The sequence below is a fragment of the Lytechinus variegatus genome, chromosome 19 (genome assembly GCF_018143015.1).
Source record: "Lytechinus variegatus isolate NC3 chromosome 19, Lvar_3.0, whole genome shotgun sequence".
NCBI lineage: Eukaryota > Metazoa > Echinodermata > Echinoidea > Temnopleuroida > Toxopneustidae > Lytechinus > Lytechinus variegatus.
Window position 1 is genome coordinate 12,629,705 of NC_054758.1, and position 64,007 is coordinate 12,693,711.

Here is a 64,007-nt window from a genome sequence, read left to right on the forward strand (position 1 = left end):
GGTGATATATTTTATGATTTTATCCTTATCATATGGGAAAAGCGAAAAAATCACATATCTACCAGGAGCTCATTTCATAAAGCTTGATTTTGTAGATTTTTAAGGACATTTTCAGGCCTGAAAATCATATAGATATTTATAATATTTGTTATACAATATAAATGACCAATATGAAAGAGTAATATTTACTCTATCCGCTGGTGCAATGGTATTAAATTTGACTTGATGTTAAAATGGAGGTACACTATTATAGCCAGAAAATCTCGTGAATAACGAGATTTGGCTTGGAGGAGGATTCAGCCACGAGGTGACTTGGATGAATCTATCCTGTTTGCTCATAAGCATATAGGGACCTGCGCTCTGACTTTTGAAAGACGAGCCATGCAACCACTAGACCCGGCGCGTCGCGACGCCCACACAATAATAGTTACAGTGCAAATCAGTATTTCCATGTTCATTGTTTTTCTCTTCCATTGTACTATGTATATATAATCAGAGATATATAATTGTGATATAGTGTATAGGTATTGGTACGTTTGTAACTGTTTATCATGACAAAATAAAAATATTTCACGTCATTGAAAATACTGAGACAAAAATATTTGTGTATCTTTCTATCATTTCAACAAGATTGTCATTTTATTCATCATGTTATTTACATGTATATACAGTATCATACAAGCTCCGACAAGGTAGAGCAATCTTAGTTTTTGTTTTCATCATGGAACACAATAATATTTTTTGAACTATTGACACTGTATACAATATTGCACTCTGATTGGTTTGGCAGGTTAATATTCGACCACATTCTCCCTATGGATTGTATCAATATTTACATTCTTCAATATAAATTAAGATTTATAGTTTTGTCAAAAATATGCCAGTCTTTGTCCGTTCGATCACATCATTCTGTCGTCGATACATTTATATTAACATTGATAGATAATACCGTGTAATCATTATCTCAGTGCGTGACGTTAACAGGCAAATTACAGGGGTCACTTGAGATCATGGCGCACTGCTCTAAAAAAGACGACAGAATTGAGAAGCGTTTCATCAATATTTGCTGTCTTACAAAGTCGTCAGATCTAAACGCTTTTTTTGTTTGGCTGTCACGCACTGTTACTATAGTAACTGTTGGATAAATCAGGATTTGTTAGAGAAGATGTCTGACAAGGCTGTCACGAAACGCTCCACGGACATAACCTTTGATACATAATTAAACGAACAAAAACCATCACGTGGAGATGCACAGATAGTACAGTAGTACCGTTCAGTACTTCAACCAAGCTACAACATGTACAAGGTGAAATAATATTGGCCTCTCTAAACCCGCTCCAAACACGATTATGTGTAAATATGACGCATGATCATGGTGATGGAGGTATTGGGAAAGAATGTTTGCACGGTTCTGGTGAGCATGATGATGGCATCCAATTCATATTCTGTTCAAGATTTTCAAACTAATAAGTCTTTCTCATGGGAAATCTCATTTTCTAGAACATTTACAAGAACATTGTAACAACACCATCAGTCATGTTAGCAAGAAATAAATGTCCGTCTGTGACAGGGACCTCGCTTGGCTTGGAATGTCCAGTGGATGGCCAATCACATCTTGTTCCGCCAAGTCTTTGCTGACAAACTTCTCGATCAGGAGTATTCATGGCGGCTGCTGCGGCGCCTTGGGAACGTTTTCAGTTTTACCGTCGGCCTCCGACGTCAGTCAAGTTAAACGAGCCCCTCTCCACTTGGTCCATCTTAATTTTGGAACATAGTTTCCCTCAGTGCACTCGTTGGAGGGTTGCCATTGGTTATGGTCAAGGGTTAGTAGTAATAGCCTCCAGTGGTCTCTTGTGGGTAATCGTAACCATTTGCCTGCATACAAAGAGAGAGAGGTGGGGGGAGAAAAGGATGTGAAGAATTAATTTATATCGATTGGAAACTGACTACATACACGAAAAGATGGATGATTCTTTAAATAAATGAATGATTAAACATGTGATCAAACAGGTATATCGATGTCTATCAAGTGGAGACATGCGCATATTAACCATGTTAACTAACATACATGTAGATGCAAGTTATGACGCTGGTGTTGATGAGAGGAGAGATGCTGATGTTGATATTCCAGATGGCAATGACGCCGATGACGATGATAATAATAATAATAATAACGTTTTATTTACCCAGGGTAGCCACTTCAGTTAGGAAACTGCTCTACCAGCGGGCCTTGATAACATAACATGTTATCATTACCCTTCTCCAATCTAAATGCTGAGCGCCTAGCAAGAAGGCAGAAGGTCCCATTTTTATAAGTCTTTGATATGACTCGGCCGAGGATCGAACCCACGACCTCCCGTTCATGAGGCGGACGCTCTACCGCTGAGCCACCATGCCCGGTCATGATAAAAATGATTGTAAATAAGACGGTATTTATGATTTCGATGATGACGGGGACGATGTACATAATGCTTGTAGCATAGCCGTAGACAACCGGGGATGAGGGCAGCTGCTCCCCCCCCCCCCGATATTTTGAAAACATATGATTTTTTCCTGAAAATCTCCACAATTCCACCAAGCGTGTACACAAAATAGACTTCGATTTCACTTTAGAAATTGCAAAAGCACCCCCAATGACAAGCCCTGTCGTTTCGTTTTCTATCTTCGACGACTATGATAAGGATGATGATGAAGCTGATGACGAAGATGGTGGTAATCTTAATGAGCTGGTGCTTGTATAACGCCAATGGGGTAAAAACGAACAGCCTGTACAGCTGGTTACATCTATTTACTCTTCGTTTATACCATAACAAGAACGAAGATTAATTTAAATAGTAATATCATAGCTTTTGAAAAATTAAACTTGGGAAAAAAATAAATCACAGTTTGACGCTTCAGAAACAATTTTTGGCTATAATTTTCAATACCTATCACCCCGCGGTAAAATGAAAGTAATTGATTACTAAATCAAAGATATTTGATGTTGATGCATACTTCTGTTCCATCTTGTTACGATTAAGAATCCAAGAACGTTTAGGAAAACGATGAAGAAATAGAAAGGAAAATATCCAGAAGCTATGTTGTATTGTTTTTGCCTTCCACTGCTTCTTCAAAATTATTTTCCTTAACGTTTCGCACCAAACCAGGGTCCTGTTTCACGAACACTTGTTATAATAACAAATTGACAAGTTCCATCTATACAGGACCACTATCAGCCAATAAGATTGGATGATTTCAGTAGCTTTATACTGATAATGCAATATTATTCGTTTTACATGCTTTATGAAACGCACCACAATACACGTGTTAATCGGTTAGATCGACTGTATATCCTCAAGCTACCAAGGGGAGAGTGTTAACCACATATTTCCCCCTCCCGATTTTAACACTTTAAGGCATAGATAACAAGAAAAGGGGTGATGGACTCTTCGCTACCGTTACCATTCCTTGCACGCTCTCTTCATCGTATCTAAAACATGCCCACCAGCGCTGCAGGTTGCTTTCGAGCGGGACGTCGCTATGCCTTCCCCCCTAAACTCCTGGGATATTGACGTTGACAGATCGTTGTGGTATTACAGAAAAGCGACGTGGATGCACGCGGTAAAGCTTCACTGACAATCATAAAGAACTTGATTGAGTATTAGATAGTTTGCTAATTTGCGTCTTTAACGTCTATTCTATTCATGGACACCAGGCCGAGGAGCAATTTAAACGGCTTGTCGAAAACATATTATGATACGGAGAGAGGAATAATGTTTATGAAATTTAACATAAAATGCTTTATGTATTGAAGTTGAAGAGTGATTGGTCTTTTTATTGGGAACGTGGGGTTAGGGTGGTGTATACAAATCTTTAAGCGTACTTCTTATACTTGGAACATCGATAAACCCCCTTCAAGGCATTTATTTCGAAATAAGCCCAGTGTAATTGCTTAACCCATTATTGTTATCACTAAGGAAAAAAATAATATTGTTACAACAGTACCCCTACTTTCAATTGTTCCAGTAAAGCTGTAAGCCATACGTTTTTTTTAACTTAAGAACTGTATTTTAGCTTGCCTTTAACATGTTTAATTTGTTTAAATTTCGTATATGAAGCAAGCGGATTTGATTTTATCTATTTAAATAGTGTTCTGTATTGTTTCATTGTTATTTTTTTCGCTTGATAATCGTAGAAAATGATGATTTCCTTCAGAGGGTTAACCAATAAAAACGAAATGACTAAAAACACATATTTATCAAGTGACAAGTTGGGCATTCCATTTCATAACTTTCGACACCTTCATTAAATATCGATTCTAAACAATTCGTTGGTACTTGGGTGATCATGATAAACGAAATTCTGTAATATGCCAAATATGCATGTATAATTGGATTCCCAATATAATAATGATAATAATATGCAACATTAATAACAATATGCAACATTTATATAGCGCTTAATACAAATATTAATAAGCGATGCGTACAATTACCCCCAGCATTAGCACGGCTACCCTGATCGGGCGCTCGAGCATTCAAGGTTCCTACTGGGTACCCATTTACTACACCTGGGTGGAGAGTGGCAAATGTAGATAAACGCCTTGCCAAAGGACGTGAGTGCTACGGTGGGATTTAATAAAATTTGTTCGTTGAACTTTATGCTGGGGATATCCCGAACAGTCAATGACAAGAATACTTTGCCTATGAAATTTGACCCTTAATTTTGAACATCAAGTGTACATTTTCAATTCAATTCAATTCAATTTTATTTATTTCACTTCCATCAAACAAAAACAAGTTGTATACCATATATAAACATAAGTATTTGTATCCGTTGCAGAGAAAATTTGCTGATGATTCAATTTTCTTGCGTCATTCGCTTGCGTATAATACATACTGCTGTACTAAAAAATGTAAACAATACTGGTCATAAAATGCGCCGGCAGATAGTAGGATCATGTTTATGTTGGGGAGTACATTATATTTTCTCTTTCACTACTAAATCGACGGTGTGCAAATATGCTCCTATTCATTTGCGAAACGGATTAGGGAAAACTTCAAATAATTTGTTATCTTAAGGACACGCGTGGTGCGCGCACAGCCACGCGCACAACATTCTATTCCTGTTTTTCTTATTCGCTGTTCCCGCCGTTCTTCCTTTCACGGTGATAATAGGTCCCCAGCGAACAATCCATTTGCAATTCACACCCGGTCGAAAGGTTGAATCAAAGCGACGCATCAATGAAAAAGGGGGTATATTATGTGGTTTTTGTTTGACCATTGCAAAATGATAATATAGTAATACAAAAGAGGCGGGAACGGATTATACTTAATAATAACACTCGACAATGAAGTGTTTATGAAGTGGAGATGATTACGAAAGCAAGCGTTAACAATTTTATTTTTGGCATCCTTTCGAGCCGGTTTGTTCACCTTTCCCTGTTTGTAGGTCACTTGTTAGGAGTACATGGAGGAGGAACGACGGGACATCGTAAGTACCATTTGAGTGGACGATAAAATTCGCTCATTATTTTTAGAGAGTGTAGGATTGAAGCAAGTAGCTAGTTACTTCGTTCTGTTCTTTTGCTTTATCACATAAGAAAACTTTGACTTCGAGAACTAAACCTGACCGACAATATAGTTTAACGTTTGATATCTAAACAGCCAACAAGATGACAAGATAATATCTTAACGAGCGACAAGATGACAATCCTCTCGGATTGTCATGTACTAATGAATGATAAAAACCATATGGCAATAACAGTCGAGCACACCCAATTAAAACTCATCCATTGTGTGTGTTTGAGTTTTGTCAGACGTGTATCAATCAGAAATGATTATTTACGTCTGGGACCGACCTTTAACGTCACCATCCGAAAGACGTGACCAGGGCTCGAACCTCTGCATCAATTTGCAACTTCCCCACAGCTTGGATTGCAGGCGCACGCCACAACAACGCCCAACGCCACTCATTCATTCCTCTTCCCATTTCTTTATATCTCAAAGCTAGCATGGTTATTGTGGTCTTAGAAATGCAAAATAAAGAATACAATTTGAAAGAGGGGTGTTGTTTTACTTTCTCACCCCCCCCCCCTCTCTCTCTCTCTCTTGATTTTCACCATTGTTATAAACATCATAAATTATTGGCTCATATCAAATTTTTCATCAAGGAAATATTCTCAAACCACACTGCTGTCATGACCGTGTGATTGAAATAAAACTTGACACCCCACAAAATCCCCAATTTAAGGAAATACTATGTCACGAACACATAATTATCATATATGGCCGGGAAGAGTATGTTCTCCCAAATAATCTGATACCATATTTATGTGGAATTCGTAAACGGTTGGATGATCAGGTATTCCTTTTAGTGATGTACATTTTGATTTGCGCCAAAATGAGTGACCTAATGATGTCAATGACGTCGTATTAAAAAGGGATTAGCAACTATGTTTACTAACTCATGTATGATTATGACATCTTGAGCATGATTAGTATCTAGACTCATTCATTGTAGTAGTACCTTTCTGTGGCGCAAATCAGTACAAAGAATACCTTCTGATTATCCAAGTGTTAAATCATACCACATAATTATGGTACAAAATTAATTAGGAGTAGATGCCTTTCCAGCCACATGTAATGGTTGTGTGCTCATGATATTTTTTTCCACTTTAAGTATGGATTTGTGAGGTGTCACGTTTATTTCAGCTCACACGGTATAATTTCGTGTCTTTGACGCGTATATTCATTTTGAAACAATGGCGCCCTAATGAAGGCGCCATTCTTTATACATGATAGCTAGGGAAGTTCTATTCTTGTCATGCTCAATGAAACGAACAGAAGTCCATACATTCAGTTTACAGTTGAAATGTTAACGATGTATCAGTTTTTAGATTTACATCTTTTACTATTATGGATGTAGAACTGAAAATGCATCTGACAAATGGAGTATTCTTTTAATACAAAGGTTTATTCAAATGCATTTTTCTAAAGAACACTATATTCACCAAAATACTTTAGTAGTATGTTCTCTTCAAAATATTCTAAGCATCGTCTGAGCAATCACATTGTATAGGGATTACAGATGTATACACTGGGGACTGTTATAAAGTTCTTTCCACCGCTTTAACTTCGATTGTCAAAATGTCATCTGGGCGATCATCTCACTTTATGACACGAATTACGTGAAATCAATCAGACGAATTGTAACTCGAAACCGATATGATTAAATTACACTTGTCAAAATTTGTCGTAATAGGAGACAAACATCATGACATCTGAATCGAATCTCGTTTTCTGTCGTACAAGAGGATCAAATCAAGTTTTTGCCAGGGGCAAATGTTCCCTCTTTTGTCTGACGAAAACAGTCCATAAACCTATCACCGGAATACTTCTCTCTTTTTTTTCTTCGAACGCTTCTGCAGAACGCTTGTAAACCAGCGGCGCTCGGTACGATGGCTACCGGGTGAGAAGAGGGGATCGCCGAGCCAGGCGGCTGGTGCACAATAAGAACTACTCGCGCGAACTAGTATTCCTCTTCCCCCTTTCGGCTTCCGCAATCATTTTTGTTATTTTTACGCATTGTACGGCCCGTGTAGCCCGGATAGGGCTGAGTGATAATCGGTACATATCAGTCAAGTTTAGCATGGTTATGACAGAAATACCCTGGGGGCAAAACCGATGAATATTAAGCAGGAAAGGTCGTGCTCTTTTGCTGAAGTTAATTCACCCAAGACTTGCCCCTGAGTCTTTCATGCGTGGAGCTCAGCGCGTCTACAGTCCGACGCGTTAATTATTATTGTGGCCTGACATAACATGAACAGGAAGACCAATGGTTATGACTAAATGGAACACTTAATTTGATGGGCTCGAAATCACGTCGCAGCCGAAAATCTTTTCAAATGGTACAACATAATTTGGAGATCGTAGTGATTGACATATTGCAGTTTGGGACAAGAAGATGTTAACTTCAAGGGAGAGGGGGAGGGGGTGCGAAATTTAATAACTCTCTAAGTCGATTGTTTAAATGGTTTATTTTTCAGGACAGCCTCAATAATTATCAGAATCCCAAACACCAAATAAATGACTTTTTCTGAAGAACATACAAGATAAAAGAGACGGATCGACATAACATATCTCTGGAGAATCGGATCAGTTGGAAGATATAGTTGTTATATCTTAAGATGAGTTTGGAAAGAACCCAATGTAATTGTGTTTTTATGTATACTAAGAACATGGGCAAGGCTAGTTATAGTAGTAGAAATTAAATAATTACTGAGAAATAAACATAGAGTTACAAGCTATAATACCCTGCCCATACGTTATTATCCGCTTTAGCGATCTAAGTGTGATAACTTTTTCAGCTTTGTATACTTCAAAATTAGGGGTTATATGTAATAAAAAAAGATTTGTGAAAAATGTAGATGTAGGCCTTTCTCTGTAAAACTGCCGCAACTGTCCTAATTTAGACATTATAAATATCATTTTCAGATGATATATAAACAAGCACTCACCTGCACACGCACTAACCTGCACACACTTCATCTTGCCCCCCCCCCCTTTCCTCCCCCTTTCCTTTTATTATATTTTAAGCAATATAAGTGACATCACTTTTAAATGATAAAGACCTGGTATTTCTATTATGGTTTTCATGTAGCCTTCTCTTTTCCCCTGGCTGCTTCAAGCTTTAGGCTTACGATAGCTGGCCTCTGTATTTAAATTTATTTTATATTGTTTAAATGAATTATGTCTATATCTATACAATTGTCACCTTTGTAATTTGATCATTATGTATGTTTGATGTTCTATCATTACTATAAATTTGTGAATATGACTTATCATTATTAATAAATGCAAAAATACCTGCTTAAAAATAGATTAGATAAAATAAATAAATAAATAAGTAAATAAGGAAAACATGAACTATGAAGCTTTAGGTAGTCTATTCGGGGCGGAAGCAAGGGGATTGTTATAGACATACTGTATGGGGGTGGATTATCAAAGAGAGGGGGCTGCGGTATATCTCATATTATACTCCTCTTAAATCCTTTCAAAGAAGTGCAGTCCTTTTTGGCATGTTTGGGGCAAGTTTTGACACAACCCTGGATTCAAGAGTTCTATTTTGCACCTCTCTAGTCCATCAATCCTATATAAAGTAATCGATCGAAATGTTAATATTAGCCTTATCTCAGATTCTCAGACAGGGACACTTATTATAATGTATCTGAAGTATTGAAATGCTAGTTAAATGCACTTACATCAAATCGATGTGTGCTGGGGGCATGTTAAGAATGAATAAAAACCTGACAGAATGCTACGTTCAAGTAAAAAGTCATTAGTACAGGTCCCACATACTGTGACAAAGTCATATGGGGAAAGATCATTTTCACATGCAGCTGCTAATTTATGGAATAATCTGCCAGAATATCTTAGAAATACACAACCATACGAAAAGTTTAGAAATTGCTTGAAAACACATTCACCATTTTGTAAACAATTAATGTAAGAACCCAGTGCTCTCCCCTCCATCTCCACTCTTTTTTTGTAAGAAGCGCTTAGAGACATGCAACTTTGCTTATGTATTTTGCGCTATACAAAAACGTTTTATTATTATTATTATTAAAAAGAACAGAAGGTTATCGTTTGAAATTAATACATTGCATTCCTTCCAATGACGAATTTCTATCACTGCTTACAATAAACTATTTATTTCAAATTGAATATTAAGTAGAATTTTTAAGAGTTTAATGAAAGGAATAAAGAACGATTCTATGCTTTTTTTGCGCGAATGTTATCATGATTACAGGCCTTCGAAAGTAATATTAGGCGTCAAACTTATGAGGCAAATCTTAAACAATCGTTATTGAAAGAACCCATAACAAATGAACAATAATTTACCAATCGGAAGAAGATCAAGGTCACGAGTGCTAAAGGACGTGTAATTAGCCTCATAAACCTGCTAAATATACGCAACTTTCAGCAAAGGACTGCATTTTTAAAAGAATAATCTCATAATTTATTCATTCCGACTTCACGGCGCGCGCGCGCGCACGCGAACAGGCAAACACGTGTTTAATTCTCTTGCAAATTTAAGCGCCACGATGACGATTGTTCTTAAGCAGCTTGCCGCTAATTGTGTTTTATGTTTTAACATTTTTCGTGGATGATCTCCTTTGAGAAGGGGTCGGCGACAGGAAATAATCAGTTGTCTTCACAATTCCTCTAGAAACATCAGTGGTCGCGAAATCAGTCGGTTTTAACTGTGAATTGTATCGGGGGATCTTTATCCCTCTAAGATGTAGACGTGGACCGTGACCGTTTATTATTTGATTTGGCTGCCTTGCCTTTGCAAACGCACAGATTGTACCAACCAACAGGCGGTTTGTGCGCTAGTAGTTTGAGCTCGAGCTGTGGTCATGCTGAAATGTATAAAAGGACAAAAAGAAAAGGGTGGGTTATCTATTTTATTTCTTCCTGTTTGTACGGTTCAGTAGCGTCACGATCCATATGAATATTAAATCAGGAAATATTAGTATTCATGCCGGAAATGTAGCAATATGCTTGTTTCTGCATCTCCATCCAAAACTGTATGGAGTTCTGGTGCAATACAATGACAAAAACCGAATCAAAACGATACAAAAATTTTGAATTTGTTCTTAATGCCTGACATGGAGGTGACAAAAAGGATTGAACAATATTTTTATCCAATAAGAACATTCCTACATGTGGACAAAATAAAACAGAAAAGTACGTGGACCTATTGTAGACAAACATAGGGCGTAGATTCGTTTCAAGAGTTAATTGGCAGGACGGATTTGCAGGTGATATGTAGTTATTGATTTGAATCTATAGAGAAAAGTCAAACAAACATAAACACTGAAAGTCTCATAAAAATAAGAAAGTTATGAAATTCGAAATATTTAACAAAGTCTCATTGACACAAGTTATAGTTACAAAAGGTCGTCAACTTTACCTGGAAATCCAACATAGCGTCCACAATGGCAGTCGTTACCATCAACTCAAAAAATAAAGTAAATCCTCAAAATCAAAATCATCAAAAAACTTTCAAGGAAAATAATGAATCAGGACATGTTTTTACAAGATAGTCAGTGAGTGTGTCAGAGAATCCAAGATGATCTTCTAAAATTGCGTCTATAATGGACGTTGCAACTTTGAAATTGTCCAACTTCATATAATATCCACCTGGTAGAAATAACTTTGCGTCTATTTAGAAAAAATAATATAAAAAATCATGGTTCCAAAGGGGAAAATTACATTGGAAAAATGTCAAGGTTTATCAGTGGTGCAGTTTTGGAAAAAAAAATGATGATGGCTTAAAAAACAGTTGCTATTTCTTAAAAATCTGGCTGCAAAGTTCATTATACTATTTACCTACAAACATTTTTGTGTCTTTCTCAGGATTTAAAGGGTCGAATATTATAGGTAAAAACGAGTTACAGGGATACGCTGTTGTCCATTTTGTTAAAAAAAATGAAGAACGCTCCAAAATTACTTTCAAATTGGCCACCATTGTTACAAAAATGACAATACTTCATATCCCATCCAGTGCCACGATTTTGGTGTCTCTGTTTCTCTGAGTCTCTAAGACTCATGAAAATATGTTTTAAAAGAATTAGTGACATAATAAGACGGTGGTGCAACAATAAGTAAATACCCCAAAACAAACTTTAATTGGATTTATGATTAGGGGACATCAGTCATTTTTTACGCAATTTTAGAAGTCGCATTGGACTTTTTACAGCGAAAAGAAAACTGACCGTTCTTTTTATTTGTCCCGATTTATTTTTTTAGCCTTCAAACCACAATGGTGTAGATTTTGTTCACCTAATTATGACTATGTTTAGGTGATGGAAGTTTTTTTAGACTCACTTTGAAAGCCATCTTTAAATAATAGGCAAAATGGACAGCTTCATACCATTGTAACTAATCCAAAAGTATTATTTAACCCTTGAAACCATAGTGTAGACACCAACATCATATCTCCCAGATGGATTCTAAATATATTAAGTTAATTTTTAAGTATCAGCAGCCATTTTAGAGTCCTTAATATCCATCTTGGAATTTTCGACATACAGGACCATTACCCTTGTAATTTATCCTAATCTATTACTTCAACCTTTAAGCCATTGGTTAAATACCCAAATCATATACCCCAGGCTGATTTTAAACAAACTATTTCATTTTTTTCGGTAAGAACGGCGTATATAGACTCCATTTTTGGAAGCCATTATGGATTTTTCGACATACTGGAACCACTAACCTTCCTCGTAACTTGTATCAATCTAATTCTTCACCCTTTAAACCACATGCGTTATACTAAAAAATCATATGCTACTGGTGGTTATTAAACAAACTGTGTCGGTTTGTAATTAGCGAAAGACATTTTATACTCCGTTTTTGCAAAACATCCTGGATTTTTGGACATGGAGGACCATAGAATGACTTTGTTACTTGTCCCTACGTATTTCTTGACCCATTAAACCATGGGTTAGACACTAACATCATACCTCAAGGCAGATATTAAACAAACTATGTCGGGTTTGGTGTTTTTTTAGATAACAACAGCTATTTCAGACTCCAATTTTGAAAGCCATCTTGGATTTTTGGACATAGCGGACCGTTGACTGTCCTTGTCACTTGTTGCGGTTTACTTCTTGACCCTTGAAATCACCAATTGATAAAACCAAAATAAAAGACAGTAAAATACACAATAGAGAAATTATGAATGTTTAGGCCATGTTGGCCATTTTGCGCAATCTTGGATTTTTCAGGTACCCTGGAGTGCTTATGTTCACTCTTGGCCTTTTCTGCCCTCCACCATTAAATACATGTATGCACCGAAAAAGGTGTCCGATATGATAGAAAACGTGCAGGTTATAATAATTTTCAGTTAATGGCTGCCATCTTAGACGCCATCTTGAAAATAACCACTTTCCCGGATACGGATTTTGGTGGATTTTTATCATGTTATTTCTGAGATCAAATAACACCAAAAACCGTTGACAAACATTTTTGTTACGTCAAGTTTTGAGGGTCAGAAAAGAGTAACAATGTGTGTAGAATGGCGGCCATATTGTTTATGCAAATTTGAAGATTTTAACATCAAAATTATGGTTGGCAAATATCAGATTTGGACTCAGCGCCCTCAAATTATGTTAGAATACTTCTCAATTCAGCATTAACACGATTTGCCTAAGGCAGGCTACTTTTCTCAAATCTGGACCTGTCTATGTGCCAAACCGTTACAAAGCTTCAAAGAGGAAAATGTTGAAACTGAAATCGGCACGTATAGTTCAGGGGACGGTTTCGTGAAGCACACAGTCCCTGATTTTCACTATTTGTTATAAGCTACTGAAATCATAGCATCTGATTGGCTGAGGGCAACTTTGTCAGTGAAAGTCACAGATAGGATACAACTTTAATACTCACACCGGGTTGTCGAGCTGGAAGTCGAGACAGGTGATTGGGAAACGAAAAATCATTTCCGCAAGACCGCGTCGTGTAGTAAAGGCCCTCGGCTCCACTATCGATTTTAAATATTCATTAACATTAAAGGGGTTCACTCTTATAGAAAAAAATAACGTTTTTATTCGCTCCGATGAAACCATTTTCATGTTTAACTCATTGACTCCCTTCAGCGTTTTCAGTATCAGCCAGACTTTTTTCTTTCCCTCCATCTCTCTCACTCTTTAAATATATATAAATATATACATACATATTTGGTGTTTTGCGCTAATTATATGTGGACTATATGTATTTTCGTGTGTGTGTGTGTAAGAGAGAGAGAGAAAGGGGGGGGGGGGGTGTCTGTGTACACCATCATATCCCTCTGATTACTTTTTTTCTATGGAATGTCCATCTATGAGAGCCCCCCCCCCCCCTCTCTCTCTCTCTCTACATACAAATGAATTGATCAATTAATCAAAAAGGGGAAAAATAAAATGAAATTGTGCGATTAATGCACACTTAAAATGGTGACAATATACACTGTGTTGGCGTGTGTATGTTGGTAATATATATATACTGACTGTTTTTGCTAAAGTTCTGTCAGATCCTGCAAAATCAACTTTTTCTGTTATGTTTCGGACAATTCACCGACATGACAAAGGCTCTTTTTTATCAAGTGGAATTAATGCTTGCTGTGGATTTCGCATATTGCTTTAATTCTTGTGATTTTTGTTATGGTAACGCCAAAGTTCAGTGACACTGAAAGTAATCTAATCTAATCTAATGAGAAAAAATGACACACGCCCATTTCAAATAAATGGTAAGTTAATTTGTTGTAAATCAGTTCGGTTGATTCCAAGAGGGGATATAAATAATACCTCGGCGTTCTTGTACCTTGTATCATATGATGAAGCAATTCAAAGGAAATTAATTATGCATTTTCTTCAAAATACTTTAAGAAAAATCCTTCCAAAGTATGGTCGGGGATGACTTAATAAAACGCTCAAAAGCGCATATCACTTTCGGTGCCTTCCAAAATTATTTCAACTTTACCGCCCCCCCCCCCCCCCATACTCGAAGCTACTATTCTACTCTTTTTAGAATGGCCTATATAAATGTGAAAGCAGTTTCTATGTGTGCAAGACGAAGGCACGTTAAAGAGTGTCTGAATAATCAAATAAAATGCCCTGATTTCCTCTTGAAGCTGCTGTGAAAATCCTCCGTGAATACTGCCGCATCCGCATGCATTCTCCGCGCTACGGCCACCCGCTGATATCGCCAAGAACAGCGAGCGGGCCAACTATCGACATCCCCGCCATAGCCCTGGCAGCGGTGTCAAGGACCGCGTGGCATGGAAGTTCGCACCAAAAATTTTGTGGAAAAAACAATGAATTATTTTAATTCATTTCTCTATTTGCGGCGTATAAACGATCTCAATCGAAATCTTTTCATCACCCCAAGGCAGGCGTAATATTTTTGCAGGCTTTCTGAATGAAGGTGAGAGGATATTTCGTCACAATTAAACCAAATAATGGCATTATAGCGTTATCAAAGGACAGCTTGCCGAAAAATTAATAAAACAACATTTCCAGAGCTTCAGTATTATCTTGAGATATCCAGAATAATATGTAAACCTGAAAAATGCATATTTTGACAGACTCCTTACTAATCTAGTTTTGTCAATTAAAAGAGAGGGGGCAGAAAATATACAAAAACAAAAATATCTGTATATATATCGTAAAGCATTTACGCAACGAATGAAAACAGGTGAAGGGGAAATTAAGAATCGGTTAAAGCAACTTCATGATTTCATGCTAACATCGATTAGTGAATATGAAAAGGAGTTTAGAAGAAGAGAACTATCCAAATTAGGAATAGAGAAGACGGCGAAGAAGAAAAAGAGGGAGATGACGATGGTGATGGAAAAAGGAACTTAGGAGGGGACGACAAGAAGAAGAAAGTGAAAGAACACTGGGAGACATCGAAGAAGACAAAGAAGCAGAAGAAGACGAAGAAGATGAAAAAAAAAACCAAAAGAAAAAAAGGAAAGAGAGAAGGGATTCTTAAAGGCTAGAAAATATTAATCTTAAATGAAAAAAAAAGAATGAGAATAAGAAGACGAAAAAGGAAGTAGAAGGGAAGAAAAACAAACTAAAATAAAGAAAGAAAGAAAACACACATTTAACTGAATTTATTTCTTGATATCCATTTATCAATTTATTCAAATTCAAGTTACTTATGTGGTTATCTTATTGATTTATTATTTGTCTATTTATTTATCATTCGTCTAATGACGAAAAATTATTGCCAACAACTTTTTACATTAAAGCCCATCTAACACACTGTAATCGCCAGACAAAGAAACAAAAATATACCTTGAATTTATGCCGAAGTAGATTTAAAACTAGAGTCTCAAAGGAGTTAAGAAACTACAAGAAGCTAGGTATTAATTCATTCCCTTAAAGATAGAGAAAACTCAGTAAAATTCCCCAAAATTTGTAAGAAGAATGATAAAATTTGATTATGATAGAAAGGAACGTCGATTCTTTTCATTTTGCGTGTGGCACGCGCCCACTCGTCACCCCCGTCGGGATGGCTTGACGAGCACACGTGTGCCTGTGTAAAAGGGCACTGCTATCTAAGTTAACAACGCAAGCAGGCGAAATAATCTCACTGGATGAAATTTATACGTGAATAGCAACAAAAATAATAGAAAAAAATGGGGGACTGAAGGAAACAAATAACGAGAGACAACTAGAAAGAGTCGCTTCGCATCGCGATCCCATCGCGGTGTTCCGCGGTTGGTGGTACTGCGTTAGAATCGTCACAGGGTCACATTTTTGCGTGTTTCGAAGAGACCCGGAGAAGAAAATTGCAGTGATGGAAATCGTGAAAAGCAGTCGTTTCCCAGCCGCGATCGTAATCCCGTTTTTCTCCCGTTTTGTAATCGTTGTTGTTATCTTGGAAATTGTGCAATGGTGTAAATTTGTAGAAATAATAATTTGAATAGGGCATTGGTTTTGAGTGGTGGGGTGTGAATTACAAACGGCCTAACTCGCGCTCGGCGGTATGCGTATTGAGTTTATTTCAAAAAGCTGATGTGCATTCATAATCCTCGCGACCTTTTGTAAGGGGGCGCGGAAAAACAAATATAGCAGATAACAAACCCAGAAAGGAGGAAAAACTGATACGACAATACAAAAGTGTCAAAAGCCACACTTTCCAATCCGTGAATTCATTGTCTGATCTGTATTTGTGAATAATTATATAATTCCCAGGTTTACTCTTTATTAATATCGAGCGAAGAGCGGATTTTCGATTGAAGGATTTAACTTTAAGAAAATTTATTTTACCATAAAATTTCCCCATTCTTAATATATTCTTAAAAGTCATGTACTTTGAGTGTGATCAATCCTGCCTTCCAAGAAAATTGGAATCTATTTGCAGCTCCCTTAAAAATAATATCATAAAATAAAGAAAAATCCGGAAATGCGTTCTTCAAAAAGCCTAAGCTTGAACAATTTTACGGAATAACAGAGAATCTTTTTAAGTAGAAGTAACTTATTCATTTCTTCCTTTTGGGGAAAAGGAGAAATTCAGTAAAAACATATTTCATAATGTGAGTGGTAGATTTTTTGTTTAAGGGTGGACAAAGCTGTTAATCCTCGGCTTCCCTCTACACATTTACACTCTTTTCGCTTGTTGGTTTTTAGAGTGATATTGTGCTTGTGCAAACACCTTTGCTAAACAATACAATTATTCACTGCCTTGTAAAGCTGAGCTATCAGGGGAGTGTTTCATCAACATTTTGGTCCGACAAGTTGTCAGATCTGACAACTTTCCTTGATTCTGATTGGCTAAGAGGCACTGTTACTATGGCAACTGTCGGATTAAACAGGACTTGCCGGATAAAATGTCCGACACGTCCTTTCATGAATTGCTCCCCATGGCTGCTTCTTTCCGAAGACGGTTCCCATATTTTGAAATTTGCGCATACTTTTATGATAAAAACAAAACAAATCAAGCGTATTTTTGTAGTTTACTGCATTATCAAGTACGGTGGAATACTGTTATTACAAGTGGTAGGGGAAATATGAATAGTAGTCATCTTTGTCGTCGTGGCTCTTGCAATTAGCAAGCATACCTACGTTATAAAAAGAAGTGTAACTGATAAAATCATTGAATAGCGTTTTTCCTTCATTTTTGTGATTGTTCATAAAGGAGGCATGCAAATCTACAAACGTACATAACACAGGCGACATAAAATCATGGTCATGAAAGAGGATTTCAAGAGAAGGGAAGGGAATGAAAAAAAAAATTACACTGGATTAATCAACCCCCAGCAAGTCATCATTATGATTTATCGATCGGCAAGGGAATGGAAAGAAAATAACAGAGCGGGGATTTATTCGAACTCTCTTGCAGCGAGATCCATGTGTCTATCTTTGGTAGAACTTTATCGAAGAGGGTTGAAAATGCGCGCGCTTTTCACCTGCCGAAGTTTCCGTTCTGCCCTCGCAGTCCCTTTCTGACGAAGGGGGGTACCGGGGAAGATGCACCTGCAACATCGCTAGATCTCTTGCATAGTTAATACCCCCCAAAAGCCACCCTATTACTGTACACTCAAAAAGCCTTTTTAGAGAAAGAAGTGTATACCTACTGCAGAACTACTATTTCGTTTATGTTTGTCGTTAAAATCAAATCTGAAATATTGAACGAATTGAAACTGTTTTGTAACTATGTCATTAACTTTTTAAATTCCATATTCCGTTTCACTGGGGAGGGGTAGATTTATTTCTGGTGAAGTGAGAAATAAGGATATATTTATTCTCGGGTGCATAAAGCATATAACATGTATATCCCATGAAAAAGCATTAGATTTTGCTAAATTGCGTTGTTAGAGAATCAGTATGATTTCGGGGTTAATTACCGTCGGAGTGCTTGAGAATCTTATAATAGTGTCATATATGAGAGAGGTTTTTGTTAATGATCGAATGTGAATTTTGATGCGATTTTTTCAATAAAAAAAATAGAAAAAGAAGAAGTGAAACGATCTTGGTATAAACATGATAAAAGAAGGGCGATGAGGAAAAGGCCTACTCACTCTGCCTATAAGAAGTAGGCTTCCTTCATAGACAGTCGAAAGACTCGTGGGTTAAACAAACTTTATATCCGTCTTACAAAGAGTTGCGATAAATTCAAATCAGGGGAGCGTTTCATGAAAGGACTTGTCGGACGTTTTATCCGACAGTTACCATAGGAACAGTGCCTCTCAGCCAATCAAATTCATGGAAAGATGTCAGATCTGATAAATTGTCGGATGAAAATGTTGATGAAACTCCCCAGGCTCCATTTTTCTCTGGTGACAGTTGCTCCGATGGAAAATCTGCTCGTTAAACCAAACATGAAGCCTAACCTCCCAAACTAAATAAACCCTGATTCTTATTCTAACATTATTCTGAACCAAAAGCTTTATTATAATCCTAAGTCTAATCCCATGCAGGGCCCTGGGAACATTTTTTTTAACTGGGAGTGGTGATGTAAATTTGACAAGCCCCCAACAAAGGGTTTTCACAACAAATGAAGGCTATCTCTTTCCTGAGAAATTCGAAAATTTAACAACCGCCCCCCCCAGAAAAAAAGCAAAGGTTTTCGATACAAAATATTGTTAATTTTGCTTTACATTTCTCAATTTTTCTAGCACCTACCTGAATTCCAGGGGTTGCTGCCTATGGAACTAATACACGCAGCACCCCAAGGGAAAATCTTGAGGTGCTTCAGCACCCCCCCCCCCACTTCCCAGGGCCATGATTCCATGTCTTCTGACATGTCTGATATATCAAGACCAGTGCAAATTTCGCAAGAGTAAATGTCGTGTCACCTCCAAACTCAAACGCAAGTTGTGATTGATAATAGATTGATAACTGCATAAATGAAGCGCAATCACAGATTGGGTTTGCTGTCATAACCCGAAATACAGACCCCTTATCTACTTTACAATCAGTCTTATTGCCATAATTTGATATTCACTGCACTTGAACTAGTATTCATTAAATTTTTTTTTCCCAAGTTTGTATGTATAATTTCACTTTGTCTATTTTATTATTTGTGTTATTTTGTCATAAGAACTTTTGGTATATGAACAATGGGTTTATCCTTCCTCCTCCTTCTTCTTCCCCCCTCCTCCTTCTTCCCCCTGCTCCTTCTTCCTTTTCTGTTTCTTCTTCGTCTTCTTCTTCTTCTTCTTCGTCTACCTCTTCTCCTCCTTACGCTTCTTCTTCCGTTCCCTTTTCTTTATCATCCTCTTCTCACTACGAAGACATAAATCTAGTCCCCAAAGATTGTTTTGTTTTACTTCATTTCCTTTATATTAAACAAAATTAGTGCATGTAGAATGGTCACAGAATAAAGATATTTTATGGATTTTCGCCTTGCGTCCGCTTCATAGGCCTAGTCAATCCTTTTTTTCGTCCCCCAGTTATATCAAAGAGATCATTAAATTGCTGATAAGACGTCCTAGTTGAAAGTTGAAAGTAGACATTTCTCATACCAATAATCTGGATCTTAAGGGAAAAAATAAAGGGAAAAAAGTAATTCTGGAAGGTTTGGCCATTTTAGATTAGGACAACCGCATGGAGATCAGGGCCTTAAATGAAGAGGGGGCTTGGAGACAGGCTTGCAAAATCAGTGGCTTGATTAATTAAAACTGTTCATGTCATCATATATGCCATGTCAGTTTTAAAGCTATTGAAATCATTAATTTTATGTGGGTGATCATAAACCTTTTATATAAACTTTGCATTGGATATTTCAAAAAAGAACTCTTGTAACGGGCCCAAGGGTCTTAAATGAAGCTCGGGGTGAGGATTTGTACTCAGGCTTGCAAAACGCCACATATACATGATATAGCCGAATTACAATTCGTGAAAATATAAACATAGATATTATGCATTTTCTTACCATGGGTTGATTTTCTGCATAATGGTCCCACTCGTAGGCTCCGCCTGATGGTTGAGGGGGCATTTGAGGATGAGGTCCTGGATGGCCAGCGATAAGTCCACCCATACCTAAGCCGTAGCCACCCGCTTGATGATGACCATGATGGGAATGATGCGGACCACTATACTCAATCATCCTCTGTTGCTGTGTGTCCGACTCCGTTATCATCTGTTGAAGATGGAGTATGTAATTGATGGCTGATCGAAGCGTCTTGACTTTTGAGAGTTTCTTGTTCCTGGGTTCGGTAGGAATTTTTCGTCGAAGTCGAATGAAGCCGTCGTTGACGAGCTGAACGCGACGTCTTTCCCTGGCATTCCTCCGCTGTACGAGATGGGGTTCCTTCTCTTTCGGCGCCGACCGCACGGCCGATGCCTTGGCAACGCTTCCACCTTTCTCTCCGCCAGCACCGCCAGATGATGCGGATTCTGAAGAGTTGGCGTTTCGGGAGCCGCTTTTGCGCTTCAGTTTCTGGAGGTTAGAATTCGTTTGGGATCTCGTTTTACACGTTGTAGAAGTGTTTGTAATCTTATTCCCGTTCACGTCGGATGTCATTTGTGGCAAAGATGAACAGATAGATATTGATGGTTGATGTTGAATGATAGCAGCCATACTTTTAAAAGTAAAAATCTTCCAAATCGAAATCAGAAAAAACGGGTTCTGAAAACCATGCAAGATTCCTTTCCTCTGAAGGTTGCAATAGGGTAAAATACACTTTTTCTGGCAAAAACTTAGATTTTTCGCTCAAAGGTGCATGAGGATGACAGCTGGTAACTTGATATCTGCATACAAAATCGTTCCACTGATATTTGGAAATGTGAATATCCCATGTCGTTGAAGGGAATTATATATGCATATATCAGTGACGTCACACGAAATGGAATAATTGAGTGCTCTACAGAGCATGCGCAGGTCCACACATTGGTGCGAGAACGTCAAAGCTATATCTGTATATCGCTCCGTATTGCCCCAGCCAAGTCCGCTGCACTCGAATATATCTTGCCCCACTCCCATCCTGCCCCACCCCTCCTCTCTCTCTCTCTCTCTCTGGCTCTACCTACCTTTAATAATGTTACCACCTCTTTATTTTTAATGCGTGCATTACACGTCTTATGGGCACTTCCACGGTTACTCAGGATAAATTTGAAGTAACACTGGCTATTTTTTCACGTGTATTTCATAGGCACTAGATCATTCCTACATATCAATTAGTATCAATTTGCAGCATTTTTTCAAACAATTTGATGCATGCACAAAATAAAAATAGGGTACAATCGCTTTGCCATTTTTTATTCGAACATCTCTTCGATGCTGTCTTCTAGAGATGCTATTTAGGCAAATAAAAATTCTATCCAAATATAAAAATATGCTATTCATTTCACAAAGATTTTCTTTTGATTAACGGTTATAAGCTATTTCTTAAAGCTCAAGTCCACCCCAACAAAAAGTTGATTGGAAATAAGAGAAAGATCCAACAAGCTTAGCAATGTAAATGTTATCAAGATCGGATGTAAAATAAGAATAAGAAAATTTCGACATTGTCCGCTAAGTTTCACAAACGATTGTATGCGCATCCTGGTTGGTACACAGTAAAAACTGTGGTGTTAACCGGTGTGCATAGAGGACCACACCAGTTATTTTACACCGGTGTTAAATTGGTGGTGTTAGTTTTACACCTATAGGTGTTATTACAACACCATTGGTTGTTACATTTACACTCTTTGGTGTTATGTTCAATCTTTAGGGTGTAATTTTAACACCTCAGGGTGTGGTCCTCTATTAACACCAATTGGTATCAGTTTTAACACCATAGTTTTGACAGTGTATGCAAATGAGGGAAATGATGATGTCACCCATTCGGTATTTTTTCCCTATTTTATTACATGAAATAAACTTATTTTTTCCTTATTGTTTTGTGAGACAAACTTTTATTCCTCCCTGAACATGTGGAATCACCGTTGTCTTATCATCTAATGGTTCAGTTAAATTTGTCATTATTGCCAAATCTGTAAATATTGAATATTGTATAATTCAAACAAAAATAAAACCTCCAAAAAACAAAAACAAAAGAAATACTGAGAGAGGGGCATCATGGACTCTCTTTCTCTCTTTGTCTAACTCTCTCTCTATCTCTTTGGAGGGCACTGGGTTTTGCCCATAACGGTTTTTTTTAATAACGTGAAAATTGTAAATGTTTTAATCTTTCTTTATTTGCAACCAAGTGTGAAGAACTTTCCAAGGGTAATGTTTGTTTGATTTTCTTCTATTAATTCAGATTAAATTTTTTTTTCAGGGGTGGACCTGACCTTTGATCTATTAAAAAGCGATATATCTAATCATTTTTTTTACACAGAGTGCACATTTCTAGATTTAAATTAATCCATTTACACAGTGTTTACTTTACTCGTTTCCTGCCTGATCACTGTATTATTTGCTATTGGATCGCACCTGGGATGGGAATCGGTCAATATCCCCAATCTATCAATTCTATTGCACCTTAGAAGTTTGATTTTTTTTAATAAAAAAATGTATCTGCCAAATCATACAAACATTGTCAAACTACTTTATTGACATACACATATAATTCCATTCAAATAAACAATAGACATTAATTTCAATCAATTTCAGATCAATATCAATCTCTAGTACACTGGTACAATTATCTTGTAACTAATAATTCTGTTACGGTATTTCAAATAATCTAGCATAAGAATGATATTACACCCTCGACCAGACAATTCTTAAGACTTTTTTGTTTGTTTTGTAATAGTATTTATTAAATCCATCAGTTCAAATCATTCAATGGTACATTGAAAATGTCACAATATACATAAAACAAGTTCATAAAGGCAAACACTATTCATCATTCATTGAATATTGTACATAACTCAAAGCATTTGACATATTCCTATTACAGGTGATTAATTTATTCATAAAATGTAAAAATCAGCCAATCATAACCAATAAAAATTGATCAATGTATGATTCAGTAGCTTTGTAAAAAAAAATAAAAAGTAATACCCCACTGCTTAATGAAAATGAATGAAAAATATAATATCAAAAGAAAGGCTCAAATGTTTCCACTCTGCCCCTTCATACACCCAACAAACGCCCACCTCCCCCCTTCCACATACATACATACATGCATACATACAACCCTACAAAAAACTAAACACACAAAACAAAACACACAACCAAAAGAAAAAAAAAACTTTTAATCTAATTTGATAATTGATATCTGTTCATTGATATCACTTGATGAACGCGAGATGTTTAACTACCCATGAACGATTGCTAAGATTTTATCTCAAACCTAATGATCGATATCACTTCATTGACTAGTGATATCATTACACGCGCCATGTTTAACTACCCATAAACGATCATTTTTAATGAACTGTCATAAATAAATATCATTATTGCGGTTATAGCGTGTTATGGGCAAGAATGAATTCAATTAAGAATAGCGGGGAACCGATTTGGTGAGGCTTTTTGTTTTATTTTCAAAGAGTTGTGTATTGGCCTCTGTGTGTGGGTGTAAGTATGTGCGCTTTGTTTCATTTAAACTAATACAGGAAAAAATAAAACCCAATAATAATTGCCAATTTCATCACTAAAGTAATGAAGAGAAACTTTTTTTTTTAGGATACGCGGAGAGCAATTAACTCTAGCCTGTGTTTTCTTTCTTTCGGTTAAATGAAGCAGGGTAAAATAGGGAGAGTAAAAATTAACAAATCGCCCCCTTACAGATCCCGCCCGCTAGCTCACCCACTGATAGTCATCCGATGCTATACATCTTGATATTTCTTCGCCTGAGTGAGAGCTCGCCCTCGCGGAGATGTGGCGATGCGAGATCGTTGCGCGCCGGACTGAAGCATCGCGCCGCACAGGAAACATGGATATCGATTATAACCGCTAATAAAAGCGGAGTGTCCCTTCCTCCTCTCGCGCGCGCGTACACATTAAATAATCAAAGCTGTTAAACCGGCAGATCTGATGAAAATCCCCCCCCCCCTTCTACCTCACCATCTCTTTACCTCTCTCCCCTTCTCCCTCTATCTTACACACATGTGTCTACACCATTCTCCCCCCTCCTATTAGTTTCCACCCATTCTTTTCTTGCACTACTAATAAATCTATTTCCAAACTTTAAGCCACTCCTCTTTCCCGCGCAGCTTTTGTCGTATCTTGCGATTTTGGCGGAGTTTGGGCTTACACTAAGCCACGGGGTGTTCCTTTATGATCCATTCTTGAAGACGCTCTGTAATAAACCACGCCACGGGAGGCAATCTTATCTCTACATTGTGATCAAAACACAACACTACAATGCTGTGTTTCTGTCAATCACAACATTCCACTGTTTTCAGGTTTTCCACATCATTTTGGATAAAAATAGGCTGAGATAACGTTATGTACAGTATGTGTATTTATAAAAACCCATTTGTTGAGATTTCTTTTGTATTTTGAGATATAATAATTGTCAGATTTACAGGTTGTCACCTCAAATAGCGCTTCAGACGAGCTGAAGAAGCGTCCCGGATAGGACGTGAAACTCCGTTTTAAGCCAGTAAGTCCAGATGATCAGATTTATTTCTATTCATAATTTCACTTTGTATGTAATATTTTGGCGCTGGTACGCGCCACCACGTGTTGTCAGTTTACAGGCAGTTTTAGCTACTGCACGCCACTCGGCACCGGCACGCGCGTTTCCGTTTTACACCCTGGCGAAGGCATTTTCCGGAAAAGTAGCCAAAAAGCGACTAGTGAAGAGTCTACGTCTACGTGTGTTTACATTATCAGCTGGGCGCGCGATCCAAAGTCCGCACCGAAGTTATCCGCAGAACATACCGTACTTGCAAATGCAGCTAAGCTTATACTTTCCAGGTTCAATACGAATGTTTGCCTTGATCATTTGCCTTGTCGATTTGCTGATGTCTGTCTTTATCTGTCTATATATCTATCTCTCAAATTCTATCTCTATCTATGTAACTGCAGTATCTATCTAATAATCTTCTCTGTCTCTCTCATTCTTTATCTAACATCTATCTATCTCAAATTCTCTACCTCTCTCCATAGGCGGCGGAAGCGGGGGGGACGTGTCCTCCCCTAAATTTGAGGAGGGGGGGACGGTCCCCCCTAAATTTGTAGTTGATGACCTTTTTTTTTTTTTTTTTTGCTTTTCAATTTATTTTCCTACGCGTCCCCCCTATAATTTTTAGGTTGAAAACCTTTTTTTTTTTCTTTTTTGCTTGTCAAATTTTTTTCTTGGGTTGTCCCCTCCTAAAACTTTTGGCTTCCGCCGCCAATGCCTCTCTCTCTCTATCCATCCATCTGTCTGTCTTTCTCTATTTCTCTCTCTCTACCTACCTATGTAACTACAGTATCTATCTGTTAATTTGTCGCTCTTCTCTCTCATTCTTGATCTATCTGACATCTATCTATCTCTCAAATTCTCCAGCTCTCTCTCTCTCTCTACTGGGCCATCTATCTGTCTTTCTTCTATCTATTTATCTATCTATCTATGAAACTACAGTATCGGTTAATTTGTCTATCTTATCTGTTTCTCTCATTCTTTATCTATCCAACATCTATTTATCTCTCAAATTCTCTATCTCTCTCCCTCCCTCTATCTATCCATCTGTCTGTCTTTTTCTCTATTTCTCTTTTTCCGTCCATATATCTATAACATATCTCCATCTCTCAAGTTCTCTCCCCCATCCATCTATCTATCTATCTTCTATCTATTTTTGTAACTACAGTATCTATCTATCTGTTAATTTGTTAATAATCTTCCCTGTCTCATTCTTTATCTATTTAACATCTATCTATCTCTCAAATTCTCTCTATCTTTCCCTATCTATCTATCCATCTGTCTGTCTTTCTCTATTTCTCTCCCTCTATTTATCTATCTATTTTTTTAACTAGAGTATCTATCTATCTGTTAATTTGTTAATAATCTTCTCTGTCTCTCTCATTCTTTATCTATTTAATATCTATCTCTCTATCTATCTATCCATCCATCTGTCTGTCTTTCTCTCATTCTCTCTATCTATCTATTTATCTATTTTTTAACTAGAGTATCTATCTGTTAATTTGTTAATAATCTTCTCTGTCTCTCTCATTCTTTATCTATTTAATATCTATCTCTCTATCTATCTATCCATCCATCTGTCTGTCTTTCTCTCTATCTATCTATTTATATATATTTTTTTAACTAGAGTATCTATCTGTTAATTTGTTAATATTCTTTGTCTCTCTCCTTCTTTATCTATCTAACATCTATCTATCTCTCAAATTCTCTATCTATCCATCTGTCTGTCTTTCTATATTTCTCTCTATCTATATATCTATCTATCTATCTATCTATGTATCTATCTATCTGTTAATTTGTCTATCCTGTCTCTCTCATTCTTTATCTTTCTATCTATCTAACATCTATCTATCTGTCTCTCAAATTCTCTATCTCTCTCCTCTAGCATCAGTCTGTCTTTTTTCTCTCTTTCTCTTTGTTCGTCCATATTTCTATCTATAACATCTCTCTCTTTCTCTCTCATTCCCCTCTGAGCTCCCTCTATATATCGACCTCTCTGTCTCTCCCCCTCTCTCTATTTATCTATCTATCCATCCATCTCTCCCTCTTTCTCTCTTTCTATCTATCTATCCACCTCTCTCTCTGTCCTGTGTCTCTCTCTCTATTTCTATCTATCTATCTATCTGTCTATCTATCTGTCTATCTTGTCTCTATCTCTTTATCAGTCTTCTATCTATCTTCCGGCAGCTTCGAAGTGTATCAATCCATCAAACTTCAATTTGTCTTTCCATTATAAGTATCTGTTTATTTTGATTTTGTCTGTCATTCTATTCATTTTAATTTATTTTTAGAAAAAAAAACTATCATAAACAACGCGACTGCAAAATCATGTTCGGATTTCACTCATAGAGATGTATATTGATTTCACTCCTGACTGCCGCTCTCTCTGTACATGAAGTGCCGAGGAACTCTGCATGAGCTCTGATCAGTAACTGTGCAAATTGCATGCGTTGGTGGACTCGCCTGTGTCGCATGCTGCATGCAACCAGCGACCTGTGTAGACTCTTCACTAGTCGCTTTTTGGCTACTTTTCCGGAAAATGCCTTCGCCAGGGTGTAAAACGGAAACGCGCCCCCGGCACTAGGCGCCACTGCCGCTTTTCAGTGGCGCCAACTGGCGCAAGGTGGCGACAACCCAGTGGACTCCTATCATGTGAATGAAACAAAGCACGCACCGACAATTACAAAGCGATTATACATGTACATAAAAAAGTATATACATAAATGTGAATACATGTTTACATAATAGCTAAAAACAGATAAAGCCTCCATTTGCATATTAATTGACAATACTTGAAATTCGAGCAGAAAGTCGAGAAATGCGAGCACTAGAATAAAAGCTGCTAGAAATTTCTATGTCAGTATAAAATATGTAGTTTCTCATTCCAAAAATAAATGCATTTAGTATCAACATATTGGTTCCAAAAAATAACTGTACTGCCTCCAAAGTGTGTTTGTGTTCTTTCCCATTTTAATTATCACTAGAGAATAAGAGAAAAGTTATGAGATAAAATTATTTGCGTAGATCTAAACAGATTGTATACAATAAAAATTCAAATATTTCAAGCCATATCCAATCTTTTTTAATTACAATATTATACAATTCAGGTGAGATCTTAGTAAATTTGCACTACATTTGCGGTTTCATGATAAAATGGCAAATACAGATTTTTTTAAAAATCATTGTTGTGTCTAAGTTTTAGATCAAAGCAGGCTATGATCTTGCCAAGGCCAAACAATTCATAAAAAGCAGAACTTGAGGTTTACTATTGATGTACTTCTGAGAGACGTGGGTTCAATTCCAAGCTTTGTCGTGTTTCCGCTAGCAATAAAATTACCAACATTGCGCTGTACTTATCCCGGGCGAGGTAAATGGGTAGCCAGAAGGAAAAAGAAAATCCTCGAATGCTCAAGGGCACAATCAAGGTAGCCATGCTAAAGCCAAGGTAATAATAACATTATCATGTTAAGAAGGGCCCGCTGGAAGAAAAGTTTTCTGAACTGAAGTGTTTACCCAGGGTAAGTGTCAGGCCTACTATTATCATTATTATTATTAATATCAGTTTTAGTAGTAATAGTAGTAGTAGTAATAGTTATTATTATTATTACTATTATTATCAGTAATATTTATCATCATCACCATCATCATGAATTGTATTGATATATGTAATTATATATGTAGATATATATGTATATGATAGCACGAACTGTTCGTTGACTGTTCGCACGACGTCACATGTAAAACAACCCGGACCCGTAACACAAATGTTTGCGATTATTCGCTTAAACGACAGGTCCATCCCAATAAAAAGTTGTTTTTAGTAAAAAGATGAGAAACCAACAAGTAAAAATTATCAAAATTTGATGTGAAATGAAAAAGTTATGATATTTTAAAGTTTCGCTTTATTTTACCAAAGATTTGTATGCACCTTTTGATTGGTATGCTAATGAAGAAACTGATGACGTCATTCATTCACTATTTCTTTTGTATTTTATTATATGAACAATGTAATATTCCAATTTTCCCCTCATTGTCAAGTGAAAAAACAATCAATCCCCCTGAACATGTGGAATTAGTATTGTTTAAAAGTATATAGTTATAAAACAGTCCTTATTGTCAAATCTGCTAAAAATGAAATATTGCATTATTAAAACAATAAATAACAAAATACATAATGAGGGACATAATTATCTGTCTCATGTGCGTGTCACTGAGTTGGGCATATCACTGTTTGATAAAAAAGTATTAAAAGAAGCGAAATTTAAAATGTTGCAATTTTCTTAGTTGGCATCCAATTTTGATCAATGTTACGCTACTTTGATTTTTCTCTATTTATTCAAATCAACATTTTGGGGGTGGACTTGAACTTCAATGAAATTGCCTACCAAGACCACCACCGTCGTTGCATGCGCATTTACACTACTCAATGCATTGTCTAGGGAACCAATCAGAATTGTTCTTTCAAATCATGGATTATTCACTTACCTTTGTGTAACGGGGTCCCGGTCGTCAGTGCATCGTCGAAAACGTGCGTTGCTCATTTTGTTGGTTGAGAGATTGTACAAACATACTGAAAGCCATAAACAAATAAAATCAACAATTGATACATTAGCACCCGAATCCAGACAAAGTGATCAAATTATTTTCAAACAACCGGTGTTGGGGGAGTTTCCTTTCAATGGGTTGATAATAATCGTTACGTGTAAAAAAATAGAGAAAATGTTGTTTCCTTTTTATTAGATCGAGCACAAGCATGAAATGAAACGCAACGCTAAAAGTAAGTTTTCGTATTCAACATACTCGCCCTCTAAGTAATCGAAAAACTGATGATTCGAACATCTGGGTTCGAATCCTAGCCATGGCGTGTTTTCCTTCAGCAAGAAATTTATCGACACTGCTGCACTCGACCCAGGTGAGGTAAATGGGTACCGACAGGAAGTAATTCCTTAAAAATCTGTGCGCACCAGAATCGGTTGGCCAGCTTAGCTGGTGTAATAGGAGCGCCTTGAGCACCAAGCTATACAAATCCTATATTATTATTATTATTAATATTTGGAACACTTGAAATACTTTTATGGAACACTTTATCTTCCAGCCAGAAATAGGCGTACGTCATGTAGAGGCGTGCATCAGCATCAAACTAACAAAACACACGTGTGTGCTTAAGGAAGAGTAACACCTTACATTAAGCAAATGCACATTGTTTACCTTTCTCAAGGAATTTGAAGTTTGATCAAAGGGAAAGCTAAACGCAGGAGGTGAAAGTCACAAAGGGTGTTTGATTTAGGGACGGTGATAGCTGTCTCGGTGAAAACACACAGTAACAGAAACCAAGGACGATCATGGCACACAGTGACAAATCACCAAACAAAGATTGGTCATTTGCAGTTGCAACATTGATGGGACGGTGAAGGGCCTGTCTTCGACTAAAGGACACAATCTTTCTTTCTTCTAACCGGGCATCACTTTGAAAATTTAAGGGAAAGATGGATATTATTTTGGCAGTTAAAGAACTACGACCTTGCGTAAACATCTGACATATAAGAAAAGCGCTTCGAATAGAAAAGTTATGAATCCTTTCACCAATGACGATCATCTTCACGTGCCTATTGGCAATGGCAACGTCTCGTACCTCTGTACTTGGTCGCAAAAAGAATTCCCAGGAATAAGTGGACTCACGGGAATAATTGTGAATAATTAACAAATCATCAAACATAAATAACGGCGATAAAGAGGAAATAGCATTGGTTCATCCCTTGCAGGAAAAAAATGAAATGGAATGAATGGAGAGAAGAACTGGTTTACAAGAGCTGTTTAGTCAAGCTGAGAAAAGGGGTGCCTGGACGAACGTGTATAGTGGAGACCAACTTTGTGCAAAAGTTCCTAGAGGAATTGGAAAAAGGTAAGAACATTTCCCTTGCAATACACTGTAAAAACGCCTTTTAAAATTTCATGTACTTTCTTTTAACCGTCACTCTAACATCTATTCTTTACCGTTTTAAAAACTTAAAAAGGTAAAAGCAACTTTTTAAGAGTTCAAACAACTTCTTTTTAGAGTGACAGGCTTACACAACTTGCTAAAAACAAAATAGAATTTTAAAGAAATATTCGACAAATTCATCAAAGAAAAATGGGAAACAAAGGAGAACAAATGTTAAAAAGAATGAGCTTTTTGGAAAAAACCTGTAAAAAGATTTAAATTTTTTTATTAAGCATTAAAGTTCATCACGATTGTTATCTCACCCTTATACTGTTTTATCGGTTTATGTTTTTTTTAATCAATTAGTTTTATTGAGTTTAATTGAATATCATGTTTTCCCTTTTTCATTGGTCTATAGAGTGATGATGTATATAAAAAAACATACACAAAAAAGAGACCACAAAACTGCACATTTAGGCTGTACAAAAAGGGTTAGATGCTTTAGACAATTCCGTGAAAATCATGTTCTTTTTTTGTTCCCCCAAATTGCATATATAATTATGCGAAACTAAATTGTCATGATAGATTAACCTACCAAAAGGTTAAATCTACCTGTCTTCATATCTTTTGTATATTAACAAAAAAATCACCACTGTCGATCTACCCCCTTTCTCAAATGAAATGGATCCAACCCGTTTTGAACAAAAAAGTGATTTTTCTTTGCCATTTCAATTCACATTTTGATTGGAATTTCAACTTTTTGGGGGTATCACCAGAGCGAATAAAATCTTCACATTGAGACCAAAAATAATAAATTTTATGAAGAAAATGATCTTACCCCTTCTGCAAATGAGCTCTTTAGAAGAGTTTGTTTGCAAAGGGTGTTAGATCCACTTAAGACTATTCCAAGAAAATAATTTTGTTATTCTCCCATTATTGCAATATTTTTTCAGGATTGCCTACCATGTGAACATAAAATTGGGTATAAGAGAAATCTGCCTGGCTTCCTTTTTTTACATTCTCTTCCAAAAATTACCTTTGGATCTAACCCCTTTTGCAACCAAGCTTAAATGGATCGAACCCCTTTGAAAAAGGTGATTTCATTTTCTGTGCCAATTTTGTCCACTTTTTAATGGGAATTTCAACTTTTCCTTGGTATCATGTTATAAAGCTACTAAAAGTCTATACATTGACACACACAAAAAAATAGAATGAAATTTGATGAAAAATTGATCACACCCCTTTTGCAAGTGAGCTCTCGATTTCAAAGTCGTCATTTGTTATGTTAAAGATTTTATGGAGTTAATGTAACAATTTGAAACAAGCAATCAAACATAGAAAATATCCAATAAGAACAAAATCGAGACATACAAAAATTGTAATACGAAGAGGAATGAATCACATGGCTTATTGGCATGGAGGAGACATTTTTAACAAAGGTTATAAATATAGAAGTAATCATTTTATTCATGGCTAACGATACACGGAACAAAATAACACTGTTCATAATAACGTAATGTACACACTTTTCTTTAATTCAATCGTCATTCACCCCGAATATCAAGTCGGTTGTAGCAATACCGAGGAAATGAGAGAAACGCATTACTGGAGTTTAGACTGTTAGACAACTTGTTTAAAACTTTGAGTAATCAGTGTTATAGTGACGGGCTTCAACATTTTGCTTAAGATCTTAAAGGTCAAGTCCACCTCAGAAAAATGTTGACTTGAATCAATAGAGAAAAATCAGACAAGCACAATGCTGAAAATTTCATCAAAATCGGATGTAAAATAAGAAAGTTATGACATTTCAAAGTTTCGCTTATTTTCAACAAAATAGTTATATGAACGAGCCAGTTACATCCAAATGAGAGAGTCGATGATGTCACTCACTCACTATTTCTTTTGTTTTTTATTGTTTGAATTATACAATATTTCAATTTTTACGAATTTGACGATTAGGACCTCCTTGCCTGAAGCACAAAATGTTAAAGTAATGGAATTCCACGTGTTCAGGGAGGAATGAAACTTCATTTCACATGACAATGACGAGAAAATAAAAATATTTCATATTTCATATCATAAAAAACAAAAGAAATAGTGAGTGAGTGATGTCATCAACTCTCTCATTTGGATGTAACTGGCTCGTTCATATAACTATTTTGTTGAAAATAAGCGAAACTTTAAAATGCCATAACTTTCTTATTTTACATCCGATTTTGATGAAATTTTCAGTGTTATGCTTGTTGAATTTTTCTCTTTTTATTAAAATCAATTCTTTGTTGGGGTGGACTTGTCCTTTAAGCAGTGTGATCTGGATATTTTCCTCATGGTATTCGATAGTTATTAACGTCCCCATTTGACCACGATTTTAAATATGCCAAAACATTAGCAAACAATCAATACGAGTGAAATATTACCCACATCCCATTGCGATTACCATTCTTGGTTAACACTTGCACTAAATCATCTTTAGAATTATTCAAAACGTGTTTATTTCCTTTATTCATTATATTTTCATAGGTGGCAACTAATCACGCAGAATACAAAGTTTCACAAGGACTAACGTCGTTCCGGATTATAATACACCCAATTGCGTTTCGCTTGAGATCTTGTGTGAATTAAAACATTAAAACAATGAGAAAAAGCAACGAGGACGCGCGTTCGAGTCAAATTTTCTTTACTGCAAGGGTCAAGAACAAGAGAGAAGATACCAAGCTGAAATACGAGATGAAGCTCCTGGAACGCGAATTCGGACACACCATATTCTCTATCCACAAGGACATTCGAGATCTCAAAGCTGAACTCAAAGTAACCAAACGAAGCAGCGGCCACAGTGCGGAAGGTTGGTTCGCAGGAGATGATGACGAAAGTGTTGGGAATATTTCTAGTCGTAGGACGCGATCGACGAAGAGCGCAGAGGGTATCAGACGTCGCACGAACGTCCTTGAACGTCATCGAAAGCAGGACAGGGTGACGTCTGCTCCCCCAGTCAGAAATCATCGGGACCATTCGATGGGTAGTAAGGTGACGAAGACTCCTGATGAAGAAAAGGTTCGGCAAGACAACCATGTAAATTCAAAATCCACGGGTGGGGAAGTGCGTCTGTCTAGAGTTAAATCCTTAATCACACAGAAACATAGCATGAGACCTTCTGCAACAAAAATAGTACCTGCTGAAGATGATTGTGCAGCAGATGCATCCTTACGCATAGATGCGCACTGTGACAAAGACGAGCCTCTTTCAAATGAAAACAGATCTGCAGACACCGAAAATGATTTTTCTAACGAAACTATAAGTTCTAGAGTAGAGTCTGCGTCTACTTCCCAACCCATGAAAAAGAACAGCTTCCTAAATCCCATCGCAAAGACAAACTGGGAAACAGAATTCGCAAGTAGTTCTGTGAATGATCATCCAGCACATCTGCAGCCGTCCCAGGCTGAATCTGATGATGAACGTCCCCTGTCACCAATGATAAAGATATTGGTCAAAGATCGCTGGTTGAAACCATCCCTGAAAAAGAGATCAAATGGCACGAAAGATGAAGACATTATTGACAGACCAAAGAAGACAGTGCGAATTGCCCCCAATTCATCAAATTTTCAAAGTGATTTTCAAAAGAACCATACTAATAATGCTACAGCTAACCAGGCGATAAACCATCCCAATACGCAGAATATTAAGCAACAGAATAGTAAGAAATCCCCGACATTTCTGACATCTCTGACAGAGTCAATTAAGGCTGTAGATCATCAGCCTTATGCGAAGCCCATGAGTTTGGGAAGTGGAGCTTTGCCGAGCTCAAACATGTCGAAAGGTGAGTCAATGAAGAAGTCTGTGAATGTTATTCCTGATGTCCGCAAGAAGGTATTGTCCCTGGATGAAATCAAAATGAAAAGAAAACGGGACAATTTGCTGGCGAGCTCAGTGTCTGCCCTTTTGACTGGAAAGGTACTTGGGCAAAGAAACAAAGAGGAGATCAGCGAAAATGGGAAAGAGGAGGACGCCGACGATAGACCAGGATCTGGAACGGAGAGAGGAAGATCTCCATCTCCAAAGCTCCGGAGACGATTCAGCTTTGGTACGATCGCACAACTTGCAATGAATCAACATAAAGCTTTCCCGGTCGAAAAGAAAGCTACACTTGGAAGCCGACTAAAGCTGAAAACTCCGGCGGAGGAATCCGAGAGGAATATCCAGATACACAAAAGTGTTTTAGTAAACGATTCTGATTCGGACGACGATAATCATAAGAACGATTACACACCAGCAAAACCGGCTATCGACCTTAAGAATGTGAAATCCAAAATATCGAACCAGTGGAATCAGGACGCGGTGTTGGAGAAACCACCAACTTTAGCAGACGACACTTTTCAGCTTCAGCGATCGCTGGCAGCAGCACATATATCGCGAGGACGCGATCTACGTGATATGCAAGACGATAACGAAGTCGATCCTGTGAAAGTGATCGATGATGATCGTAAATCGGCGCTTGTGTTGAAATTAAAAGCGTTCAATAAATTATTGGTTGGTGGTGACAAGCAAGAAAAGAGGAGAAAAAGTGTAATGGATGCTATACACGCAGGTACTGATGGAAAACAAATCTTAAAACTTATGAGATTAGCTAACAAAGAATAATGCCTCGTCAATAAATCACTCACGAGATTTGATTAGCAGATATATCGATTTATAAATTTGAAGTGAAATGCAGATTGATAATGACTCTTTCTCAGGTGTGTTGGGATGAACTATTGCATGTGTTGTCGTGAGTAAATAGATATTTATTAGAGCATAACTTTGGCCAGGATACAAAGGGAGGATGCATAAAAATTTCCTAATGTTAGATGAAAATAATAGCAAGCAATATTTTGCCGATATCTAGGGCCACTATCCAAAATAAAAGAATTTAGCAAACCTATGTTTTTTAAAAAGTGCAAGTCGGGTAGCGGAAAGTGGGGTGGTAGCTTTAAAAAGTAAATACCATGCCCATGCTCGTAATCAAGAACAAGTAAAAGGGGCTGGTGGGTGTTTCATAAAGCTGTTCGTAAAGTTACGAATGACTTTACGCACGAACCTGTTCTTAGGTCATAAATGAATTACATAGGCATATCGCATTGCACAAGAAAGGATCACCAGTCTTGCGTAAAGTCATTCGTACCTTACGAACAGCTTTATGAAACACCTACCAGTATTCCACGGCCGGGGGAGATGAAAACTTGTTTAGGATTCCCTGAGATGAAAGCCGGATAATAACCTGTTTGGGGTCCATTTTGGAAGTTCATTTACGAGCACAATATCCACCATATAGTGAGCCCCCGCCCATCCTCTCCCTGTGTGGTGTATCTTGTATCTTCTTCAATTGCATGTACTGTTAGTGCTCGTAATCAAGAACAAGTAAAAGGGTTGTATTCCATTGCCGGGGAGATGGAAACTTGTTTAGGATTCTCTGACATGTCTGAGATGAAAGGATGATAACCTGTTTTGAGTCCTTTTTGGAAGTTCATTTACGAGCATAATGAGCCCCCGCCCATCCTCTCCCCATATGGTGTATCTTGTATCTGCTTCGATTGCATGTACTGTTAGCTGGTGATTCGTTACATTGTCTTTTCCTGTTCTGTTACAGCCTCAACTTTGATTTCACTCGTACACGACGACAGAAAGTCAAGTTGTACTATCTTTGTGGCTATAATGAGACTCGTTTCTCATCGCGATTCCGACAATGCTCCTACTACGTTGTAAAACAAAACAAAAGAGCAAATTCGCGAGCTGATTAGACGCTATCGTTGTCGATAGCACATTTGCTCTAGAATTTCTTGATTTTTTTTCATTCAATGATCAATTTTAAGTAAAAGAGAACTGGTTTGCTCCCGACCGTTTGAATCATTACGGTTATTCAACATAGACCTTCTAAAGTAACTCAGTCGACAATTCGGCGGCAAGCGCTATCAGAGATACTGAGCAAGACTCACCAAGGCTTTTATAAAGAAGGGGAGATCTCCCCCATGAATATATTAGGCATGTTAGGAGGAAAAAACATCCATTTACCCCTCCAATAATTTTTAGAACTTGAAATTAAAGTATAATACACACAAAAAAATTATATATCATAGTTTCTTCGCAGAAGATTTTTTCTACAGCTTTACCCCCCCCCCCTCAAAAAAAAAAACATGGATGGCCGCTTCTGAGAGAAGTGAAAATTTTAGGTTTTTGATTAGTTCATATTAATATCTGCTTTGTATTTTATTGCCAAAAATCTACGTATTGCATTATTTTCTCTCCCCAGAAAAAAAATGTTCTGTAACTTTGTTTAGCATGCATGATTACTGAAATAAAAACGAAATTATTACAAAATTGTTCTTTGATTTTTTTTCACTTGTCTCGCAACAAAGATAATGATGCACTTTTATCTGTAGTTTTCCTTTTATTATTCCTTCTAGCCCATTCTCTGTTATCAGATGTTTGTCTAATTGCAAAATGAATACAACTTAAACGATGCCACAGATTATACAAAATTTTAATGTCATTCTTGTTGTTATGTCAACTATGAATATTACGAAAATACAAATTTCATTGTTCGAAATAGATATTTGAAATATAAATGCTCCAAAAATTAGTTTTGCCCAATTGAGCAGGAAACGAGTAAGAGTAGTAACATAAGTATTACTAGGCATGATAAAACACAAGTAATATTATTAGTACTAGAAGTAGTAGTCATTGTAGTAGTAGTAGTAGAAGTAGTAGTAGTAGTAGTAGTAGTAGTAGTAGTAGAAGTAGTAGTAGTAGTAGTAGTAGTAGTAGTAGTAGTAGTAGTAGAAGTAGTAGAAGTAGTAGTAGTAGTAGAAGTAGTAGTAGTAGTAGTAGTAGTAGTAGTAGTAGTAGTAGAAGTAGTAGTAGTAGTAGTAGTAGTAGTAGTAGTAATAGTAATAGTAGTAGTAGTGGTAGTAGTAGAAGTAGTAGTAGTAGTAGTAGTAGTAGCAGTAGTAGTAGTAGTAGAAGTAGTAGTAGTAGTAGTAGTAGTAGTAGTAGTAGTAGTAGAAGTAGTAGTAGTAGTAGTAGTAGTAGTAGTAGTAGTAGTAGTAGAAGTAGTAGTAGTAGAAGTAGTAGTAGTAGTAGTAGTAGTAATGGTAGTAGTAGTAGTAGTAGTAGTAGTAGTAGTAGTAGTAGTAGTAGTAGTAGTAGAAGTAGTAGTAGTAGAAGTAGTAGTAGTAGAAGTAATAGTAGCAGTAGTAGTAGTAGTAGTAGTAGTAGTAGTAGTAGTAGTAGTAGAAGTAGTAGTAGTAGAAGTAGTAGAAGTAGTAGTAGTAGTAGTAGTAGTAGTAGTAGTAGTAGTAGTAGTAGTAGTAGTAGTAGAAGTAGTAGTAGTAGAAGTAGTAGTAGTAGTAGTAGTAGTAGTAGTAGAAGTAGTAGTAGTAGTAGTAGTAGTAGTAGTAGAAGTAGTAGTAGTAGAAGTAGTAGTAGTAGTAGTAGTAGTAGTAGTAGAAGTAGTAGTAGTAGAAGTAGTAGTAGTAGTAGTAGTAGTAGTAGTAGTAGTAGTAGTAGTAGTAGTAGTAGTAGAAGTAGTAGTAGTAGTAGTAGTAGTAGTAGTAGTAGTAGTAGTAGTAGTAGTAGTAGTAGTAGAAGTAGTAGTAGTAGAAGTAGTAGTAGTAGTAGTAGTAGGAGGAAGGATGTGAAGAAGAAAGCGCAAAAAGAAGAAGGATAAAGTTGTGATACATATTACAGATGGCGCTCTTCAGCTAGCTCTTTCGGAGCCATTGATGGATTCAAGCCTCTCATTACATCTTCATAAACCTAGGCCTATCCACAATAATAAAATAAAATGAAATGAAATAAACATGTAATAAAAATATATGAAAAAACTATATATCTTGGTAACCCAGGTTGCACGTAATTTGGATTTGGATTCCCTAGCCCCCCATCCAAAAATAAATAATGAATAAATAAATAGATGAATATACAAATAAGAATAATAAAGAAATAAAAGTAAAAGGAGATATAATTAATGGAATTAGTTCAAATTATTCAAATTAATAGTAAGAAATAATTTAAAAACACTAAATTGTATCTTATTAATCTAAGGTCTTTACACAAATTTGATTTGAACACCCCCCCCCCAAAAAAAAAAAATTATAATAATTAAATAAAAGTGTACATAATCGTAAATAAAAAAAAATACTTAAGACAAATGAAGAGAATGGCGAGGAAAATTTAAAGTGGACGATTTTAAAATAATGAAGTAGGCTCCGTATTAAAAAAATAATTTTGAGAAATCTTGATGTGGCCTCGGATTGTAGTAGTAGTTATAGTAGTATAGACAAGGTTAAAATGAGGTTTTATGCACGTTGCAGTAGAGGGCGCTCTGTAAATAGTTCTTCCAGTGTCATTGACCGCAAAATTTGATTAAAAGGGGAATCCAACCCAAATGAAAAGTCATTTTTAGAGGAAATAGAAAAATCACGCGAGTTGATATGTGACAGTTTGAACAATATCGGACAAACAATTAGAAAGTTATGGATTTTGTAGAGTAAAAATTGGTTCTCACAATTCTCATTTGTGATGTCATAGTGATGTAAGGCAAGGACTACTAAAACAATGGCAAATTTTGAAGTTTTACTTCTTATCAAATATTTTTCATATAGACATAAAACATCATGCTACCTGTGGTATATTTTTATTACTGCCCTAGGGGAAAAGGTACAAAATCATGATAATTAAGTACTTAGCCGATGTCCTTGCCCCTTGTCACATTTTACTTCCCAGTTGCCAATTTGTAAATTTGCATATATTAGTCTTAGGGATCTCAATTTTAAAGCAGCCATAATTTTTTTTTCATTGCTTATCCGATGTTTTTTCTTTTATTTCCATTATTATTTATTGCTTAAAGGTCAAGTCCACCTAAGAAAATATTGATTTTTATCAATGGAGAATTTTTTTTAAAAAAGTGAGTAAGTGATGTCATCAGTCCCCTCATTTTCATACCAACAATGATGTGAATATAAGTTAAAAATGACAAGTCCATCCCAATAAAAATCTGATTTGAATAAAAAAAGAAAAATTCAAGAAGCGTAACACTGAAAATGTCATCGAAATCGGATGTGAAATAAGAAAGTTATGGCATTTTAAACGTTCGCTTCATTGTCGGTATGCAAATGAGGAACTGATGACATCAGTCACTCACTATTTCTTTTGTATTTTATTACATGAAATATGAAATATTTTTATTTTCTCGTCATTGTCATGTGAAATGAAGTTCCATTCCTCCCGGCCTGAACACGTGGAATTCCATTATTTGAACATCTTGTGCTCCAGGCAAGGAGGTCCTAATCGTCAAATTCGTAAAAATTGAAATATTGTTGAATTCAAAAAATAAAAAACAAAAGAAATGGTGAGTGACATCATCGACTCTCTCATTTTGATGTAACTGGCTCGTTCATATAACTATTTTGTTTAAAATAAGCGAAACTTTGAAATGTCAAAACTTTCTTATTTTACATCCGATTTTGATGAAATTTTCAGCATTGTGCTTGTCTGATATTTCTCTATTGATTCAAATCAACATTGTTTTTGAGGTTGACTTGACCTTTATAGCGAAACTTCCGAATATCATAACTTTCTTATTTTTCATCTGATTTTGATGAAATTTTCAGTGTTATGCTTGTTTGATTTTTCTTTTTTATTCAAATCATTTTTTTAGGGGGGTGGACCTGTCCTTGAGGAATGGTGACAAATATAACTCATTGTATATTCATTGGTTATGCTGTTGCAGGAAATATTTTTATCATCAATATTATTATGATATTCTTTTTAACTATAATCTTTCACATAGCAATGGTCAGAGATTTGTTAATTTATTTTATACCTCTTTCATTTCGAAAAAAGTATAAGCCCGTTATGATATGTAGATATTCGTTAACAACATGACGTATATTTTTTAAGGCTGCCTCCAAAATAAACTTTGAATAAGGTCAGCCAATTGATCTTGGCATGAATTTTAACAGCGCCCCCTGTTTGCCAAAATTCAAATAGCCGTTACCATCTCGGAGTGCGCTCTGCAAACTTGTTGCCGGAAGCAAGGTGCGCAAGTGGTACTTGACGGCGTACTACTCATTAGACATTAGTGTCGGGGGTTCGAAACACGGCAGGGGCAAATTATTTTACCTGTGTTGGGCATTTCGGGTATTGAAAGTCGGTCCCGAATGCAAAATAACATTAGCAGTTCTCGCTCCGCGATGCTCGACGGATTCATAAACACAGAAGGCCTAAATTAAAAAAAAAACGCCAGACGACAAAGAACAGCTGGATTGTCTTTGTCGAAAATTGATATACCAGAGCAGCGGTTGGAGAGCTATTAAACGAAAACATGCAGAATATGTCGTTTGTCCACAGTCCAGGACGAAACTGAGGTCTGATCCACCAATATTCGACAAAGACTATTGGTTGATTTTTGCCATGGTGGGCGTTTGACAATACATTTCTTTGTTCTTTCAATTCGTCGTGCATCGTGGATAGATACCTATTACTGTCTGCTTGATGCAAAAAAGATTTAAAAAAAAGTAAATAAATAAACACGCACAGCGGCGCCAATGGTCTTTCTTGAAGGGCACATGGAAAATTAATGGGTTTTTTTTATACAGATTTGTGACAACTGTATCAACGAATTAATACCAATATTTCCTTCAAAGAGTGCTTGATATATGGAAATATTTAACTGATACTAAACTTTTGGAATGTTGGATGACTACTCGGTATCAAACATTTACCAATCCACTTCTTTAACAAAGGTTTAAACAGAGTTTTAGTTGGTAAAGGAAATAGTGAATTCAATTGTCGTTCTAACATACAACCTCCTACATTATCATGATTATAGGCATCCCATCAGCATGCTGCTTTGTCTCAAATATTTTTTTGGTTATTTGGGTGTTTTTTCCATTCATTTCTTTATTTCTGCTTACAATATGGCATTCTTGTTAAAATCATATTACCATTTCTATATTCACTCCACTTATCATGCTTATAGTGGTTAGTGGTGTCCGGACTTTGAAACAAAGGGTCGTGGGTTCGAATCCCTGTCATGGCGTAATTTCCTTCGGCGAGAAATTTATCCGCATTGTGCTGCACTCGACTCAGGTGAAGTGAATGGGTACCCGGTAGGATATGATCCCTAACGCTTTAGCGCCTATTAATATGGCGGTTCGGCTACAGCCGGGTTAATAATATGATACCAATCATCAAAACGTAGTTGAGTATATTATGCACTTAGTAACTGCGCTATATAAATGGTGATATTTTATATTTTAATAGTGTCACATGGCTTTGTACTTTGTTATGCCATAGTAGGATCCAGGTCGTGTACTGCAATTCCTTTTGCCTATGCAATAAATGAAGAAACCCCTGAAAGAAAGAAACAAAAAACACATGATGATAGCAACACCTCGCGGGCGTTTCCAGCTCTTGAGGTTTTCAAGGGAAGGGGTAGACCAAAGTTGATGATCATAAAAGTAGAAGTCAATTGACTTCCCTCATTTTGTCTTTTGTCATTTTTGTTGCGCTAACGAGCTCCGCCTCTGGCTAACCAGTCCTTTGAATAAGAAATTGCACCAAAAGAAGTTCTTACAGCGGGGAGTTACCATTTACCCCTATTTACCCAATAAACCCCAAAATGAGCTTGCACAAGACATTGCCGAGATATCCATTAGTGGTGTTGGAAAAAAACAAGGTCTGTACCCATCATGCAGCACTTGTTAATTTCGTTTACACACATTATTCACTCACCCACTCCTCACTTTTTAACACATCGTTGCTTTGTTTGAATTAGTTTCTACGTTGACACATACAAAAATGGTATATTTCAATAAAGATTCAAAAAATTATATACTGCATATACTGTAGAGCGCTTAGAGACTTCTGACAAAGTAAGTGTTAAGCGCTATATAAGCAAGTATAATTATTATTCAAAAAATTATTAACCATGCTGGCACTTAAACAAAATACAACATTTTGATGTTAATATTTAATTGAATCGTCTATCCTTAAATTGAATAATTTCACTTAGTCCAAACTTTACTTATATTTTCATTTCGTTTACACTGTGCGAATAAGAAATTTATTCGAAATCACTAATTCTATTTGAAATCATCGCCAGATTGATACATCTCATTAATTTAGTTATTTTTTACTTCATTAGCTACTCTATACTTTACCTATTTTTAATATCATATACTATATGCACACGAAGCACTGCATGAGAATAATGAATATATTGGCTAGTCACATTAATAACACCGACTCCAGAACGATCAAAGCTATAACGTTTTTTCGATATGACTTTTCGCCGGTCGGTTTGGAGTCGGGTGCGTTGGTGGAACTGTACCAATCCTAGAGGTACATTAACTGGCTTCGAATATGTTAACTTGGGCCTCGTTAGGACAAATTAAGGAGCGATCGCGACGCCATATCAGTGTGGATAATGGGATATTTGGCGTTGGTCCGGGGGGCGTCGATTTAGTTAGACGCATCAAAGAATTGATGATTGCCCATATTAATGGCTTAGTACTTTGATCTCCGTCAGTGGAAGAAGAAACAGGTTAAACAAGTTCCTCTTTTATACAGATTATTTCATTTCTATGTTGACAAGCGGCGAAATACGAATTAGTGTGTTTTATTGGATTGAAACTTTGTTACAAACCGGCTAACCGGCCCGACAGACCACGATGCATTAGTCTGTAGGCACATGCACAACTTGGAGCGTCGTGGCCCAGTGGATTAGTCTTCGGACTTTGAAACAGAGGGTCGTGGGTTCGAATCCCAGCCATGGCGTAATTTCCTTCAGCAAGAAATTTGTCCACATTGTGCTGCACTCGACCCAGGTGAGGTGAATGGGTACCCGGTAGGAAGAAATTCCTCGAATGCTCGAGCGCCCGATCAAGGTAGCCGTGCTAAAGCCGGGGTAATAATAGCAGGGCCCGCTGGGAAAACAGTTTTCGGAACTGAAGTGGCTACCCTGGGTAAATATGCCGCTATTATTATTATTATTACCTTTGGTTTTCGCAATTCTCATAGTGCATAATGCAGAGTCTGAAGTAACCAGACTAGATTCACTATAAGAACTCAAACTCTGCAACATCCTTTAAGGGCAACTTAAAATTGCATTTGTTCACCAGCAGGTACTAGGTTTGCAGACAGTCATTTTTCCTCATTTTTAATTTACCCTTTCTTGTACTTCTCTTAGTTCTCTTTACTTTCATGTTTTGCTCTCTTCTAAGCGCCTTGAGCATTTAATAAAAATGGAAAAGACGCTATATAAATCATATGTATTTTTATTTTTGCATTGAACTGACATTGGTTTTGGAGTCTAATCTTTACTCCAGACAGGTATGATTCATACCATGGTCACATTTGCTCTACGGCGGCCGTACGGCGAGTCGAAAACAGCCGTTTCAACATTTTTTGTACCAGCTACATACATGTATAGGTGGTTTGAATTGAAATTAATAAAACGGCTGTTGTCGACTCGCCGTACGGCCGCCGTAGATCAAATGTGACCAAGGTATTAATAAGTGTCAAATTCTAGTCTTCGCTTGCTTCCGAATGTATCAGCCCAGTTCTTATCTGTGAAGGATGGTGCTTTTCTGTCCTGGCAAATCTTTTTTTCAAATTTTCGCTTTGTTTCTGTCTTTTGTTTCTCTTTTTTTTCTTTATTCCATTCTTTGCTTTTTACTTTTTGTATTGCTGTATATAGGTTACCAATATCAAAAGTCACCGAGCCTATAAAATCTTACTTTTATCTTCTTATTCTTCGGACAATTAATGCGAGAAGATTTTTTGTTTAATAATGATTGTTTTAAGAACACAAGAAATGCTCCAGGCACCTGCGATTTCTGACATCACTCTGAGATTACTCATTAGCAAATCAATTTGCATTCAATTAATTTCGTAAAGTAAAGGAGTATAGAAAGAAAAACACTTTTCAAACTTGTTGAGCATTTGGAAGATGAGGAGAGGGTGGTTAGTTTACTTTACATGATATTGTTTATTTTATCATGCTGTTTGCCATTGCTTTATTTTTCAAGGGAACCCGCGTCTTTATGAAACGAGTCGTAGAGGCAATAGAACATTTCTCCCCATCTACCGTCCCCCTTCCCATCCAAATTTGTTTTTCATTTCCATACTTTTAACTACCACTCCGATTCAACAATAGATGGGCCGTTGCTTCCAGCTAACATATATTCTTTCACCCATGAATACGTATATGCAAGGGAAAGTGATCCATTTAAGCATGCGCACTGCCATCCTCGTTCCCCTTCGGAAAACAAATTGGGGGAAATTCGAGCAGGTCCGGGTCGATAAGATTACACTTTTTGGCTGAACCTGTTGCACAAAATTCATGAAAGGACTGAAAACGAAATAGGGAAAAAGAAGAATGAATATTTTGATCAGTAAATTTGAGTAGACGAAAATATTCAATAAACTTAAAAGAAAATGAATGAAAATTATAAATATTTCAATTCCTTTATAGATTATACACTGTAAAAACTGTGGTGTTAAAACTGACACCAGTTGGTTTTTAATAGAGGACCACACCCTGAGGTGTTAAAATTACACCCTAGAGATAGAACACCAAAGAGTGTAAATGTAACAACCAAAGGTGTTGTAATAACACCTATGGGTGTAAAACTAACACCACCAATTTAACATCGGTTATAAAACAACCGGTGTGGTCTTTGTACACCGGTTAACGCCCCAGTTTTTGCTGTGTTTGTCGTTGTCATTGACGCAGTACTCAAAGCATAATAAGTTGAGAATTATTAATATTTTTTTCATTTCCATTTTCTTTATTTCCTTTTCCAACGATTACAATATAATGTTTTGTATTGTACATATTGATATAATAAACAATAAAACATAAAAATAATTTCGACGTACAATATATGATAGTTAAGATTATCATACAAACATGTTGTAAATGGAGAAGCCTGCTGACAAGGTGGAGCTTGTAGTGTGCAGCCTTTTATTAAACAATATTCTTACAAATCGTATAGGAAAAAAGTCCTACTATTATTATGCAACCCTATTTTTTTATTAATACTTTATGCGCACAGAGACTCCGATATTGATCATTATCGATAAGTCTGTCGACTAAATCTAACAAATTACGTTTTAAGTTCATTTTACATGTTGTAAGTCCTTTCAATATTAAACATTAATATATTAGTTCATTTCAAATTGTATGTCGCAGCCATTGGCTGAATTGTACACAATAAGCTGATAAGCATTTTAGAAAGATACGATTGTACTCTAAAATCAAATCAGTAAAAATGACTTGTTGATAGGGTCAGCTAGGTGCGACTGTTATTCTAGTCATATTTGACTATTTTCTAGTCGTATTTTACTAGCACATAGTTATTTCTGACAAGAATATATGTCAGAAATGTGACAAGACCTATCAGTTTTACCCAGCTGACTACTGGTCTAGTCAATTTGACTGATTCGTTTTAGAGTGTATGCCAGCAAAAACTGTGGTGTTAACCGGTGTACATAGAGGACCACACCAGTTATTTTACACCGGTGTTAAATTGGTGGTGTTAGTTTTGCACCTATAGGTGTTATTACAACACCTATGGTTGTTACAGTTACACTCTTTGGTGTTATGTTCAATCTCTAGGGTGTTATTTTAACACCTCAGGGTGTGGTCCTCTATCAACACCAATTGGTGTCAGTTTTAATAGGCATGATTAAAATTCTTAATAAAATTTCAAATGAATAATCAGAGTTTACTCGACCTTCTCTATCTTCGGACAGAGGCGAATATTAAGCTATCAGATGAGCAAAAATAAATGACATTTGCATTTATACTAATCCATTTATATTTTGTTATGCTTTTCAACATATTAATTATTTTTTACCACTACACATTTGTCCATTTTTCTTACAGTACAAGTTCTAAGAAGAAAAAAGAAAGGATCGGTTATTTTGCAATTGGGCTGTCAGGTTTGGTCTAGTTATAAGAACTTATTATATTGACCGATTTCAACGCAATCACTAAAGTGTCCATCTGGTTTGACCATTTTAACACGTTAATTTATTTACCAATTTACATATTTGATGTGACTTTTAGCAAAAAAAAACTACAGGAATTGTTAAAAAGAAGATGGGGTTACTTTCAATTGTACTCTTTCGTTTGGGCCTCGGTCTAAAATAAAACATAATAAATGAATAAATAAATAAATAAAATAGACCTATTTCTACGAAATCAATTTAATAGTGTCCATTAATAATCATTACCATACCACTATGACAGTATGGCAAAACGATGATTTAATGTCCAAAGTGACGTCCAGATCTTTATAAAGGTATGAAATTATGGAAGAGGATAGCGTTGTTCTGCATAAATGTAACCATAGGCATCTTTTGTTATACCTACAATTACCCATTATTGATCGATTGATATATGTATTGGAATTATGATAAATGACTTTAAAATTTTAATGCAATGTAGGTCATTCTCCAAGCCTTTACTGACCATTCGTGGACCATAAAGCTAACTGAGAGCCAAATTCATATATCCTTCTTACGCAATGTCTATCTTAACATTATATTCATTTATAATTAACCGTTTAATTTGTGTCGGATAAGATTACTTCTAGCTTCATTTTGGTTCCCCCCAAATGATATTTATTTCATTGTATTATGGTTTAATTTCATTCCATCATATTCTAATGTATATTGCATTATGTATATATTCATAATGTTTCTTTAATATTTTTTGAAGAATGAATTTGTTCGATTTGAAAGAGAAAGACAATTTTTGTTGCGTATTTTTTCATTTTATTTTCGCAATTATATTAATATTAACTTCTTCTTTGGATAGATTTGTCCTGTAATGATACAGAAGGAAATGAAGGGGAATTATTTTTATTGTTTCCTCATTTTGTTTTTTTATGCCATTTACCTCCAGCAATAGCAAATAAGACGCGTGCCAAAACGGACAGTAGATTTAAATAAAGACCCTTCTACACATACTCAGTCCAAGGACTGTGAACGCTCAGGTGGTTTTTTTTTTTTGGGGGGGGTATAAATTTTTACATTACATGGTGTTTGTAAACGCTCATTAGACATTAATAATACATTACTGCTATGTTATGTAAATAGTATCCCCACCCTCACCCTCCCCCTTCCACAGACAGCATGGAACTCCAATAAATGAAAACCATTCTTTATATCTTTAAAAATATATAGAGACTATGCAGACAGTAAAATAAAATATTTATCATTGGGAGGAGTAAGCAAAGCAAACAACGAAACAATGATCGAGGCATTTGTTTGACAAGATATGCTATTAAACATTAAAATGCGCACAATCGATTTCCAATTGCAGTCATCGACATTATCTGGTACAATTATGCTTAATCGTTATGTGTAACCGGGTCTTGGGCTCTAAAAGGGGTACGAGCAGTAGGCCAAATGAGTTAAGAGACATATTTTGAAAAGGAAAAGAGAACAATAGACCCATAAAGTTGAACTTGGAAAGAGGGGACAGGATAACAATGAGAACTAAAGAAACGAAAACTCCGCCATCACTGTCCCCGTTTGACTTGCAAAAACATCCCGAGGCATAGATTAGTAAAGCAGAGAATTTCTATAGCACCTATTTTTACTTTGCTCGTCTTGCTCATTTTTTTTCCTGGGGTATATACCTCTCATTCTGGTTTTGTTATTTCTCTCTCCATTTAGATCTGGTCTTTGAAAGGTTGTCGCGTGCGCACTGTCGCATCAAGCGTGGCTGGCTCGCTTTGTGGCTTCGGACTGGAACTTAAAACTCCCTCGTATTTAATCTTCTCGGTGGTCTCAAATACCCCTTTCAATCACATACCTAAGAACCTGTCTCTGAAAGATGCCCTTTTGGTGACATACCTGGCATAGCACCAGGTATACACAAGCTTCAATTTACTATGAACAATTGATTGGATCACTGTATGGCGGATTAAAAAAATACGATTTTCAAACCTAATTATAGGACCTAATAAACTGATATACTACTCACTAATTGTGTTGCCATTAACAGATTGAATGCTGAAGAGTCTACACCATATTTCGTATAGCCTAACTTGCATGCTGCATTTTTCCTCAATAGAACTAAAATGCGAAACAGCAAATAACGTTCTTATGAACTGAACTGAAGTGGGTAGACAGTTTACCTTATATTTCAGACCTATATCATGTGCATACAGAAACGAATATTATTATCAAGTTTTATTACTACGTTTTGAGCTATCACTGTTAATGCCACATAAGCCGACTAATGGCTTGCAAACAAGGTTGATGATGCCCTTGCTAATTACATTCGGCATCGTAATCACATTGGTCATAGGTCAGACCGAATTTATACATCTTAATGAATTTCTATCGCGTTAGCCCAATTTCAGAGGTTAGCCTCCCCCCCCCCCCACCTCCGGGCTAAAGGTCCAATGAATAGATGTACTCAGACATGAAAACAAACATCATTGGGCGTCTCTACCAGTAAGGCTCGATTCACATCCAGCCATGCAGTAACAAACCCTCTAAAAGCGCAACGATGGGAGGTAATATTTGGAGTAAACTAAAAGGGAGACAGACAGAGAGAAAGAGAGAGGGGGGGGGGGGGAGAAGGGCAGTAATGTGGAGAGAGAGAGAACGGGAGTTAAAGTTCTAGGGAGAGAAAGCAATTGATAGAGTGGGAGTGAGGGTAGCAATAGAGAGAGAGAAGAAAAAAGAAAACAAGGAAAATGAGTGTGTGGGTATGTGTGTGGGTGTGAGCGGGCGAAGGAGCAAGGGGTAATAGGGGTAATGAGAGGGGTGATGAAAGAAAAGAAGAAGAAAAGAGCAAAAGTAAAATAGAAGATCGCTGACAGGAGCATGGGAGATATTATACAGAAGCAGAAAATGGGAGAGTATATGAGGAGGAAGAGTGTGTGCAAAGAGATGGCTGGTAAATAGAAAGTTTAAAACAAAGAAGTAAAAAAAAACATTCACATTAAAATGCAAAACGTTCATGTCTAATAAAAGTGAGAAATTAATTAACTGGGTGTGCCGCCCCAATATTTGTCTCTTAAGACAATGCTTTTGATTTGTTTTTGTCTCAGGAAACAAAATGTTCAAAGTATTTTAAAACAGAAAAAATACCGTAAAATTAGCATGAAAATCACAAGCAAAGCCGCTTACCTTTCTTTACCACACATGTATTTGAAAGGGATCCTGAACTCATTTTACGTCTAAGACATATTATTTTGCAAGACGGATTTGCACGATTAAGAAGCTTAAAAAGTTAATTTACCAGATTAGTCCTGCTAAAAGCTCACCAAAGAGTAAAACATCCAAGCTCGAGTCGGTCATTCATCGGTCGATTCATCAACACTGTAAAAACTGTGGTGTTAAAACTGACACCAGTTGGTGTTAATAGAGGACCACACCATGAGGTGTTAAAACTACACCCTAGAGATTGAACATAACACCAAAGAGTGTAAATGTAACAACCAAAGGTGTTGTAATAACACCTATGGGTGTAAAACTAACACCACTAATTTAACACCAGTGTAAAACAATTGGTGTGGTCCCCTATGTACACCGATTAACACCACAGGTTTTGCTGTGAAGGTGCAAAGTTTATTGCAATATACTGCATTAAAAAACAGAACGTGCAGCTCATTGCAGCTCATTTCAGATTGGTACATGTAAATTTGTTTAATTTGATTTTGTTGTTGTTGTGTCGTGGTCATATCTCTCTATTGAGCACGAAATAAATGAGATAATACTCACTTAAAGCAGATGCGAGCTAGTGGCCTAATAATAGCACAACCTAAATTCCTCAACTACTCAAAATTTGGGCAGGTTCCCCACCCACAATGCAACATTCTTCGCAGTGTAGCCTTATACTCTGTACATTCATATCGCTACAATTATGTTATAATACCAAGCAGCACAACAAACTTTTTTCTTCTAAAAATGCATTCTTAATTTATTTTTTTCTGTTCAAAATAAATCATAGTCTAGTTTATGTTCTGCATCATCTCAAAATGCATTTTCTTTTAATAATAGCTGTTGAATACGCACAATCAATGGAAGATCACACCTATTATTGGTCAGTTTGCTCCCCCTTTGTCGTAATGTTGCCTATGTACTCAAAGCTGCTTGAAATAAATCATACAAACCTTAAGATTACCCCCCCCCCCAAAAAAAAAAAAACACGAACACGAACACCCCCCCGCAATAATGCGGACTTGGAGTAGGCATGATGTTGCTCACGAAACATTTTACAATCATCATTTCATAGTATCGGATGTCTCTAGATTTACTGTCGAGAAAACAACAACAACGTATAAAAAGTGATATTGGGGAAAAAAGTTGTATTGTTGTATTTGTGTCCTGTGATTGATGAGGTAATTTGGATTTTCAGAATAGTTAATCTAAGATAAGAGTTGAACAACAGAACGTTTACTATACAGCCGCAACAACAAAAATAAACTTTCCTTATTTAGTGTATGTATAGCCCTTTTGGCATTTAACTTTATATACCCTCTCCTAGCTTTCAAATTATAGGAGTTTCTATTTTCTGAAAATGTAATCTTTTGGCAATCAAATTGTTCAAAATAGCAACAAAACTTGCAGTTTTCTTGGCTTATCTTGAAATTGAATCGCAGAGCAACACGTGGCAATCTTAAAGCGAAAGAGAACTCGGGAATATGGGGTTGAAATAGCGAGGCAGACGACGGGGGTATTGTTCCAGACTCTCTTTGGTACAATGTAACAAATGGTGAGTTTTCTTAAGATTGTTATCAGAGTCACCTTACCATAACACTCCTGAAGGTGAAATTTGGAGATTTATAATGCGGTTTTACAATAGCGCAAACCACACGTTGAATCACAGTTTCATTTTTCCATAATGAGCGCAATATGATATGCAGTCCAGTCAAATAATAGAATAGAATTCTACTAAGGAAAATATTATTTTCTGAAAAATCATATTGGCAGCTTGGCTGACCCCAGAAATTATGACCTAAGCGTCACCCAAGTTACCTTAAACCATGTTAAATGTGGGAATATCCCATATTAATCCAGATTGTTTCTCTCAGGGCATGTCTGGTACCAAAATCAGGATATCCAGCACTAACCAATAAGATCCTGAAGGCAAGTAATCTAGGAATGTGACACTCTTTTGATTAAAGATCAGGGGTCCGTTGCAAGGCATGGTTGCTTTTAAAAATCAATTGTGATTTCTAGGTTACACGTTTTTATTGACTTAAAGAAGACCTATTTATTTAATTCTTTAATTATGACACTTTACGAGTCTTCTAATCAGTAGATGTATACCTAAAAAGGAACAATAAAGACACCTTTGAATGTATTATGAGAGACATGCGTGTACTCACGCGGAAAGTTGATGTTCTTAGCTGTATTCGAACATGCAAGTCTGTTTTAATTTTCATTCTTTGACTCTGGTTTATTTGTACAGAAGTGTATGAACGCTTAATATTAAATGTAAGATAAATATTTCTTTATTTTAACCTGAATGCGGTTACAGACAGTGGCGTACCTAGGATTTTCCACGGGGAGGGGGGCAAATTCATCCGCCCACAAAATTGACAAAATTTGACAAGCAAAAAGAAAGGTGTTCAACCACAAACAAAGGATTTCCTACCAGAATAAAGTTGACAAGCAAGCATGATAAAAAAAGGTCTTCAAGTTCAAAGGAGCGGGCGCCACTTGTTGCTCGTCAGGGGGGGGGGGGGCAGGGATACGTCCCTTGCATGGGTTTTGACTCGTCAAGGGGCAGTCTGCCCCCTTTGCCCCCCCCGTAGGTACGCTAGTGGATACAGATATTAAGACGCTTTGAAAATTAAATTTGAGGATTAAAGATCCGTAATTACTGACAATTTCAAATTAGCAGTTATAATCTACTGAAAATGTGCGGTTTGATTGGTCGAGAGCTTATTTATTTGATATCAAGTAGATTTGTGAAATGTCATGAATGTGGCCGGGATATTACATGCATGATGCGCGAAATGAATCCAGCGATTCATTTACCCCTGTGTCAATGGAGAGAAGGGGACGGAGAACAGCATACAGAATTATGACGTCAGAGCAACTGATTAAAATGGCAACTGGTTCCAAACAGTTAAAATCCGAGTGCCTTAATTGGATTGGAATGATGGTTGCTATTTATGATACAGGTGGCTTGTACTAGCTCATGATAGTGCCATGGCAAGTGTTTCTTGTTTTAAACCTTAGCCATGCAAATGCGAGCTTCGCCGTACCATTCTTCCGATACGTTTGGTTTAGATTAAATTGGAATTGGAGTTACATGTTCAATAATTCGATAAAAATCCACCCTATTCGTCTCTCTCCCATGTTACATTTTTCTCACAACAGCCCCAACGCCCCCCCCCCCACTTCTCTTTTTCTTTCTTTCTCGCTCTTCCCTTCTTTCTCTTTTACACGCAACAATATATGTTATCGTTCTTTCCCAAAAAAAAGATTACTGGGGAACCGAAAAATGAACAAAAAGTAAAATATGCTTTCGTTACCATTTTTTCTCAATCTCATTACTGTCTAACATAATTACGCACACTCTCCTATCATAATTAACCCCTTTTTTCTCATATTTTGATATTTTTTCATTGAATCTAATCCTCTTCCTAGCTTCTCTAACTACTTTTCTCTTTCTTTCTCTCCTCCTCTTTCCCTCTCCTGTTCTCTCTTCTTTTCCACTCCTCGCTCTTTTTTCTTTTCTATCTCTATCTAATGTCTACGTTAATCTGTTTTATCTTTCATCTACTTTCCTCCCACCTCTCTCTCTCTCTCTTTCCCTCGCTTCCTTTGCTTATGCTTTACATCGCAATCTGACCCTCTACCTCCTTATAAATATAAATCGATTAAAGCGCACTACATTGCTGTGTGAGACCAGGGTCCCGCAACACAAAGGTTAGCGATTGATCGCTAATTTCAAGAACAATTCTGATTGGTTCATAGTCAGTCTACTTAGCAAAATGCGCATGCAACGAGGATCTTGATTGGTCATTTCATTTAGCGATTAATCGCTAACCTTTGTGTTACGGCGACCAGGGGTCCGTTGCAGAAAGAGTTGCATTTAAACGCAAGTCAAAAAAATCAACCGCAAGTCCCAAACGCGCGCTGTTGATTGGTTGAAAATCAAGTTGCGCATTTTTTTTAGAGTTGCGATTGATTGCAACTCTTTCTGCAACGGGCCCCAGAAAGCCACAAAAACATCAAACGGACAAAAGAGTTCCTCTAGACTTTTGATCTTTATCTCCAACATTTCTAACCGTAGTAAAAGAAAATGCAGAGGAAAATGACAAAACAACTAAATCAACTGGAGGCGAAATCTCTTTTTTTATTTATTTTCTTTCTTGCCTTTTTTTTCTGTCACCTATTTCCTTCCATTCTGTGAATCACTTTTATCATGAACTTGCCCGTGATGTTATTGTCTGGAAATGCTAACAAAGGCACAGAACGCGAGGTTGTTTGTAAAGCACAAACAATGGGCACACGCCATCGGGACACCTTAAATAGAACTATAAAAAACTTGCTCAAATACAGGCATCAGTGATAAAGATATTAGTGCGTTCACACAGCTAGATATCAATAAGAATCGGAATATAATTTGTTGGCGTAACGATTCCCCTTCTGCATTTCCAGTTATCTGATGATTACGTTATTAATAATAATGATGATAATAATGTGACTTATAAAGCGCCAAATCCACCCTGTAGAGTGCTCAAGGCGCATCGAGAGCTAAGAGTTGAATTAAAAAAAGTTTTTAGAAGATTTTTGAAAGCGAATGTATGTTTCATGACCTTTTATCTATTTACTTTTGATGAGTGCGAATCTGAGAATATTTGGACAATTTATTTTCATTCTATCAGATTTTATCGCATCGCAATTCAGTGTATCGTATGCCCATTTACCCTTAAAAAAGTAGAACTGCATAAAATACATATTGCACGAATAATGAAAGGAAATAATGTGATAGGAAATAATAGTGCATACAGTTCTTCATGTTCTTAGTGTACTAAAGGTTCTCGGCGGCGGCGAGGGGGAGGGGGGGGGAGGTGATCGTATGGATATAATCATATGTTAGTATTAGTATGAATAATCAATATAATCATCAATATTATATTATTGCCATCTCTATTGTGATCCATATTCTATATTCACTACTACCATGACTACTATAAACTTGCAAAACGTTGTTACTAGTGTTAATGTGATAGGGAAGTACAGTCTTTGAAGGTACTCACAAAAGTAATAGGTTAGAATTTGTGTATAGATCTTTCCTGTACATCCTCATGTCACAGGTTAGACCAAGGAGAGAATTAGTTAGCAAAATCTGAAAATAGGAATTGGCTTTGATACAGGTAACTTCAAACCTAACGATGCACATGTAAGTAATTTCTTTAAATTAAGCAAAAATCAATACTTACTTTAAGAAATGTTCCAGTGGAAACGGGCTGCTCTTTAACCTTCGAACTCGTAAAGTTAATCGAAGTGATGCAATAAATAGAGATACTAAAAATCTGTATGCCCGATTCAGACATGACAATGGAACATGTACGCTGAAAAGTCTGGCGTATTGGTGCGGAGTGCTATCTCCACCCCCCCCCCTCACTGGTCTTACAAAAAGGAGGGGGTCCACAAAATCGATATTTGGAGCTAAGCCATCGTATTCTATTTTCCTACATCATTATTTTATGATCAAACTTATTTAAATCAACATGCCAATATGAATATGTACATGTAAAGTTAATAATAGTATTATTTTTCTGTATTTTTCATTGATGATGATGATGATGGACAGCATTTGTATAGCCACGCCATTAATCTGTCAACAACAACAACAAAACATTCACAAGCGCCTTCTCCCGAAAATATCTCACACTATTCACGTTGTTGGTGGAAAAGATGAATCTTCAGGTCAGATTAGAATGTCCCAATGTTATTACAATTATGAAGTTGGATTGACAGAGAATTCCAAAGATGAGGAGCAACTGACGAAAAAGTAAGTTTTCAGAAAGATACTGGACACTTGAAGAAAAAGTCCAGCGGAACGAAGTCCTGGCCGCAGCTGACGTACACTGATTAGAGAATTTAAGGTCGGGATCAAGTTATGGAGAGCTTTATCATGATCAAAATAATAACATGATAAATGTGCATAGCGCAGCCACTAAAGATATACTATACTGCGCTTTGGTTACTCCTTTTGCTTATACTACTTACTAAAAATTATGATCTTGCTTAAACGCTCTCCTACACAGATTTGTCTTCAATAATGTTTTGAAAGCAGGTACAGATTGGGCCATTTCAATACTAACATGACTAAGGGGAAGTTGGTTCCATAATTTCGGAGCTGCGTAGCTAAATGCACAGTCTCGAAGAGTTGCCTTGGTTTTAGAGTAGGGTACAAGTAAGTAGGAGGGTCTTATACTGCGAAGCTCTTGATGGGTTGCTGAGATGTGATCGAATGACAGCCTGGCATTTTATTATAGAACCAAGATGGTGTGATGTACAAGTGAAAAGCAAGGCACCGAGGACTGACCCCTGGGGAACTCCATAGCGAAGGGTAGTCACGAGTGATGACTACAGCTGGTCCTCTGTTTTTAGGTAAGAATGAAGCCATCGGAGTGCAGAACCATCAACCCCAAAATAAACTCTTAGTCTCGTAAGAAAAATGACATGATCAATAGTATAAAATGCTGCTGACAAGTCAAGAAGAACTAAAACAACTTCTTTCTTCTCATCGATTGATGTAAGGATGTCATCTGAGACCTTCAAAAGTGATGTCTCCACACTGTGATTCTTCCTGTGGCAGACTGAAAACACTCAAGAAGCACACTGCCTTGGAAATATGCAGTCAGCATGGTCAGACAATGAGGAACACTCTCCTCAATCACTCAGGCAAGATATGGACACTGAGCGATAGTTGGCCAGATCATTGTGATAAAGTGTACAAATTTATTCAATACCAGGGTGACATAGCCAGCTTCAAACTGTAGGGAATCACTTCATCGCGCAATGATGCATTAATGAGACCTAAGATGGGAAAAGCTAAACAAGATCACAATACCACTTCATAAGAACAGTCGGCACTGAATTCAGCGCAATACCAAAATAAACAATAATAAAAAAATAGCTTCCTTTAAAAAAAAATGCATTACTAGCACAATTTAATTAGGCTTACACTCTCGAAATGCTCTGCGACATACTGTCCACACAACAATTGGTTAAAAATATTATCCAACTCTAGGTAGTTTTCAACCAGTACTGTTCGATATACCAATAGTTTTCACCCAAAGCACACATTATTGGTTTAAAACTACCCAGAATTGGATTAGGTGGTAGCAAACTGTTGTGTGGACACTATGTTGCCCAAAGTTTTAAGAGTGTATGCGGGGTTCTCCCTCTCTGATTCATATAATCCATGTGTGTTTTACTCCCTTTATTTGAAATGATTGTCTTGCAGACCCAGGTTCTGTTCCAGTCAGTTCCCAGGACCCTTTGGCAAGAGAATTATCCCATTTTAAATTTCCTCTCCTTGCTTATGGCCCGGTCATAAATAACATTAACAACTGCTACGAATGCCGCATAATCTATTTTGTCACCATTTTGTCTTTATATATTTGTATTTTAATTTTGTAATAAAAAAAATGTTGGAGCTTTAGACACGTTTGATATTAAAATATATTTGTAAAACATTCACATTCTTTTGAGATCTCATGAAAGGGTATATTCTTTTAACAGTACTCCCTAACCTTTTTTTATATGGGGCATTTTCAATACAAGTCATAGTTTTGACAGAGTAAGGATATTTTACTGTTGGCAACAGCCCTTCTTACAACATGTGCACTTTGTCCGCAGGATAATAAGTTTTATGATTCAATATATCATCTTTGCATATAGATATCAATTAATTATATTCCAAACACAATGGCATCTAACGTAGTTCTACCTACATATATCATGCAAAACAATGGTTTATTCGAACATTGGATATCGAAAAAATATAAGCGAATAAAACCCCCACAATGAATATGTGGAGCGTGTAGCCTGAAGTTTGAATAAACAAAGAAAGATCTGACTGCCAGCAAAGTATGCGCGCCATTTCAATACTATCCTAACAATTATGTTTATGCAATAAAGTTGAATGGATGTCCTAGAAAACATAAGGAAAAGGAAAATGAAATGGACATACACAAAGAAGTGAGGCATACCATGAATCTTATTGGCAAAGTTATTTTTACTTTGTGTCCCCGTAAGAAAAAAAAATGAAAACGATGAAGGGGAGATATGACCAACCAGCTACGATATGGCTTTCTTTAATGTCTGATTGGAGAAAACGTTTTAATTTTTTCCTCATTTTCCTGTTTAGCAATAGACAACGTATCTTCATGTATAATAGGAAATAAGATTAAATAAAATTTTCTGGATATTTTAAAAATAAAAAATATACAAAAGCGGGTCTAATATACAAAGGCGGCGGAAGCGGGGGGGACGGGGGATGTGTCCCCCCTAAATTTGAGGAGGGGGCCTAAATTTGTTGTTGATGACCTTTTTTTTTTTTTTTTTTGCTTGTCAATTTATTTTCCTACGTTCCCCCTAAAATTTTTGGGTTGAGAACCTTTCTTTTTTTTTTTGCTTATCAAAATTTTTTTGCTTGTCCCCTCCTAAAATTTTTGGCTTCCGCCGCCAATGCTAATATAGACCCAGTGGAACGTAATAGCATTCTTTGGACTTTGATCATGTTGATGTTGAAGATTATTAATATGTAGTCTAGTAATGACGCTAAACCCATGGTAGAATGATCGCGTCGACGGAGCATTTGTTGAAACGATAATCATTTGATTTAATTCGACGTTTGTTCTCTATCATATGCTGTGTTAATTTTCCCTGTTTGTATATTTTGCTGTATAATTTTTGCTTGGGGTTATGTGTCAAATTCGGAGAATTAATTAATACAATACATGGAAAAAGTATGTGCTTGACATTGATCATTATTACTATAAACAAAACTATGAACAAGACGACCATCGATAGGGCTTCTCTTTTTGAAGAAACAGACAAAATGATAATCTCTTATGACAAATTCTCTTCAGAAAATATACATTTATTTCATCATAAACAATCTTGGACATAACTATCATCAATCAACATTGCCTTCTATTTCCCTAGATTTTCTTCATATATAAATCCATAATATCCCATTATTTCTTGTCAAATTTCAGTGTAAATCTAATTGTACAGGTTTGTAAAATCATGAAAACACAGACAGATTAAAAAAGAAACTCGATATTCATTCATTCAAAAAGACATACGTATCCCTACAGGTAGCGTTGTGCCAAAACCACCCGCTCTACTTTGTTTTCGAATAACAAAAACACATTTGAGGACAATTTGTCATCCGAAAAGGGATGGCAGCGATTCTTTCATTGTGACTTTTGACGCCAACTCTATCATGTCTATCGGTAACTATTCTTCATTTCTGGGAAATACAATACTATGGGCCAAAGGGGAAAGATGAAATAATTTTTTTCTTCTAATTTATCACAGTCATAATTTGCTTGTACCTGCGAATATTAAATAAATCATTTGATAATACTGATACAATGACTGGTCACGACTGTCGTTACAGAAAGATAACTATACCATGAAACATTTTTTTTATTGTTATTTCAAATATCTCAGAAAATACAAATAAAAACGATTCAGTTCAATGTTAATACAATCAATACAATAGGTATAATTATTTAAACGTGACACCAATATATATACATACCCAAAACTGCTAAAATATACAGACAAACTGAACATTGTTGGCTTCAACTAAAGCATTAATCTTGATTTATGAGAGAAGAAGATTTTATCTGAAAGAAGCCTTTGACGATGATGATCCTAAGAATAAAGTTCCCTTTTCTGATGCTTAGAAACATGGTCATACGCAGCATGGGTTGCCCCCACCCCCTTCCCGGGATTTTGAAAACTTACTTTTTTTACTCGAAATTTCCACAAAATCGCCATGAGTGTGCACAAAAGCCTTCAAATTCACTTTAGAAAATACAAAAGTGCCCAAAAGACAAGCTCAGTGGATTCACTCCAACGTTTTCCCCAAAATTACGTCATCCCTCCCCCTCCCCTCAGAAAAGTTGCATATCGCCATGTTCAGAACACCGAAGAACACCAAGTTTGATTTTTTTTTTTTAAAGAAAACTGGTTGAATGCCTTGTTATTATCGTTTTCTTTTATGTGGCGGGTTCTCTAATGCATTTTTTCTTGATTTATCTATTATCATTACACTGGGGGTACAGGGTTACAGACATATAAAGGTAGTCCAGGTCCTGTCTTCTAGAAGCGTAATTACACCCATTCTTAGATTAAACCTGAAGGATGTGTGCAAACACACCTTGACATCGATAAGGGCCATTGCCTTTTTCAAGTAAATGCCGTCATTCTTTCACGCATTACACTAGATTGTTAGCCACGAATGCCGATTTGGGGCTCGACCAAGCTAGATGTATATTTCAAAGCGATCATTCTCGGTTGACTGAGATTGTAATTTATCTCGAAGGTCTCGTCGAAGTCCACTGACTTCTCTGAAATCATCTTCTTTTTAAAAGCTCGGTTGGGATAAATCCTATGAATAGTTCCCGCGGTTTTAAACGAGACGGAAGCAGGCTAATCAAATTGGAATCAATGAGAGCATAATAAGAGATACGCGTGCCGTTATGCTCCGTTCCTTCCCACTAAGCATCCAATATTGGATATAGAATTCATCCCTGATTTGGTTTTTATTGTCACTCTAATGTTCCATTTCCACGGCTCATCCCCAAGCAATTTTGTACGCACAAAGTGAAAGATACGGAACGCCCAAAGTGTCAACACCAGGTTCTGTAACTTTTGCCGCACCCATTATCATGAATGTATTTTATGTATGACGAAGATAAGCTGAGAGTAGGTGTAAGAGTTGTATTTAGGAATAAAGTTGTGAAAAAAAATTCTCTAAACAGAATCAACCGGGTAATGAGATTACACGTTGCGTGATCATGATGATAACACTTTAGAACATTCGGCTACGCCACCTATACGAAAGAAAAAATAGTGTCTCCTTCATCTATTCTGGATGTTCACAATGAATATTAAAGCTTATAATATTTTAGCACACAAAGGATTGAGAGTGTTCTAAAAAGTTATTTACAACATTTACAACTCGAGCAAGATTTTACCGAAGCTACTTAGTTTTGACCATATACGAATCTTGGACGGAGAACTTTTTAGAAAAACAAACAACAAAAAGAAAACTTCAAGGAACTTTCAGATACAGTATTTCCTTGGGGCTAGTATCATAGTATTACACCATTCATTCATTTGACGCGGGAACGCCATTCGGAAATAAACAGAAAATGGCAATCAAGCTAATGCTTTGTCATACCCTTACAAGGCCAGATCAATTTAAGACATTGCTTCATTAATCTTATGTTCCAATTGGGACATGGATATTTATTCGGCCATATCATCCTCTTGCAAAAAAGATTTTCGCAATCAAGATGCTGTAAGAGCTGTCTTCTGTCATAAACAGCACATTTAGAAAGAAATCGCAACAAATCTAAATACAATAATTTGGGCGATTGAGTTAAGCTAATCAAATCATTTGATCAATTGTCAAACGCTTGCTCTGTTGTCAAAGAGTGGAACATGTTATTTGTTATCATGTTTATGCTAGAACTGCCATACGTTCTGATGTTTTTCTGCTGACGGAACATTGAGTAAGAGTTCCATGCCATGAGGAAGTACAAATAATAGAGTAGATAGAGCTTAGACATTATTTCTGATTTTTTTTTTGTTCGAATGGATTTCAATCCAATATTCGAGCGAAAATATATATCAACTTCATAAACATGACAAACGGAAAGGAAGGAATGCCTGAAAGCTGTTTAATAGAAGTCTCGCTTATTTCCTACAAAAATATCAAAATTTTTTGCTTTGTTTGTTCAACAAAACAGACATTTTGTTGGTTTTCGTTGTTGTTGTTTTTTGTTTCTTTTTTTTTGGAGGGGGGGGGGGGGCTAACGGCACAGCAACTATACCTCTTGTTAGCATACAGGTCGTAAGAGGAGAACTACCACTTTTACCTAAGTTTATTGAGGTCTCAGCTAAGAACCTATGCTTGAGACAGGAGATCAATTGGATATATAACTTAAATGAACATAATAGAAGAAAAAGAAGAAAAAAAAAGAAACAAACTTTGCAAAACGTTCTTCCAGTTCGGCAGCATTAATATTAGTAGGGGTAGTGTCATTCATAGAAGCAACACTTACAGTTGAAGGAGAATAGAGGTAGAGATAGAGGTAAAAGTAGCAGGGGAGGCAATGGTACCGGTACTCCGTGTTATGTTAGTCAGTTAGTGGCGGTCTGAGGAAGTAGCAGCAGCGCAGCAACATGAGCATGATGAGTAGAAGAAGTAGCTGTAGTAGAACTCGTATTGTGGTAGTAGTATTAGTTGTACGTGTATTCAGTAGTAGTACTGAAGCAGTAGCAGCAGAAGAAGAAAAAGAAGAAGTAGGAGGACAAGTAGAAGAAAAATAGTAGTAGAAGTAGTAGTAGTATTAGTAGAAGTGGCAGCTACAGAAGCAGCCATAGTGTATTTTGGCCTGAGGGTGCAAAGCGCTTGCTATTATTACCCCGGCTTTAGCTCGAGCTACCATCACCAGCGCTCAGAGCATGCAAGGAATTAAACCTGAAGGATACCCATTCACCCCCACCTGGGTCAAGTGCAACACAGTGTGGATAAATTTCTTGCTGAAGGAAAACACGTCATGGCTAAGATTCGAACCCACACACCCGATACAACATAATTATTAGGATTATCATCATTTGTATTTTTTTATCATTATCACTGTCATATGCAACATCAATATCACTCTTACTCTCATCATCATCACCAGCAGCAGCATTACACTAAACCCACAATGGTACATGCTATCATCAGATACCTGTTTCTCTTGTGAGAAGAGTCTATTTATACGCTGCACGGCCATCAGCAGAAAATATTATATATTTGGTTTATAGTATTGCGTCACCAGTGTGAGTTAGTTGATCGAAAAAAAAAGAAAAATCTTTTGGCGCATTTCAAGCCATGGTTTTTGGTCTAAGGTTTGGCAACAGCCCATGACATTATGCTTGAGCTGCGTACAGTGCACTAATCAATTAGACCATGAGTATTTAACATGCTAACTCTTCGAGAGGGCGAGACCGTGGAAAATCGGCGCCACACTGTCTGGGAGGCCGAAGGTTCCCCCACTCCATTGCTCCAATTCGAGCTCCCAACACTTCACAAACTTTTATTATTATCCACCTTGCCCTGGCAAATAAGAGAAAGGGAAGAAAGAAAATGGCATAATGTCATGCGTGGCTCTTGTGTATTTGTACGTTCCGTCTCGCTGTTCTGTTGTGAGAGTTCTTTGTTGTCGGTCGCGTGCCCCGTAGAGAAATCTGAAAGAATTGTCGGAGAGAGAATACAACTTCCCTACCGAAGCATTCGGCGTAAACTAATGCAGCGAAGGTATTTACTTCAAACCAAAAGAAAAAAAAATCTGACTGGAAGTACAGTCTCTAGTCCACAACTTTACTTCGATGTAGACTTGCCTTGAGGATTGATTTTTTTACCATGTCCTATCTAAAATGCATAATCTTATACCTCTGTCATTTCATGATGCCTTAATGATGCATTTACGATGTCCGTAACAATCAAGCCACTCCTCCTTAAATCTTATCAACAACGTAGAGGGTACACGATGATCGTGCATTATTTTTTCTTCTAAAACTTCTTATACAACTTCGTAACTCCTATGCTTATTGCGAGGTTTGCCCGCAGGAAATGTTGATTATATTCACAACGGTTGTTATCCGCAATTCCACCTCTATACAGTTGACACCTTTAACATTCATTTTCATGATAACATCATATATATATATATATATATAAGATTTTATTTCGCTTTCAGAGTAAACAATATAA

General features: G+C 36.7%; 2 protein-coding genes across 2 annotated transcripts; one reads left to right on the forward strand and one right to left on the reverse strand.

Annotated features, from left to right (window-relative positions):
- Positions 1-1,340: 1,340 nt before the first annotated feature.
- On the reverse strand, positions 1,341-21,254 carry LOC121406049 (basic helix-loop-helix transcription factor scleraxis-like). Its single transcript, XM_041597056.1, has 2 exons — positions 20,412-21,254; positions 1,341-1,875 (listed from the first exon to the last, which is right to left on the reverse strand). Exons 1-2 carry the CDS (start codon positions 21,057-21,059, stop codon positions 1,825-1,827), a joined length of 699 nt encoding a protein of 232 aa, XP_041452990.1. The 5' UTR covers positions 21,060-21,254; the 3' UTR covers positions 1,341-1,824.
- Positions 21,255-30,344: 9,090 nt separating this feature from the next.
- Positions 30,345-35,833, forward strand: LOC121406032. The gene is made up of 2 exons (XM_041597037.1): positions 30,345-30,940; positions 33,479-35,833. Exon 2 carries the CDS (start codon positions 33,593-33,595, stop codon positions 35,591-35,593), a length of 2,001 nt encoding a protein of 666 aa, XP_041452971.1. The 5' UTR covers positions 30,345-30,940; positions 33,479-33,592; the 3' UTR covers positions 35,594-35,833.
- Positions 35,834-64,007: the final 28,174 nt, after the last annotated feature.

Bases quoted from the DNA above. Each gene is read 5' to 3' on its own strand.
- LOC121406049 (XM_041597056.1), bottom strand. From the start codon at position 21,059: ATGGCTGCTATCATTCAACATCAACCATCAATATCTATCTGTTCATCT. The intron at 1,876-20,411 runs GTAAGAAAATGC...CTTTGTATGCAG, and splicing joins ATGCAGAAAATCAACCCATG to GCAAATGGTTACGATTACCC.
- LOC121406032 (XM_041597037.1), top strand. From the start codon at position 33,593: ATGAGAAAAAGCAACGAGGACGCGCGTTCGAGTCAAATTTTCTTTACT.